The 62,143-nt window shown below is 37.8% G+C and overlaps 3 protein-coding genes and 1 pseudogene across 3 annotated transcripts; 2 read left to right on the forward strand and 2 right to left on the reverse strand.

Annotated features, from left to right (window-relative positions):
- The first annotated feature begins 1,993 nt into the window (after positions 1-1,993).
- Positions 1,994-11,283, forward strand: LOC113311210. The gene is made up of 4 exons (XM_026560055.1): positions 1,994-1,998; positions 2,780-2,889; positions 3,259-3,534; positions 11,162-11,283. Exons 1-4 carry the CDS (start codon positions 1,994-1,996, stop codon positions 11,281-11,283), a joined length of 513 nt encoding a protein of 170 aa, XP_026415840.1.
- Positions 11,284-27,828: 16,545 nt separating this feature from the next.
- On the forward strand, positions 27,829-30,732 carry LOC113310691 (pheophytinase, chloroplastic-like). Its single transcript, XM_026559439.1, has 6 exons — positions 27,829-28,459; positions 28,550-29,311; positions 29,442-29,668; positions 29,755-29,946; positions 30,056-30,212; positions 30,304-30,732. The coding sequence occupies exons 2-6, from the start codon at positions 28,568-28,570 to the stop codon at positions 30,547-30,549; spliced, it is 1,566 nt and encodes a 521-aa protein (XP_026415224.1). The 5' UTR covers positions 27,829-28,459; positions 28,550-28,567; the 3' UTR covers positions 30,550-30,732.
- Positions 30,733-38,352: 7,620 nt separating this feature from the next.
- On the reverse strand, positions 38,353-60,114 carry LOC113314447 (annotated as a pseudogene).
- On the reverse strand, positions 46,438-47,061 carry LOC113314374 (mitochondrial outer membrane protein porin of 34 kDa-like). Its single transcript, XM_026563170.1, has 2 exons — positions 46,795-47,061; positions 46,438-46,716 (listed from the first exon to the last, which is right to left on the reverse strand). Exons 1-2 carry the CDS (start codon positions 47,059-47,061, stop codon positions 46,438-46,440), a joined length of 546 nt encoding a protein of 181 aa, XP_026418955.1.
- Positions 60,115-62,143: the final 2,029 nt, after the last annotated feature.

Here is a 62,143-nt window from a genome sequence, read left to right on the forward strand (position 1 = left end):
GATTGGATTTTATTTCTCTTGTCATGTTCATCACAAACAAACTAAATTTGTATAATTATATTTGATTCATAAATTTTCTAGCAGATAGATGATATGAAATAAAAAGATTCAAAATTAATAACATCGTTAACAACAACATAGGAGCAAAAATGACAATAGGTAATGCTAGTATTTTAATCATCGTGATAAATGATAAAATACCACAATAAGTAATAAACTGTAAATGCTTAATGATTAAAAAGAAGATTTTTTATGTTTTCTCGAATCAATGCTGAAAATCGAGAGACAAATTGATGTAAAAAGATTAAGATTGATTAATATATAAAAAGACACACTGCGCAAAAGTTACACATATAAATTCTGAGTCCAAATTATAACTTCACAACATAATTTATAAATTCTTTTCCTTATCTTATAAAAACAATATTGGATTTTGATGTTTATAAGTTTGTAAAAGAAAGAAACAACATAATAATGCAAAAAGACATGTTCATCAGTTTGTAAAAGAAAGAAATATATTTTTTCTATATCATAACAATGCAGTATATATATGATGCGAAAATAAGCCAACGAGTAAAATTTAGATAACGAAATTTCTTTAATTAATTTTTACCTGTCTTGGTTGATTAATTTACGGAAGAGCTGGGCCAACTTAATCAAGTTCAGTTAATTACAGTTCGATTATTAATCGATCTGTGATTAGGTTTTGAAACAGTAAAAGACAAGACTTCTTTCCTAAAACAACTTCAGGGAAATCTAGTTCGACAAGAACCTTGTTCATCAGAGAACCCTTGAAGAAACATTTAGAATCAAAATTACTTCAGTTAGAGCATTTTCTTGATTGTAAATATTATTTGTTCTCAAGGAATGGTAAGATGTGAGCCTTACTCAACGTTACCGATCGTGATGAGGAGGATGCAAACTGTTATCAGGCTTACACAGAGTACCATGATAAGGGTAAAACAAAAAGGAATATTACAAACCCCGAGAGAGTAAAACACCCTGATATATCTTTTGGTGCTTGTTGGGTTTCTTTGTTATTATAAAACAACGGCGCATATGTCTCTATATGTAATCTTATGCTCGGAATGCATGTTGATTTGCGGAGATGTTGGATAAAGTCGAATAAAGATTGTTACGAATTTGTACTACTAATTGAAAGATGAATCATTAAAAAATTTATCATTTTGAAATATAGTGGGATTTTAATGAAATTTATATTTCATTAAAAAATTTATTATTTCAAAACTATATTTTTGAAAGGGTTTGATCCACAAAAATTTATAAATCTATTGGTGATAATAAATTTGGAAAAGAAAAATTATTCAAAAAAATAGCTAGGATGAATCTAGGTGCATCCTGAGTTAAACTAAGATAGGTAAACTTTATACAAAAAATAGTTCACTAGATTCATCCTGGTCTAAAATGAGATAAAAAAAAAATATTCGGAAACAACTAAGATGAGTTTAAATATAAGTTGTCTTAAACTATGGTATAAAGAAAAAAAAGAATCATATGCGCCAAAAATATAAAAAGCGATGTTGGATATATCTTGGTTTAAACTTAGAAGAAAAAAAATGAAAATAGTTAGTATGGATCTAGATGTGTAAACTGAGATTATAAACATAGCACTATAATGATAAATAAGAAACATGTTACCAATAACAAATAAAATATCTTAAATACATTAATGAACTCATACTGATAAGTACAAGGAAAATAGGGTTCTTGGATGATTTGTGTTGAAATTGAAGAGTCCAATGCTTGTTGGTTGTGTAAGTTACGTTGTGTTCGTAGAAAATATTTGTATGGATTGTTGGTATGAACTATCGTTGTTAATTCTGTAACCGGTTTGATTATATTGATTACTAAACTTGATTTTTTTTCTTCTTTTTAGATTTTTTTTTTTTTGAAAACACTTTTGTAATAGGTAAAAACCCGGTGCCGGTCTTGAACCGAATCGATCTTACAGGTACAGATAGCGGTTCTTAAAATGAGGTACTGGTCCACTCTAGGTACAAGTACCGGGTTCATAAGAAACCTGGACTGTACCGGCCCATGTAGAGCCTTAGGTCCCTTCATGGTGAAAATGGCAATTCTGGAAATAATTTTGGTGGGGGTGGCCTGGTAGTAAAATTAGGAGTTTCTTTATAATCTTACACGAACACGTGGCAGAGAATGATAGAGTGTCGCCTAGCACATTTCAGCCGTTAATTTCTCTAGTCATACACGCGCCAAGATCTTTGATAATGAGACGACAAGATAAGCCCACTACAGAAATATCCCTTTATCACTTATCCACAGCTCTCTTTATTCAGCATCTTCTATTCTCACAAACTTCATCTCAAAACACAAACTGAATCTATGAAAACTACAGAAACTGGAGTTCGATGGCGGATTCAGTGTTCATGATTCAATGCGTGTTAGATTTGATGGAAATGTGGCCGGGGGCTTTGAAAAGTGCACCATACTACGGTTCGTTACCGTTCATGTGTCGACCTTAGCAGAGAGCTTAGAGTGCACGCATCTGGAAACTGCCGCCATCAACATCCGAGGGCAACAATAGCACCACGTCACCATTTGTGATCACCGTGGGTAAAGATAACACCACGTCACCAGTAGCGAGTAACCTTTGTGGGGTGAGGATTGCACCATGTAGCTGCCAGTGGCATCATGTTTTAATCATTTCCGGAATCATTTACATTGGACGACTTTGAAAAGTGGGTCACTAATTCAAGCAAACCACTCTCTCTTCACACATTTTTTGCGTGTAAAACAGGACTTGCTTGCACTCTCTGGATCTGGATCATAAAACCAAATTCATTTACACAGAAAGAACATCTCAAATTCTGATTTTGCTGTTCTCTGGTATCGCCAAAGTTTACAAAGGTACGTGCTGCTTCATTTAATTCTGTTTTCGAAGAATTATTTCATACTCCCTCCGTTACTTTTTAATATGCCAGTTTCTATAAACAAATATTTTAAAAAAAATAGGTCAGTTTTCTAATTGGGACCACTTTCAATAATTAGTTCTCTTAATTTCCTTAATTTTTTCAAAAAAAGAAACTGGCCTATTAAAAAATAAAGGAGGGAGTACTTCTTTTAGTTTAAGTAGTACTGAATTTTGGTGTTTCAAACTCCATTACAGAAATTGAATGATGGAGTTGTTGTTAGTCTATTATACTGAGCCATGTTTGTTATTCCCTAGTTGTTTCTGGGATTGGAAGCCGAAACTTACCGTGCATTATGAAAAATCAGGGACTGAAAATGTGGATGCTCCGGCTTTGCTTTTACTGCCTGGTTTTGGTGTAGGATCTTTTCACTATGAGAAGCAATTGAAGGATCTTGGCCAAAAATATAGAGTATATGCTTTGGATTTTCTTGGACAAGGAATGTCGTTACCAACCGAAGATCCAACTCCTTCGGCTAAGGGTGGAGAAGATGTTTCATCTAAAGGAAAGGACTCGGCGATGTGGGGTTTTGGAGAACAAACGGAGCCACAAATTATTCAATCGGGCCCACAAATTCATATTTGTTTGATTACGAAATGAATTGAGAAATTGATATATAAACTCTTTGATATATTTTTCTTAAAATTGAGTCTAACTGTCTAGTTGATTCTCTTGAAAGTATATTGGAGTTTTTCCATACATATTGCTAAGCGAAATATTGAGTGAGGTTGTTAAACCCCCTCTTTTTCAATTGGTATCAAAGCTGGCAAACACGTTGAAGACCTTACAACTCTGTGTTTGTAGCGATTTTAATTTATGGACAGTAGTGTTATCTATTAAAAACGCATCACCAGAGACAAAATTTTTGTTTCGATAAAATCTATTAATGAGAAATATTCATCTATCTCGATTATAGATGAACACTGTGTTTCGGCAAACAAAATTGCACTGATGAGTGTTTTCCTGATCTTTTTTCAAACGAGCTTGACTCTGTTGAAGAAAGGGATGCAGCCGAAGAGAAAAAACTGATTCTAAATCTTGTTAGAACTCAGGCTGATAGAATCAATTGGTTGAAATACAATGTCAATGATCTTATTGGTGTAGTAAAAGTTCGTGACTCAAATTTAAAGGCTCTCAGCGAGGACAACAACAAAGTTTACTTCGCTCTAGAGACTAACCTAAAAAAGGATGCCTTTGAAATTAAACACCTTTTGAGTAAACTCTCTATTCAAGGTTGTTCTAAAGAGTCCACTATACCAATCGCTTATGTCTCAACTAAAAATTTAGTTCCATAAGATAGTCGCAATCTCTTCCCAATTGTAAAGATGTGCGTGTATCTTCCTCTAATCAAGGAAAATTCACATCTATTGAAAGGAAGAAATCTCCTGACGACAAGGTTAAGGGTGTTCACTCTAATCACTCTGGTGATCAGAAAGTGTGTCTCTTTTGTGATTCAAAATGACATATTGAACAAAAAGGAAAATCCAGGTTGAATGACAGGTCAATTTTTCATCTTCAACACACCTTAGATCTAATACTCAAAGGTGTAACTTACATTTGGATGTCTAAACTTATCGGATTTAGTACTCACCCTGAGAATCCCTCCAGCAAAGTCATTTCAATTTGCTCATCATATTTTCGGACAAATTATGTCTCTGAAACATTTTGGTCAAGGAGAATTTAGAAAGGTTCCTCTCAACCTAATGAGAAAAGTTATGTTCAAGATGTGAGAAAAGATTCTTTAGATGAGAACAACATGTGTGACATGAAGGACAACCTTTTTCTGATAATTGCGGGATACAAGGATCTTATCAACATGCTATAAAAATCCTCCACACAAACCCCTTCTAATAAGGATTATAAATTTGTCTCATATTTTGATGACAACAAGTTTTATGGTGAATTTTCACATTAAAAAAATGTTTTCTAAAATTGGAAAAAAGAAAAGACTCAATTGTAAGCATCATTCATTCAATGAGCTTGGATCTCATACTTGTGCTAATTAATCACAAATATTTTTTTTTTTACTCAAGGATTGATTTTACTCATAAAAAATCATGTTGAGTAAGATATGCTTATATTCTAGTATACTTTGGCAAAATGATATCTTGTTAGTTGAGCTATCTTCTTATCATCCTTAGCTAATCTATTGTTCAATGACAGTTGTGCTTAAGTAGTAGTTATGTCTCTGGAATGTTGTGTGCTACTCTTGTGCTCTGAATTTTGTGAAAGGAAAAAATCTTCACGTAGAAAAAATATTGTTATTTATTATGTGTTGGTTTGTTTTTAAGGGTCACGTTTGTGTGCGTGCAAGTACCCGTGTTACTTGTCACGAACCAACTATGAAAACCCTAAAGAGTTGCCTTCTTTAAGAAACCATTTATATACAAAACTTATTGAGTTACGTACGCATAATCTAGGTTAATCTTTTGTCAAGGATGTATTCACCTTTTTGCACTGGTGGTTTTGCAAGAGGTTTTTTTGATGAAGGTATTGGTTTAAATCCAAGGGAAGGAAGAAAGAACCCAAGAAAAAGAAGGGAATCAAAATCCTAATGTCTCATGCTTCTATGCCTATTGTCATCAAGATGTTGAGAATGACGATATGATTTCTGCTGAAAGTTAAGCCTATTGTGTCATTATGCAAATTTTGATGGAATATAGGATGAACTTTTGTTTACAAGGATTAAGTTTATTACGTATCTATACAAATATTGATGAAAAATAGAATGAATCCTTGAATATTCTGCAGTATTGGTCTTTCCATGATCCATATATTTGTGAAAAGTATTGTGCGGCTCTGTAAGTTCTCTTATGTAAGCATTTTCGATTAAATTAATCATGGATTTTCTTGTGGTTAATTTAATTGAGTATTTTTGGATTATAAATTCATGTTTTCATGTTATTTGTTATTATCCAATAAAAATCCTTCTTTTCCCTCAAAAGTAAGGTCGCTCTTGTTGTTCTTCCGGGAATAACATTTTATAAGGGATAGTTCTTAATTGAACTTGCGCTTAATTGCCAAATCTTAGTGGGGAGTGCGGCTGTGAAATATTATATGGGTTATCTTGTATCTTTATAAACTCCTCGATGAATGTATTTAGCTTTGGCTATATGATTACATCTAAACAAAGTTGATATCTTTGTTTTGGTCATGAAGTGTTTCTATGAAAATTTCATGAGGATCCCACTAGTTTTCATACCTTTGCCAATTTATATTGACAAAAAGGGGGAGAATTAATGTGTAGTTTACACTATAAAAACATATGGTTTACGGAGCATTATGTAAGGGGGAGTGGTTTTCATGTTGAGATGGAGTATTGACTAAGGGGGACTGATACATATCACCATAGTATTGTTTTCAAAGTTGTGATACAATTGAACTTTGATGTTGTGTAATAATACTATGACACAGTACAACAATACGAAAACATCTTGTTTTTATATATTGTTATAGCTACAGATCTTCAACAACTATGATGCTGAATTGAACATCTATGGAATCATGGGAGTACTTGGAAGTGACGTAGATTTTAAGTAATGTTGAAGAACCAAGGAGATAAAACATTTGGAGGAGAAGCTACAAAGTTTATTTATATTGTAATCCATATGTATTGATAGTTTTGTCACTAGTATTTACAAAGGGGGAAATTGTTAGAGCATTGCTCGGTCGAACTCGCACGCGTTGTTATCTCCAGCTTGTTTGTCAAGTTTAGTTTCAAAAACTATAAGTCTTGATTTCTAGTATACTTCTAGTGATGTCTCAGATTAGGATAGTAAGTGTAGTTGAGCTTTAGACTCCACGATATTCATCGAATGAAGATAAAGAACTACTCAAGGGAACTTGTGGAACTTCATCAACCAAAAGGTATGTGGAGACTTGAACTCATCTATCACTCAAAATTCTATCTACTATATCTCCTATTTTGAGACAAAAGTCGTATTACTATATAGACTTCGATTATACGCATTTGATATTTCGAGCCGAGTTTATCTCGCTTATCTATTTCTCGAAATATGTGTTGGTAAGCTTTCTGTTTAACCAAGTTGATCGTTCATCCTTGACGCAAGTCAGAAGATGATCATGTGAAAATGGCCTTCTAAAATTGTTACATGATCATCATTTGGTGTATACTCGGAATGTTTCGTATTGGTTATTTGATCACTGGAGACTTGCTTCGAAGCTAATAGTTTGTGCGAGACAGCTATTGTCGTCTTCTAAGAATGTTTCAATGATTGAAATTATGGTTTAGAACATATGACCATGATTGGATATATATATAACGTGTATTCACATTTGCGTAAATTCCAAAATTCGTGAACCTTGGTATGCGAACCCGTACTCTTACTGGTGGGTTATGGAATTTCGGAAACTAAGTATGCATACCCGTATGCATACTGGCGGAAGTTCATATCCGAGAATTTCTTCTGGAGTTTGGAAGTGTACTAAGTATGCGTACGCGTTCGCATACTGACGAAACCCAAACTCGGTCCGGCTACTTAAGTATGCGTACCCGTTCGCATACTTGAGCAGGTTATGTTCTAAAATCGATTTGTTCATGAATAATACATTTAATAAATTTAGGAATGTAATCTTTACAAACATGGTTATAATGTTCAAGAAACTATTCAAGTGAATCACAATTGATTTTGCTTCAATTGTGTCTTGTATACTTATATGATAATATAAACAATCGAACAACTCTCTAACTAGTTTCATTTGAGTCATTTGAACTAGTTATGATGACGATGAATCGGGTTGATATGAAAGTGCTCATATGTCTAATCTTGGTTAACCACTATTGAACCAACTAAGTATACACGTTTAGGTACGGTTACCCTTATCCAAATGTTGGTGCATTTCATTTGTGTATAACAAGATAAGTTTGATATAGCGGTTGAAAGATATTAGTTTGAATCTAATTAGGTTTTCATCCAACGATGAATATTGAATGCTTTATTACTAAGCTAACACTGATTGCAAACCCCGATTTGAAATCTATATCAAGGAGAACTCTGACGCCTGGGAAACCTAATGCCCACACCTTCTGTGTGATACTAGTTGCGAGTAGAGTCGATTCTCCTTTAACCTTAGGTTTTTCACGGAACCCTGTAGGTTAACAACTTAAAGGCTTCATTAGGATTCTGAAGCCAGACCCAACTATTTTCTCCATAGTTGCATAATCTGATCTTGCTGTTTTCTATTGTGATTGAATACTATTTTCTTTAATATTTGCTCGAGATTTATCCCCGATAAGAAAGATTGAAAAGTAGCCACAAACATCTTCGTCTCATCGTTTGTGATTCCACAATATCTTGTTTCGTTAATCGATTAAGATTATTGAGAGCTGATTGATAATACTAGGCTATTCTTTGGGAATATGAGACCGATTTATCTTGGTTCGTGTTCACCTTGATTTATCAAAATACAAAACAAAACTCGTAGGTTTATCTGCGGGAGACAGATTTATTTATTCAATAGACTTTTCTGTGTGATACAAATTTGTTTATCAAGTCTTCGACTTTGGGTCGTAGCAACTCTTAGTTGTGGGTGAGATCAGCTAAGGGAATCAAGGAACGCGACTGTACCTTGATCACTGTAAGATTTGTTATAGCTCAACTACATTCCAGTTCGAAGTTATCTTGGAGTAGGCTAGTGTCTGTAGCAGCATAATACAGTGTGGTGTTCAAATCTGGACTAGGTCCCGGCGTTTTTCTGCATTTGTGGTTTCCTCGTTAACAAAACTTATGGTGTTTGTTTTATTTATTTTCCGCATTATATTTGTTTATATAATAGAAATATCACAAGTTCTGCATTGAGATCAATCAGTTCTTGAATCCGACCTTTGGGTTGTTAATTGAATTGATTGACACTTGAACATACGTTGCAATATAAGGGGTATTGCGAGAATTGAACTTGGATGCTCTCGCACCTAAAAACGATAATCATACCACTAGACCAAATACCCAGATAAAAGTAAAATATCATTGGCCCATGAAAATATGGAACCTACGAACTTCGCATTATTAGCACGACACTCAAACCAACTAAGCTAATGGGCCAGTTCAAAAAAACTATTTAGGTAAGCAACAATTGTTTGCTTTTAAATCCTTCAAAATCAATAATTCCTTCTGTACCTTTTCACTTTTTTTTTTGAATCTTTAAGTTTATGGATATACAATCATAGGGATTTGGGGCATCGAGATACGTTCGGTTCTACAAGATTGTGGGAAAATACTCGTTGCTTCTTTGAGCATTTATTATTGAAGGAGAAGAAGAAAATCAAATTAAATGGTCGAAGTCGATTTCGGATCTTACCATCATCCTTCCCTATTACATTTGAAAAACCTGGATATTTTTGCAATTTACTACTCTTTCTCTTCACGATTTACTTGTAATAGATATCTTTATTTGTATTGGGATTTTGATTATCTTGTATTTAAATGTTTTTATTATTATTGTAAGTGATCATGTAAAAACTATTTTGATTTGAATAAATTAAAACATGTTTATTGAGGAAAGAAAAAACTATTTTTCATATAGTTTTTTTATCCTATTTTAGGCAATAAGACATCAATATGTATCCTAATTATTATTCGTATAATTGTTTTTTCTTTGTTTAATTTGGTTTCTTAATAATATTATAGATCAACTTCTTTTTTAACTCTGATTTATATTTTAAAAGCGATAAATTGATTGTGATTCCTTTTTTAATTGAAGAGAGAGAGGAAAAATAAAATAAAATAATAAATAACATACGTGGGTATCATTGTCTAGGATTTTCAAGGACCCTCTCAACGAACCATATATAAATTTTACTTCGTCCACTAAGAAAAGGAGAGGGTAACTCTTAAACCATCAAATTTTTCAATCCATGTACGATATACACGTTCAGTTATGAAACTATATATTATATTTTTTTGACAAGGTAAAGCTAATATATATCTGAATACTGCACGAATAGAATTCTAACAAGAACAAGTCTTGTAATCTATATTTCAAGACACAAGTTCAACAAGAGCGAGTCTTGTAGGTTCTTTAAAGTTGAGTTAATATTGTCTAGGTTCAAATATGTACAACCTGTGATATTTTTATTATAAAGAAAACACAATATAATGAAGAAGATAAATGACGCAGACATCACGAAAAATATTTAACGAGGACACTACAATTGTTATTTTACATTATCGAGACCGCTGCTCTTCAGAAATCTTCTTGGAAGACCATTAGGTTATCTTTACAACATCAAACTGAAAATAAGACAACCACCCATCCAAAAAGATAGATAAAATTCCCCTCACTGCATGCTTGAAGGTTGTCTGAGAAAGTTGAATTTTTTATATACCAAACTAAAAAGCCCAAATCTCCCCTTTAGTATCCACTCAATGGAGCGCTCTTCCCGCAAGTACACCAGGACCTTTGTTGAATTTTTGTTTTCCCTTATCTCTACAAACAACACGGCTACCCAAAGTATAAATTTAAACACGCACATGTTGTTTCTTTTGATAATAGATTATTCTAACAACCTTGTATTTCTTTTGATACACCGTTGTTTTTAGAGTAACAAAAGCAATCCATCATATGAACCAACTCATCCGGAAATACCATAAATATTAAGGTGTTTTATTCTCTTGAGATCTGCAGTATTCCTTATCCTTTTACTATTGTCATGGTAGTCTTCATAGTCCAGGTAGTAATTTACATCCTCTCATCACGCTTGGTAACGTTGAGTAAAATTTTCATCTTACTCGCTACCTTATTCTTCCTTGAATACGGATGACATTTTTAAATGTGAGAATGATCTAACTGAAAACTCATGAATCCTATAAAGATACTTAGCCAACATTTACATGCAACCCCTATTTTCACGTTTACACACAAGAGCAACCTCCACAGAAATGTTCTTTCATTCATCATTATCATCAAGCCACAAAAAAAAATGATTACACTTTCTAGCTCCTATTAATTTTTTCTCATACTTTCCATTATCAGATGAAACAAGCTTAGGAATTGGAGCATCATAAAGTCTTATTGAGTCGTATACCTTTTATTTGTATGGTGATGACCTGATACAGAGGTCACCACCATACTACATGAACTGTTATTGAACATAAAATTAACAAACGCGAAATTATCAACACCAAGCCGACTTACTCTTTTACGAGCGTTCCCTCATGACAATACCTTCTGTATTTTTCTTGTCGTTGAAGGCTTTTCAGCAACATTGAGGACTCTATTTGGTTCCTTAAAAGAGATCCTGCAAAGAACAAAGATGAAAACGACGTGCAAGTACCAACTTGATCTTGATAAGAAAATGAGTGAAACTGAATAACAGATGAAGGAACCATTAGCAATGGTAACTCTACACTACACTCAACATAGGGCAACAAGATATTTTGTTTTTCATTCAATGAAGTCATAACATTACAACGATTTTCTTAAAAGACAAGAAACCCTAAAGGACTTGACCTAATCTATAACATCCCTACATGTGTGGATAGTATACCGGCAATGATTAACACAAAATTAAGCTACAAAACCTAGTGAAGGAATGCATTTTATCTCTCCGAGACACGGAGATTGGATCAATGTGGTTTATTTAGTTTGATCGACTTGTTTTAACCAGACCAATTTTTAAAGGACAAATATTGCTGGGTTAATTTTAATCTTACTATTTTATAGTTGAATATAATGTTAAACATGTTGATATTAAATGCAGTGTTAATGGTGATCACTGATAAGAAGGATCATTCAAATATACACTAGTCATAAGCTAACTCAGCTTATTTGGTCTAATTGCCAAGGCCTAAGCCATTTTGCACGGCCATGACTAAAGCTGCGCAATCATTGCGCTTCACCAATGCCTATCAACTACCCTTTCTGTGGGCACACGAACCACGCGCGTGTCCGGACGCTCACAATCAATCTTTAACATCTAGGGAGATTATGATGATGGTACCCTGGTGTTGATTCATTGGCTCAAAACCTTCGGGTTTATCATGGCCTCATCCAACCACTCCAGGCGTGGCGTTTGTGCATGGGATATAAGTATTAAGGAAAACAAAACATATAAGCAAACACGTGCGGAGCTAAATGAATGTAAAGTGCTGAAATGTAAATAAGACCATGGTTTACGTGGTTCAGCACTAAGGCCTACATCCACGGGATTTGTTGTTCTACTATGTTCTTCACGGTTACACGAATAGTTGAATGATTTTTGGGGTTTACATGTTTCTCTCCTCTCAGGGATTAACTTACCTTTGCTATTTCTCTCTCTCTCTCCTTCCCTTCCTGATGTTTTCGATCCCCCCTCCTCTTGGTGGAGATTGGGTATTTATAAGGTTAGAACGTGGGACCCATCTCTGAAGACCGTTAGAACCTTATCTTCTTGTGTCCTTGCGTCCATCGCGCGGAGGTCTGCGTTTCCCCCTTGATCCCGCAGAGGCATCCTCGCTCGTTCCACAGGTTGGTCGACACGTACACTGCTCGGAGTGTTTAATGTGGGTAGTTGAGGGGTCTGCTCGTGTCAGACAAGTGTCTTCTGCCCCTGTCAGTCCGTGTCAGCTAACTTTCTCTCCACCGTTGATCTTGGCTTCTCTTTTGGGGATGAGATAAAGTAACTCCTCGGACTTTATTTGGTGTTTCGTGACCCATCATGTTTTGATGTTTTTGGCCTGCATGCTTTCCACGTACCTCTTTATATACACGTGTCTGATAGTGAGATATATGTGTACACAATTTGCCCCTTTTCTTCGGGCTTGAATGACTAATGGGTGCCTTGAAGAAAAACTATCGTCGCATATTCTTCTCACTCCTAATAACTTCTCCTAGATACTTGGGCACATCTTTTATTCGTGCATTAACTGCTTATGTAACGGGCACGTTTTCCCATTCCTCCCTTAATTTCCTTCTCTTTCTTTCGGGTATTTTAAGGATAGAAAGAAAATTTAATTTCATTCTTCCTAAACACTCTCTCAGTTTTCATTCTTCCTTTAAATTTTTTGTCTGTCTTCATTGAACCTGTGACCTTAAATTCTCTGTCAGTCTTCATTGCACTTGTGATTTTGAATTTTTTGTCAGTCTTCATTGCACCTGTGATCTTAAATTCTCTCCACCTTAGCATTAACCACGCCCGCTTCTCCTGTTTGTTTCTTCTACTGCTGTTTTTGCCGGTAAGTTTTCCTTTTCTTTATTTCCACTGTTTTATGCTGTGTTGACTTGTGAATTTTCTGCTACTGTTGTTCCTTGTTTGTGATGAAGAACTTCTTCTGATGCTTGCATACTAGTTTGCCCCTGTTCTTCGTCTTAAATTAAGGAAGCCATTACTTCGAGGGTGAAATATTGAGCATGTATACTACTTTTAGGGTTGCTACGTTATCGTGGTTGTATTGCTATGGATGTGTTTTTTGATTTTGGTGATAACTTGTTCTTGATTTTATTCTTTCCGCAGCCATGTCTGACCGTCCGCGGCCTACTTATCAGACTCCTGATTCTGGGTTATCGAGATCTCCTCCGCGTCGAGATTCTCAAGATGATGTTCGTCGGAGTCGAGTTTCTTCTGGAGCGAAAGCCTCGTCCTCTAGGGAAGATATTCCCCCGATAAATCCGTCTGGTTCTCGAAGAGTCTTTGATCGCTCAGTGGCTCGTCTTCGTGATGATAATAGGAGTACACAGGCTCCGCCCCGCGCTGTTGCTTTTGACATTCCTCCTCTACGTTCGTTAGTGCCCGAGCATCATCTACGGTCTTCTCCAACTTTTAAAGGGAAGAATACGAAGGGTAGCTCCTAGGGTTGAATCTTCAAAGAATCCCCCCGTGAAGAGAAAAGCTTCGGAAGCGTTCGTTAGTTCATCCGGCCCCGCCGAGGAGGATGAGGCTGCTCCCTTGATACGCAGTGTCTCTGTTAGCAGGAAAAAAGTAACCTTCAAGCATATCGATCTTGAAATATTCAAGGAAAAGCATGAGCTTCAAGCCTTCGGGGTTCGTTTCTATGCCCCTGAGGATGATATTACGTATGAGCTTATCTCCAAGTACGAGTTCGATGAATTTCATTTGTTAACGACGGTTGGGGCATTCGAGGCTGGTCTGATGCTGCCGTTGTACAAATCAGGTGATTCCTTCTACTACGACGTGCTCGCTAGTCGTGAGGGTTCTTCCACCAATACTCATAGCCGTTCCGTATCCCAACTATCGGGGAATTATCTCCGCGCCCTGAAGGAATGCTATCTGCGGAGTAAGGGGGAAACGTCGATGACTTGTTACGTCCCCAATCCCATGGAGAAGGAATGGTATACTCCTGAGAATTTCAATAACTCCTTCGGTGATTACGTCAATAGTAGGAATCGCAAGCCGTGGAGTGTCAGCCTTCGGAATCTCCCTGCTCCTCGAGGCGAGATTCGTCTGTTAAATGAGGTCAGCGATGCCAAGCTGAAGTATGTTCCTGGCACGGAGGCGTCCAGTCGTCGGAAACTCTTCCCCGCGCGAGAGAGGATCAAGCGCGATCATGACTACGAGTGGCACGCCACCGTTATCGAGATAGTTGGTCCGTGGGCTTACGGTTGGATTCCTGGTCCCCGCGGTTGGCGGCCTACCGAGAATAGTAAGCCGCGCGAATCTCCTCCTGTTCGCTATGGAGATTTCTGCCCCTGGCGTCTGAACTTTGCGGGCATGAATTTTCCTTATGCCCTGGACGTCGTAGAGGGAGACGAGGAGGATGGTTCCGGTGCTATACTCCCCCGAAGAATATCTCAGCTGCTCAGGTACGCAGATTCTAGCTGCGCTTCTTTTTTAGAACTTCCATCAGACGGGAAAAATAATTCTTTTTGTGGTGTTGGTTTCAGGTATTGAAGAAGAAAAAGATTAGGCCGAAGCAGTCTTCTACTACGGTGATGGGCGAGGTTGAGGCCCAAGAAGAAGTTACTAGTCCAGTGAACGAAGAGTTTGCTGAGACGAGATTACAGATGGGGAGGAACGTACTGGTACCTCCCCTATCAATGTCGAAGAAGAGGTCTTCGCTGGTCACGCTGGTGATGAAGGAAGGAACAAAGTGTGGTGGCTGATGACGTTGTCATCGGGGATGTTTCCGTCCCTGCTGGTGATGTCGCGGATACCCTTCCCACTTCTCAAGAATTTTCTTTTGATCGGATGTATTCCACGGGGGAGTTCTTTGACGAAGCCCTCGATTTTCCCGAGGACTTCTCTTTACTTTCCCCCAATGATGATTGGGATGTTCTTGGTGGTGATGGTAATGGGGATGCTACTGTAGAAGATGTTGGTGCGGAGGAGCCTGCTGTGCATGTAGGCGCGGAGGAGCAACATGCTGAGGGGGTCGAGTCAGAGAAAGGAAAATCTGTCGTTGACGCGCCTGCCGATAGTCTTCCCCAGTCGCCGACGTCTGAGGGTGAGGACGCCATCATGGATTGGTTTAAGGAAAAGAATCTTCTGTTTGTCTCTCATCCCGCTCCTGTGTTGCTGGGGAAAAGGAATCCCGCGTATACCCGTCGCATGATGGAGATGTCTTCAAGGCGCAGGTGTCTGAAGCCTGGGGAAAAAGGTTGACTGTTCCCGAAGCTACCCTCGTGCCGGAGCCTCCTACTTCCGTTGCCGATATGATGGCTCGCCGACGGGTATCAATATGGCTTTCCGCAGCAGCGTGTGCTGGAGGTAAATTTTCGTACATACTTCTACGTGACGATCAGACGCTTCGGTGAAATAATGTTTGTCATCTTGATGTGTAGATGATGAGGAGCGAGCATTGTAACCACGTGCTGTATCAGTTCTTCAAAGCGAAATCTCTGAAGCTCGAGGCTAAGCTTCGTCACGAGAAAAGGAATTATCTGCGGCTGAGGTGGAAATAGAAGAGCTGAAGAAAAGCCTTAAGGAGAAAGAAAAGCTGGGTGAAGCAGAGGCTGATCTTCGTTCAGAACTTGTTGCAGTGCGCGCTGAGTTAGAGCAAACTCGTAGCCAAGTTTCCACTTTCACAGGTTTGGTTCTTTTCCCTCGCCGTATGTCGTCATTCTTTATCTCTTAGTTGTTCTGTCTGAGTCTCCCCACCCTATCTCCAGTGGGTGGCGTCCCCGAGCTGATATGGCTTCGAAACGAAAGAGTCGGCAAAAATCTCGTATTAGAGATTTGGTTGAGAAAATTAAGAGTGAAGCTAAGAAATGGGATGCTCGGGCTGAGGTATGGCGCCGCGGCATGTTCAGATGGTCGACATGCAAAATCTGTACAACCATGATCGTGCTTTATTTAATGGCACACTGCTGTGGACCCGTGATAATCTGCGGGAAGCCCGTGAGCGTACTTCCTTGTTGGAATCTAGGATTCAGCGTTGGAAGAAGAATTACAGACGGCTCGATCCATTCCTCTTTCAGGGGTCCAGGATAATATGCTCTGTCTTGCCAGAGAAAGAGATGATGCTCGTGCTGAAGTCTACGCTCTCAGCAATGCTCTTTCCGCGTCTCGTGCCGACGTAGCTCGTCATGCTGAGTCTGAGAGGAATCTTGAAGTGTGCATGTACAGACTCAGCAAAGGGGTCTCAGAGATAAATAAAGAGGTCGACCACCTTCGTCATATGGACTCGATGAAGCAGGTAGAATTAGATGCCTGTCAATTTACTCTCACCAACCTTCAACTAGACTATAAGAAATTATCCGCGGAATATGATCATCTTGATGAAGCGCGAGATGCGGTTGTTAATGAGTATGAAGAGGCTTCGGCTTGTGTCGAAGGTATAATCCCATTTCATCGAGTGTGACCTTGTTTTTTCTACGCTAACTCCGTGGTGTTGTCTTTTTCAGAGCTCGAGGGACGCCTTCGCGTCACAAATGAAAAACTTGAAAAGGCTCAATCTTCCTTAGCGCAGCAGGAAGAACAGACCAATCACTTCAAGAATTTAGCAGCAACCCGCGAGGAGGCCGTTGGTGCTGCTTCTGAGAAGTGAATCGGCTATCTTCGTTATTATCCCAAGCCCAACAGCGGACAACAGTTATTAAACACAAGGCTCGTTGTCAATTGGCTGAGGAGACGAACAAGATGCTGGAGAGGATAGAACTTGGCCTAAGGAATGAACATGGTCTCGTGAAGAACTATCCTCGTCGTCCCGTTCCTTCTGCCTTGCCCAGCTCCTCGGGCCCTCTTCTGGTGGGAGCGTCCCTCAAGTCTTCGGAATAATCCTGCCGATGGGGCCGCCACTTAGGTAGAGATCGCAGCGTTTGTAGGGTCCGCGGCATCATTATACTTTTTGTAATCATGTAACAAGGATATTTTTTGCTGATGATCCTGTAAAAGGAATATTTTTTGATTGTGTATCCTTGACTTTGGCCTTTCACTTCTTGTAATCACCCTTTATGAAATGAATCCTCTTCTTGATATACCTACAATGTTGTTTTGTTTTTATTTTAAGTATTTGTGAAAAATCAAAACAAAAGTTTTTAAGTGTTTTTGAGTGCGATACTGAAGGAAGGTACCTTCGTGATCGTCTTGAGACCTGTCACCCCGCTGGCGAATCCTGGGCCAGAGGATTCCCAGACGGTGGGGGCCGGGGAACGTTCTAGGATATGGGATTAAAATATTTACGCACCCATTCCGTCGACCCGTTGCCTTAAGATTGGTTGGGTATCTCTTTCTGCTGGGTGCCTTCCCCCTGGTCCTACACTTATGGACACTGATGGGGGAGCCCTGAGAGATTGTAGATTAACTACTTTCCCCAATATTGTAGGTAGATTCCACTGACTTGATAATTTGAAAGCTTGTTTGATTGATAAGTTGAGGTCTGCAATTCCTCTTCCAGAGATAGAAACATGTGGAGCGGTCAGGCTCCCTTCTTCTTCTGGTACACTCCAAGCAGATTCAAATCTGCGTTGCTTCTATGGGAAGTATGGTTTGAGCCATTTAGCATTCCAAGGATGCCGGAGGACCTCGCCTTTTAGATTACGAAGGTAGTAGGAACCGTTACCCGCAATGTCGTGGATCATAAAAGGTCCTCCCCATGTAGGTGCTAACTTTCCCCATTTCTTTTCTTGCTGATACCGTGGGATTGTTCTCAACACATACTGTCCCTCTACAAAATTCCGTAGCTTTACCTTTTTGTTGTACTCCCTTGCTAGTCTTCGTTGATAATTTTCCATCTTTTGCAATGCTACTTCCCTTCTTCCTTCCAAGTCGTCCAACCTTTCTAACATCATATCTGTTGTGAGGTTTTTCTCCCAAGCTTCGGTCTTCGTGGTTGGCATGAGGATTTCCGTAGGTATGACTGCTTCAGCTCCATAAGTTAGAAGAAACAGGGATTCCCCGGTAGCGGATCTTCGTGTTGTCCTGTATGCCCATAAGACATTGTGCAGTTGTTCGCACCATCTTCCCTTATGCTCGTCTAATTGTTTTTTGAGTATAAGGGCGAGGGTCTTGTTGGTAGCTTCCGCTTGTCCGTTGCTTTGAGGGTATAAGAGGGTGGACTTGTTCTTTCTTATTTTGAAGGTGTCGAAGAGCATGTCTATATTTTTTCCCTGTAATTGCTTTCCGTTATCAGATACAATTTCCGCAGGTATACCAAATCTGCAAATGATGTTCTGGAATATGAAAGTGAACACATCCGCGTCTCTGATCCTGGCCAAGGCCTTAGCCTCCACCCATTTACTGAAGTAGTCCGTGGCTACTATCAAAAATCGTCTCTTCCCTGATCCTTCGATGAAAGGCCCGACGATGTCTACGCCCCATTTTGCAAATGGCCACGGGCTATCGACAGAGTTTAACCTTGTTGCCGGCGCGTGGATTTTTTTCGCGAAGCGATGACATTCTTCACATCGTCGGGACATCCTCGCAGCATCTTGTATCATGGTCGGCCAGTAATATCCTTGCGTTTTTGCCTTGCCAGCCAGTGATCTCATGCCGCTATGATTCCCCGCGTCACCATAGTGGATATCATTTAGAATTCGATGCCCCTCTTTCCGGGACAAGCAGCGTAGTAATGGTCCAAGGAAGGATTTTCTATACAGGACCCCCTCCCGAAGATCATATCTTCCCACTTTGGAGAGCATCTTCCTAGCTAGTTTCCGATCCGCAGGTAAGCTTCCTTTTTCGAGAAAGGCTTGTATTGTCACCCTCCAGTCATCTTCGTTGCTGAAGTCTTCGTCTTGATTTGCTCTTGACAGGATGTCTTCTTCATCAAAGTCATTATGGATGTCTTCTCCTACCTGGTCTTCGATATTTTCTTCCATCACATCTTGATTGGTAGCGAAGGAGAATTGAGATGCAATCGAAGGCTCGTATACCCTCGCTATTTTAATACCTTCGGCATTTTTATCCCTCAGCATGGATGATATATGCTAGGGCATCCGCGTGCCTGAGGTCTCTTCTGCATAAGTGCCGGAACTTAATGTTCGGGATTTGTGATGCCAATGTTTGGACCAAGGCCATGTAAGCTGAAAGAGTGTCATCGTACACATTATACTCGAGCCCAATTTTCCGTATGACAAGTTGCGAATCACTTGTCAGCCTTACATCGGTTACCCCCATCTCTATTATTATACGTAGGGCATGTACGACAGCTTCGTATTCAACAATGTTATTGGTATGCTCTTTGAATTCCAATCTAAGTGCCTGTATAATCCTTTCTCCAGTTGGGGTGATAATGACAATACCATATTCCTGCTCCTTCCTTATTTTAGATCCGTCGACAAAGACTTCCCATTGTCTATGACTCGCGGTTCGAGGATATCCATTGGATCCTTGATTTCTTCCTCGGCTTCTGGTATTCCCTTAATCTCTTCGTCGTTGTCTAGGGGGAGGTCTGCTAAGAAAGCTGCCAGCACTTGGGACTTCTGGGAATGTTGAATTTCATGAATGATGTTGAATTGGTCCAGATGGGTGTTCCATTTGGCTATTCGGCCCACTTTTCCCGTGCTTTTGAGGACTGCTTCCAATGGTGCTTTGCATGGTACCCTGATAAGGTGAGTTAGGAAGTAGGTTCTAAGTTTTTGGGTAGCCCATACCAGTGCGAGGATGAGTTGTTCAATCTTAGTATAATTTCTTTCCGCGGAATTGAGTGTCTTGCTGACGTAATAGATAGGCTGTTCTACCTTTGTATTGGTCTTGACTAATACCGCGCTGACTGCGTCCTCTGTTGCTGCTATGTACAGTGCCAAAACTTCATCAGGGTCTGGTTTCTGCAGGATTGGGATTGAAGCTAGATGTTCTTTGATTTTTTGGAATGCTTCCTCGCATTCAGCGGTCCATTCGAACCTGCTCCCTTTTTTAAGAATATTGAAGAAATGTTTGCATTTGTTCGAGGACCGTGCAATAAATCTTCCCAACGCTGCTATGGACCCATTGAGCTTCTGCACTTCCTTCAGATTCTTTGGGGACGGCATCTCTACTATGGCTTGAATCTTAGCTGGGTCTACCTCGATGCCTCTTTTCGTCACCAGATACCCGAGGAACTTCCCCGAGGTGACACCGAAAGTACATTTTTCCGGATTCACTTTCATGTGATGCTGTCTCATTGCTTCGAAGATATTCCTCAGGTCCTGGTGGTGATTTTTACGCAGCTTTCTTTTGACGAGCATGTCGTCCACGTAGACTTCTAGGGTTCCTCCAATCCATGGCTTGAAGATAGCATCGACCATCCTCTGGTATGTTGCCCCTGCGTTTCGGAGCCCGAAAGGCATTCTGGTATAGCAATAAAGGCCATGTGGGGTATAGAACGCTGTGTGTGGCTGATCTTCTTCTGCCAGGGCTACTTGGTTGTAACCAGAATATCCGTCCATGAATGACAGCTCTTCGTACCCTTCAACTGCTTCAACCAGTTGATCTATGCTCGGCAGGGGATAGCTGTCCTTTGGACATGCCTTGTTGAGATTAGTAAAGTCGATGCATATTCTAACCCCTCCATTTTTCTTAGGAACAATGACCATGTTGGATATCCAGGTAGGGTATTTGACTTCCTTGATAAATCCTGCATCTAGTAGCTTCCGAAGTTCTGTTTCTACCGCCTCATGATATTCTGGAGCCACTTTTCGTATTTTCTGCCTGAACGGGGGTGTGCCCGGTTTGATGCGTAGTTCATGTTGGATTACTTTTTCCGCAACTCCTTTGAGCTTGTGCACCCATTGTCGTCCAATAATGGCGTTGTAGGGGGAAGGGGTGTCCACCACACTGAATCGGGTATCCAGTTTCATGGGCCCTGCGTTGACCTGTAACACGATGTCTCCCAAGGGCTTCGTGGCTGCTCCATTGAATCCGTAGATGGTGTGATAAGAGGTCATCAACTGTTCATCCTGGAGCTTCATCCGTTTGAATGAATCATAGAATATGACATTTACAGAGCTTCCCCCGTCTATGAGGATCTTTTTGAGGTTACATCCAGATACTGGTAATGTTAGGACCAAGGGATCGTTATGGTCTTCCATATCTTCTTCGATATCCTCGGCATCGAAGATGATAGGAGATTCCATCCATTCTTCGTGTTCGTCCACCGCTATCCCATCGACCTTATATAACTCGCAGCGGTCTTCGAATTGCTTCCGTAACCTTTTTCCAATCTGCGTTGTGAGTGAGGGTCCTGTGGCTTCGGAACACGAGATGGTGTTGATTGTTCGGTTTTCTTCCGGAAGTTGGACTAGTTTGGTTCGTTTGGATCTGTCCTCGGTAACCTCCTTTCGTATGTAATGTTTGAGTTCTCCCGCATCAATTAATTTTTGGATCATTATTTTAAGGTTCTTGCATTTTTCGGTCTGGTGTCCGTTGAAACAGTGATACTCACAGTAATCTTTAGACTTCTCGGATCTCGGGGGCTGATTTCCCTTAGACCATGGCCACTCTAAGTTTTCCCTCCCTTTGATTTCTCGTAGGATACGAGCATAGCTAGCGTTGAGTTTCGTGTAAACCTGATCTTCGAATTTTCGGTCGCCTGTACTTCGTTCAACCCTCCGTTCCTTCCTATCTTCGTGAGGTCTCTCATCCGAGTAACCCCTTTTTGGCCCCATTGGTTTGTTCCGCTGAATTGGTGCGGTGAGACCTCTGCGGATATGCCCTCGGGTTTTCCCGTTGAATTTCTTCAAGTCGAGCGTGTTTCTCGATAATTATATGGAGATCTCCTTCTGTCTTGGGCACGCTCCCGTGAATTTCAACTAATAGGGGACTCATTCGGTCTAAGCCCCATTTATAGCAGTTGATGCTTACCACTGGGTCCACGCTCCCTATGGCTTGGCAGATCTTATGCCATCTGTTTGTGTACTCCCTCGTGGTTTCCTTGTAGCCAATTGCTAGTGAAAAGAGCTTATCCATCCCGGTGTTTACAGTCTTGTTGTACATGTATGTTCTTAAGAATTTCTCTGCGAGTTGGTCATATGAATGGATGGAGTTTGGTGGCAGATTATCAAACCATGATAACGCCGATCCCTTCAAGCTTGACGGGAAGTATCTACAGAGTACGGCGTCGTTCTGACCCCATCTAGCTAAGACACGGTTGTAGTACCGAACATGTGCAGCAGGGTCGCTGGATCCATCATAGCATTCGAACGTCGGGACAGGGCATTTCAGTGGAATAGGGGTGTTGGCCAAGCGATGCGTTAGGGGCGTGGAGTTAGCTTCTCTCATGACCTCCTCTAACCTTCCCCCACCTTGTTTATTTTTTAATTGCCTGATCTCTGCCATCATCTCATCTCGTAGTTCCTCCATTGCGCGTTGGTGCTCTAAATTCTTCAGCTCATCACCGTCTGACTCTCCAACGTCATAATCCGGGTCGGATACGCTACGTCTCCTTGTCGCGTCTTCATTGGCCGCTAGGACGACTCTACAGTCTTGGTTTGGCTCTGGTGCTTTGGAGCTTGCTTCATCAAGTTGTTGGCTGGTCTTCATGCTTAGAGCAATCCGCTCCTTTAAATCTTGATTTTCTCTGGCCAACAGAGCTACAACTTCTGCGTAAACCTGCTGGTTCTTCCTCAGTTCCTCTAGCTCAGCCATTAGTCGGTGTGATTGGTTGGACCCCTGATTGGGAGTCCCAGCGCGTGCCGCTACTGCCGTGGTGCCGCCCTCCTCCATGGTCTGTACTAAAGGTGGCAGGGGTTCAGCTTCGGTTGCTGGTGTTTCCAAATTGGAGTGAGCGCCCCTCTGCGGTGCCAGAGCCGCCGGTATTGTTTGATTCTGATTATTTGTTAGTGGCATTCCAAAGGTTAGCAGGTGAGCGGGTTGGAATGTTCTGGATTCATCCACCCTTTCTCTTGGTTGATTAAGTTGACTCATGACGAAGGTATTGCTAGCCTCCGCATCCTCCCCGTACTTTATCGTTGCTGCTCTGAGAGCCGCCGCTGCAACTGAATTAGCGTTCATGGGTGAAGTGATTTCTGCAGTATCTTGCCTTCGATTGGTCACTTTAGCTTTATCTCCTTTCTGCTTGCTTCGGGTGATGATCGGGGTTGTCCTGGGCGTTTCTTTTGACAAAGCTTTGGATTTTCCTGCTTCCTGCGTCTTTTCCATCACGTGCCCTTTTGTTGATACTGAAATCTCGCGTAAACTTGCCTTCTTTACTCGCAACACGTTCTCTCTGCATAAGTTATTTCAAACAACAGAAACGAGAATATCCGCGTGAAGCGGGTTAGTTGGCGAAATACAATTTTTCAAGAGAGAATTAATACCCGCATGCTATAAACTACGGGTTAGAGTTTTATTAAAAGCGATCCTTAGTATAAAAACTACGAAAATTTTAAATCCGATGGATTAGAACAATAACCCGCTTAGAACAATAACTCTTATCGAAGACCAAAGGTGGGTTTTTGATCATAATACAGTTGACGAATGATCTATACGGTCCGAGCTGATAAAATCAGAGTAATCATATGCCAAATTAAAATGAAATCACAGGACAAGATAAATCTTTTACCGGGACGAAGTCCCTGTTTCTAGCGCCAAATTGTGGGCACACGAACCACGCGCGTGTCCGGACGCTCACAATCAATCTTTAACATCTAGGGAGATTATGATGATGGTACCCTGGTGTTGATTCATTGGCCCAAAACCTTCGGGTTTATCATGGCCTCATCCAACCACTCCAGGCGTGCCGTTTGTGCATGGGATATAAGTATTAAGGAAAACAAAACATATAAGCAAACACGTGCGGAGCTAAATGAATGTAAAGTGCTGAAATGTAAATAAGACCATGGTTTACGTGGTTCAGCACTAAGGCCTACATCCACGGGATTTGTTGTTCTACTATGTTCTTCACGGTTACACGAATAGTTGAATGATTTTTGGGGTTTACATGTTTCTCTCCTCTCAGGGATTAACTTACCTTTGCTATTTCTCTCTCTCTCTCCTTCCCTTCCTGATGTTTTCGATCCCCCCTCCTCTTGGTGGAGATTGGGTATTTATAAGGTTAGAACGTGGGACCCATCTCTGAAGACCGTTGGAACCTTATCTTCTTGTGTCCTTGCGTCCATCGCGCGGAGGTCTGCATTTCCCCCTTGATCCCGCAGAGGCATCTTCGCTCGTTCCACAGGTTGGTCGACACGTACACTGCTCGGAGTGTTTAATGTGGGTAGTTGAGGGGTCTGCTCGTGTCAGACAAGTGTCTTCTGCCCCTGTCAGTCCGTGTCAGCTAACTTTCTCTCCACCGTTGATCTTGGCTTCTCTTTTGGGGATGAGATAAAGTAACTCCTCGGACTTTATTTGGTGTTTCGTGACCCATCATGTTTTGATGTTTTTGGCCTGCATGCTTTCCACGTACCTCTTTATATACACGTGTCCGATAGTGAGATATATGTGTACACACTTTCATTCCAAGACTCATACCCACTTCATCCCATGCCTGCACCTCCAGTTCATTATCTAATTCAGCTGCAATCTCATTTACGATTGAAATCTTCAAAGCCATCTGCAGTTGTAATCACTAGCTCCATAATCCGACAAACATCTGTTGTAAACACCACCTGCAGTGCGCCTGCAACTTCCACCACTCTGCACCTTCAGTTCTTCTTACAGCTGCAATATCACTAACAATTCCATCTCAAACCCACTGCACCTTGTATCCATTCAATCTTGACAACAACACAGCAACACAGGTTCCAACTCTCTGTAACACCATAGACAACTTCAATTCATGCCCGCCCTAACATACATCTAAAACATTCATGCAACCCGAATTCAAATCATCTCTTTCTGCAACATCATCATCTCAAGTTCCATTGATTCTTTCCTAGACTTCCCCACAACCTAACAGATTCAACTCTGTTCATCACTGACTTCTACAAGCCAGCAACACACAATCATCACTATCCATTGCAGGATCCCTACCCCTTTTTGACTACCACACCATTAGTTATATTGAAATTTGTGATGTTCGGTAAAAGAAAAGTCACGACAACTCAGTTATGTATTATCATCAAATAAAATCAAGTTCTTCCGACGATTCTATACGCCATCCAAAAATCATACAACCGATGTTATTTACACAAAGCACACCAAATGGAGGGCTAGTCCTTGGATTACATGAAGCCAAAAATCATCCTTACCCCTTTTTTTCTACTGCAAATTTTCTTGTTGACATTTTTCTTCCATCACTACTACCCTTATAGTATTCCATAAAAAAAAAAAAGTACTAACAGTTGCGCATGTACTAGAACACCTTTCTGGACAGCAAAAAAGATAGAAAAGATTATCCATAATAGATGATAGAAGGTAGGAAAAATAAGGTACTTCCATGCTTAAAGCATCAACCAAGTGGTCAACAAGAGAATGACAGCAACTTCGAACAGTGCAGGACCTCCAGGTGAAGTGTTACTAGTTGGGATCGAAGAAACATTCACGGATGCGCCTAACAACAAGAAGAAAATGTATTAGAAAATGTATATGAGGATGATAAATCATAGATGGAGCAAGAGTAAATTACAGTCGTAGTCAACCCATCCTACCCGCTGATGACCAATATCGTAGATGACAATCCTGTCCTTCAAGACAAGGTCTGCCGGAAGACGAAAACAATGGAATTCAAGGTTCTGTATCACTACTAACCCTTTGTAAAAATTGTTTTAAAAGTGACCAAGTGATCTTTTTTAAATTTGTTTTTCTTATAAGTATACTAATTGGTTCTATATGACCTCCTGTGACTCATCATTGCGTGGCTTTCCTTAAAATTTAGCTCGTCGATGATACTTTTTGATGGTACATTACGATATAGAAGAAAATGTTGTATTTTTTTTTACAAACTTATTAACATGTGTTTTTAGTATTATAATGGTGTACTATGATACAAAAAGAAATGTTGTATTTTTTTTATAAACTTATTAAGATGCGTTTTTGCATTAGTATTATAGTGCAATGTATACACCATTCTTTTTTATAAGATAAAGGAAAGGAAATTGGTGAAATGAGTGAAGTTATTTCAATTTAATTTATATGTGTAACCTTTTTTTAGTGTGTCTTTTTGTATATTAACTAATCTTAATCTTTTTGTATCAAACTGTCACCCATTAATTTCGATTTCTCAACCTTGATTCGAAAAAACACAAAATATGTTATTTTCAATCGATTAAATCACCTTGTAATATATTATTCGTCATGATGTTTTTATCACTGATCACAATAATCACAATGTTAGAACCTTACCTATTGCGTATTTTGTTATTACAGATATTGTTGATTTGTAATCTTTTAGTTTGTACTTTATCCTTTATTTGCTAGCAAATTCATGAGCAAAATATAATTGTACAAATTTCAAATTGTTTGTGGACATTAAGGTTAGGAAAAGTTAAAACTTCATTAAGAGTGATGAAAGAACAAAATCACCAAAGATTATGATTCGGAGTTCACAGAGAATAATCTTGGTGAATTAACGAAGATTTAAAAGCATCACTAATATGGATCTTATTGAAAACATCTATTAGGTTTGAACATGCACAACTCGGCCATGCTCCGTACAACAAGTTAAGTATTTGATCGAATGTCCAATGTTCTTGAATCGAGATTAACAAGGCACAAACCACCGACCAAAGTTCGAATACTTAGTCCTCAAAGCGAGGAGAAACATGCCAAATGACGAAAAAAATCCCTCCAAATAGCCAAGAAATTTATCAAAAGACATATAAACAAAAGAAAACACTTTTACTCAATTAACAATTAATTAAATCTTAAAAGCAAAAGAAATCTTTCTAAGATATGATCCGAAAAAGATCGAATCTAAGCAAGAAATTAATGGACGCAATGATTTTTTTTTCTTAAAAAAAAGGAAAGGATAAGAGAAATAAATAGATGGAGGGGTAGATTAAGAATTGTATATTGTGAAGAAAATAACTTCACAATATATGTGTGTGTTTCCGCGTACTAAAACAAGATTGCTAAATCACGAATAATGACCTCGCGATTGCTAGTGGGGTTTTCGTTCATGGACTTTGTAACTAATTGCTAGTAGTATTTGGGAACCATCGATGTAATCAATTTCAGTCGATATCTCGGTTTTGGTGTTATCCGAAATGTTTGTATTCTATAATTCATCAATGTTTACCAATATTCACAGATATTTCATCCAGATATTGAATTTCGACCCTGGCCGATATTTACCGAACTCTGATATTGACTACGTTGCGAGCCATTAACTTACCGTTGTACTAATGACTTAATCCATCAAAAAGAAATGGTATTTAGTGATCAACGTCCATAATTAATGTCTTTGGCTAATTTCCGCCGTTGATTCTTCGTAATCTTAAGCGAACACGTGGCAGAGAATGAGAAAGTGTCCGGTAGCTCATTTCAGCCGTCGATTTCTCTAGTCATACACATGCCAAGATCTTGGATAACGAGACGACAAGATAAGCCCACTACAGAAAATATCCTTTTATCACTTATCCACAGCTCTCTTTTTTTCAGCATCTTCTTCTTTTCTCTAAAACTTCATCTCAAACACAAACTGAATCTATGACAATCTCGATTTCTAATTAAGATGATCGATATAGATTACATAAGTATGATGGCAGGTTCGGGGTTCGGGATGACAAGAACCAACTAATTTCGGTTTAGCTGGCATAAACTGGATGGGAAATGTGGCCGAGGGGTTTGAAAAGTGCACCATAGTATGGTTCGTTAACTTCGTTATCATTCATATCGACCTTATTAGTAGAGCCTAGAGTGCACGCATCTACAAAGTGGCGCCCATAAAAAGCCTTCCTGAATGGTTAACGACTAATGAGATTATCCGAGGTTAAAGATAGCACCAAGTCACCAGTTGCGATCATCCATCCGCTCAGATGAGACCGCGTCCCCAGTGGCGAGCCACCCTTTCTGGGGCGAGGATTGCATCATGTTTTAATCATTTTGGGAATCATTTACGTTGAACTGGACGGAGGACGACTTTGAAAAAGTTAGACAATAATTCAAGCTAACTACTCTCTCTTCACACATTTTTTGCGTGTAAAACAGGACTTACTTGCACTCTCTTATTAGTCTTGAATCTTGATCAACCAAATTAATTTACACAAAATACATCTCTGCTTCTGATTTAGCTCCAGCTCCTGCAGATTTTACAAAGGTATGTACAGCTTCATTCAATTGTGTTTTCGATGCCTTTTATTTTCTGTTTTAGTAGTACTTAATTTTTTCGTTTCAAACTCTATTGCAGAAAATTATCTTAAATTGAATGATGGAGCTGTTGTCAGTTTATTATACTGAACCATGTTTGTTATTCCCTAGTAGTAGTAGTAGTTGTTGTAATTTAAACATGAGATTTGTCTCCACAAACTCTAAATCGAGCCGAACGAAACAATTCGTTAGATTTAAAAAGACACGGTTAGTTTGTAGTAGTATGTCCAGCTCCTCAAGAAGGGATTCACTGCAAGGGGAAACATCTGGATCACTTGCAAGCTCGGATCAATATGTGAATTGCTTAGGTGAAGGCTACACTACTAATTATGTTGTTGGCCGCGGAGTAGAAAGCAGCACAATTGATGATTCTGTTAAAAAGATATTGATTCCGGGTCTGCCACCGCAAGATTTGAACGGAGACTCAGGTTCGACAATTACTAGTTGTTTCTGGGAGTGGAAGCCGAAACTTACTGTGCATTACGAGAAATCGGGGACGGAAAACGTGGATGCGCCGGCTTTGCTTTTGCTGCCTGGTTTCGGTGTAGGGTCATTTCACTATGAGAAGCAACTCAAGGATCTTGGCCGGCAATATAGAGTGTATGCTTTGGATTTTCTTGGGCAAGGAATGTCATTACCAGCTGAAGATCCAACTCCTTCGGCTAAGGGTGGAGAAGATACTTCAGCTGAAGGAAAGGACTCGGCGATGTGGGGCTTTGGAGAACAAACGGAGCCGTGGGCTAATGAGCTGGTTTATTCAATGGATTTATGGAAGGACCAGGTTACACATTTCATAGAGGAGGTATAGTCAATTTAACATTTCTGATTTGAGTCAATTATTATTCTATTGCCAAATGCATCGGCAGTTCAGTCTATCTTATAGCAGTTCGGTTCTTGGAATTCATGTTCTGGCTTTAATCACTATGCTACAGGTTATTGGGGAGCCTGTTTACGTCGTAGGCAACTCACTTGGAGGATATGTTTCACTATACTTTGCAGCATGTAATCCTGAATTAGTTAAGGGTGTCACATTGCTTAATGCAACACCGTTCTGGGCGTTTCTTCCTAATCCTATTACTTCCCCAAGACTAGCAAGAATTTTTCCCTGGGCCGGCACATTTCCTCTGCCTGTTGGTGTGAGAAACTTCATAAGCTTCCTGTAAGTTTCCATTTTAAGTGCATATTTGTTTTACTCCGGTTGTTCTGCTATGATAGACTAAACTAGTATTATACCCTGGTGTGCAGTTGGCAAAAGATAAGTGATCCTAGAAGTATTGCAGAGATTCTGAAGCAAGTATATGCTGATCATTCAACGGATGTTGACACAGTTTTTTCTCGTATAATTAAGACAACCGAACATCCAGCAGCTGCTGCATCCTTTGCTTCAATCATGTTTGCTCCTAAGGCACAAATTTCATTTGACGAAGCTTTATCTAGGTATGGTTCTGAAATTCTGCTATGAGTGTGTCTGTTGTATTTCGGTCTTGTTTTTATTTATCGAGGCTCTAAGCTAAGCTAAGTTACTCTTATAATCTTATATCTGCAGGTGTAAACTGAATGATGTACCTATATGCCTAATGTATGGGAAAGAGGACCCTTGGGTAATGCCTATTTGGGGGTCTCAGGTGAAAAGAAAGGTACCTGAAGCTCCTTATTATCAAATCACCCCGGCTGGTCACTGCCCTCATGATGAAGTTCCCGAGGTAGGCACTTGTATAATGGCTCTATGAATATTGCCTTCTTTCTTTGGGGTAGTTTAAGATATTTAAGCATCTTATGCCTGTGCTTCAACAGGTTGTAAACTACTTACTACGTGGTTGGGTCAGATCCTTAGAGTCTCAAGGCTCTGTTGCAATGCCTCTTCTGGATGACCCCGAGTCTGTTGATTATGGTGTTTCCAGAGACTTGGAATTTGTCAGAGAAGGATCACAAAGAGCAGTGATTGTACGCGTGGTTGGAACCAAATCGTCTATTTGGAACCAGATAAGTACATTTATCAAGTCTCACATTGTAAAATTTCGTGTTAACGAAATTAGATAGGTGTTGTTTGTCTCCGTAGCCGATCTGAATCTCCTATGTATATATCCAGTTCAGTCATACATGAAATTGTCCTCCTGCCCCATTGTAATGTACACAAATCAGCCGTAAATGAAGTATACGATACCCTGAATCAGTATTAGTGACTCTTGCACAGTGTTCATCCTCTGCAGAGTTAATCCGTTACTGATTGTTCTACATAATCTAGCTATAATTTTAGGCAATGGCATATAGAACTAGAAAATTACTAAAAATGTGCTTCAAGTTCATACATAGCTCACAAAATCGTGACTAAGAAGAGCAAGCTGGAGTCTGAAACCCTGTAATCGACTTTTTGTTGCAGTAGCCAAGAATGATTGGCATATGCAACGTTTGACCGTGTAGGGCATCAATGGAACTCACAACATGAACCTAGGCTTGACAACCCACACAAAATGATTCCCAGAGTTCGTGGTGTTAAGTTAATAATCTTTTCAAAAACAATAAAATGAAAAGAAAGTGAAAAGATGGAGGATTTTGATAATCCTTTATGTTACATGAGGCTTTACATTATAGGTAAACTCTGGGATAAATCTTCTAAGATTTTTCGTTCTTTACTCTTTTTTATTTATTTTTTTTGGCTCGATCAAACGAAAAATCCATTCTGAAGAAGACTTATTAGTTACTACCAAGAAATTACTGGCTAACTCTAAATGGAAGTACTAGGAAACCCTCTATTCAATGTAGGAAAAAAAAAGGCCCATCTTCTTTTTTGGGAGTGTGCACCTAATATTTTAATCTCCAGTTAAATTTAGATAGTTAATGTGACGGGATGAGATTCTAAACATGGAGATAATGAGATCTTCAGTTAACTAATCAACCAATCAAATAAACATGTCAAATATGCATTGCATTCTTTAGAAGAGTGTGCACGTAATATGTATACTATAAGGCTATAAAGGGACGGGCCTAGCAAGGGGCTAACCCGGGCTATAGCCCGTCCCTTGATTCCGCCAAATTATTTTTGCAGTATATATATTAGAACGGTTTTTTGAGGACCGGACTTTTTTTGGGGGACAATTGTTTTATTTTGGGTAAGACATTAGAAGTAATTCTAGGTCACCCCTTATTTAAATATTTATATTAATATCAAAATTACCCTCCTGATTATTTTTGTATAATGATTAGTTAGTATGATTAATCATTGATTAAGGTTAAATTAATAGATTGTTTTTTTTAAAAGAAGTAGAATTATTGAGTGCCTAAGTGATAAAAGAAGAAGATGGAGAAAAAAATTATTTTAAAATGAGAAAAAACATCCTCCGAATACCGAAGTATGCTTGTAACTTAGTGAATGTTGCTATAAATGGCCTAAAATATCTTCAAAATCAAAATTGTAACAAAAAAATTTAACCAAATCAACAAAGTTTGGTTATATTATATGAAGAACATGTAACAGAACTTTCTGCAAATGCAGTTCGGTTAATAAATCCAAAATCACATGTAACCGAATCAGAGTTTTAATGGAGTTTGTTGTGGTCAAACTTAATCAATGATTAATCCTTTGCCTGTTTGCCACCGACTGTTTGATCACAACCTATTTGGTCAGGTCGTAAGGTCCAGCTTTTCATCGACGGATGGCCACCCACTATGACATCTTTTACTTTAACACCACAAATTTTGGTATTTACATGCATTTCTGTATTATCAAACATATCATTATCGTTCATGAAAATAAATTACGAAAAAAATGTATATTGCTTAAGGATATTATAGAAATTTTACCATATTAAGAAGGACAAATGTGTGGAATTCTATAATTTCTAAGCTACTCGTGTAATTTTACCAAGTCTTGGAAGACTACTGGGATAAATATCTAAATTTCCTTAAGTTTTTTAATGAATTCATAAGAAAATTTGGGAGGACAACTTTGTAAACAACCTTCTCGCTTTTATAAGCTTATTAGGCTGTGTTTATTAGGAGTTAATTCTATGAAATTAGTCATCTTTCCATGAAAATAACGTATTTTTCGTTGTTTGATCAAAAATTTGTTTCTTTGAAATTGTAAAAGAAAAAAAAAGTGTGGTCTAAAACATGTCTTAAACTTAATTTCATGAAAAATCTTTCCTCTCCTTCCCAAGAAACTGATTATGTGGAATCCTTTCAAACACATCCTTAGCTTGAATTATTTTCTCAAGTTCTAGGGTCCTCCCTAGTCCTCACACAGCTGCGCACAATGCATATGCATTATTTTTAATTGATTTCTCAAAACAAATAAACGTAACTACGCTTATATCATTGTTGTACAATGGCAAAGTTAGAGGGTGAATACCGCCGCCATTACCGAGCAAGAGGGAAAAAAAGAGTGATAGAGAGGTCTATTATTCCTATGTTTAGGATTTCCATGGGTATCCCCGTGCTGATGCTTTTTGGTCCCGTCTAGTGACTTCCACATGGACAACGAGACATCCACCGATTATGGTGGTCCCTCCCAGAGAACCTTAAAAATAATTCCCAAAACACCCTACTTAAATTTAGGTAATTTAGACTACTCCAAGTCTCGCTTTTCTTTATCGAAAACAGTTAAGGCACGCCTTGTCATGTTCATTGTTGTCACATGTTAGATGAAGTTGTCGCGAGTCTCTCGAATCATATTGTCATCATGTCTTGAACATATTCTTTGTGCATATTCTCGTTTCCTTTTCCATGGAAAAAAAACAAGGCATTTTTAGGGGCGACCTAAAAGAAATTAGGGGCGATACTAAAAGACAAAAAAAGTCACCCAAACGTAATTTTAAGCTACTCCTTATCTCTGATTTTTCAAAATGGTCAATATGCCCTTATATGACCGGGAGCCTACACCATAATCGGTAGGTTAAATTGAAACTGTACCTACCGATTATAATGTAGATACTTCAGCTAATAATCCCTTTTATAATCGGTAGGTTATCCAACATATATGACTACCGATTATAAGTTGCTCCAAAATGAGTTTTTTCCTAAAATCCTTCATTATTGAATTTTGAAACCTGCTATAATCGGAAGGGAATACAACTTAATAACCTACCGATTATAAGGAGCCACAGATCGGAAGGAACGAGGAGGAGAGGAGTTGAAGCTGAAAAGAAATGAAATGAAATGAATTCAGGTTGACTTTGGTTTTATCTGTCAAACGGTTAATAATTGGTAGGCATTACCACATCATAAGCTACTGATTGTTGAGTAGCCCAAAATAGTTAGGGTTTGTTACTTATATACCTACCGATTATAGGAAGCCCCAAATCGAACCACTGCCAAATTCCATAGGTTTCGAGGGTACAGAGCCGACCATAACCATTTGGTTCGTGTTTTGGATGTAGTCATAATCGGAAGGTATATGGATTACATAAACTTCCGATTATAGGTTGCCCCAAAATAAGTTTTCTTCTAAATTCTTCATTTAATGAATTTGAAATCCACCATAATCGGGAGGTATTGTTACTCGTAGCTTTCCGATTATGGGAAGCCCCAGATTATGGGGCAACAAAATATCTTCTTTGCTTTTTGGGTTTTCATCAAAATAAAAACAAGTAGAGGGATAATTCATGAATTATCTGATAAGGCAGGAATTGGAATAGTTTCAGGGCTAAAATGAAAGTTTTGTAGTTGCATTAAGTAATCCTTACCGGCTAGCTTTAAAAGCAAAAACAAATCAGTGCTATTAGGAGTTAAGAGTAAAGCTATAAAGGTATTCTTATTTCTCATATTAAACATGTCATTCTTCTTTTGTATTCGTGCATATCTAATTCTCTTTATACTATTATTATTTTTGAATCATAGTTCGAAAAATGATCCTTGATGTTAGGTAATTTTTTAGCCAACAATTTTAGATAATTTGAGTCTTAATTTGGTTATAAATTTTGGAGTTCAATTGAACTGAATCTCTACAAAAACTAAACTTAACGTAATTATTACTACTTTACTTCATAAATTGATTGTGTTACTATTTTGAAGGAAACAAAGCAAAACAGGACGAGGATAAAACTAAGGTCTAGTGCTACTATCGGTACTTCTGCCAACGCTTTGACTTGGTAACCGTACGACACACAAATTTCAGGCATAATCAGTTGATATCGATGTTCAAGGCTCTATTTTATGAAGATGTTCTAGGTTTCTAGTAATCCAATTTTTAGCTATAATTGATAAATGATAAATTGTGTCCGTTCCACTAATCATAATTTTTATTTGCTGCAGGTATGCCTCTAGTTAAAAGAAAAAAAAAAGATTTATGATCTCAAAATAGAAAAAAGAGTTAAACTAAATGTGTAGCGTGTAAAAAATATATACAATTATGAGGCAAAAAAAAAATGTCTGCTTCGGGACAAAAAATACTCAGAAACGGCCCTGCTGTTGGAGTGAAATAATTAAGGTGTTGGTGGAAACTAGTGAATGGAATTACCAAACGAGAGGAAAAAACGTCCCGAAAAGAAACTAATGAACGGAACCACATTCATTTTATGCCACATTGTCGTAACGTTCAATTACCTGATGCGACTTTGGTGATTATGGCCAGATTAAATAAAGGAAATGTCCCAATAGCTTGAAGCTTAAAAGATTCAAAAACGATCTTGTTTACTAGTCGTGAAATATGTGTAACCAATTCAGTCATACTACTTACAAAATTATTTTCCAACTCTAAAATACACAAATCTTCCATAGATGGTATACGATACCTTAAATCAGTATCAGTAGTTCTTGCACATCATTCCTCCTACGCAAAACTAATTCATTACTTGTTATTCTACATAATCTAGGTATGACTTCAGGCAATGGCATGCATATGCATTTCAAATATATCAACATGAACTAGAAAATTGCCAGAGATGTGCTGCAGGTTCATACATTGCTCACAAAATCGTGTCTACGAAGTGCAAGCTGGAGTTTTAAACCCTGTAATCGACTTCTTGTTGAATGATGGAATATGCGATGTTTGACTGACAGCCACACTGACTCTCCAGAAATCACACCTTATTTACACCTCTAATCTCCCCCAGAAATAGTCTAAAAATGCTTCCCACAGTTTGTGGTGTTCAGTCAGATGAAATTTTTGAAGAAAATAAAATGAAAAGATAGAGAATTTTGATAATCCTTTATATTACATGAGGCTCTACATTACAGGTAAAAACTATGGGATAAATCTTGGAAGATTTCTCATTCTTTGTTTTTCTGGCTCAATCAAACAAAAAATCCATTATGAAATCCACTATGAAGAAGACTTATTGTCCAGAAGAAATTAATAACTAAATCTAAATTGAAGAAATATATAGAAAATCTACGTAAACATAATAAAAGCCCATCTTTCTCCTCTATTAAACAAAGGTGGGCTTTTATTATGTTTACGTAGGTTTTCTATTTAAAATGAACCTTCATCATCAGCGAGATGATCTAGCACGTTATGTTCTTTTTCTATCAAATCCAAATTTAAAATGAACAAATATTAAAGAATCCATGATTAAAATTGAGTGCATAGATTTTAATCATCAGTTCATGAGTTCATAGATTTTTTCTTCTTCTCTAGATTTACGTTCCTATGTCTTCTTTTTAATGTCTTGCTAATTTTTTCCAGGGCCTCACCTATTCATCATCACCATGAGGAGCCTTCAGTATTGGACCCTCACTTCCAACATTATCCTTCTTATAACTCTATTGTTACAACCGCAAAATGTATCAAGGTCATCGTCTGAAGCAGTATTGCAAGCCATCAAAGTCAAGGTGGATTTAAACAGTATGTCTCAGTATATTCCTCTCTATCATGTATATGATTTAGATGATGTTATCTTCCTCTTCTTTTGGAAAATAATGGAAGATCCGAGTCGAATCGGGATAATGGAAAATTTGAATTTCAAATTTTCAAACTTCCCCCTATACGGTTGTGTAACTTTGGGAATGAAATTTCTGCGCCGAGAAGAATGCAGTCAAGAATCTTTATCATCAATGCAGTTAATATGGGTCAGTCTTCCGTCAAAATATTGTTACCATTGTTACAGGATAAAAATTATTCTGCTTTTATTAGACGCAGTCACTCAATAAATATCTCTCCCATTTTTATAAGATCCTTCAACAAAACAAACCTTGCTATCAATCCGCAAAAACACTTCAGAACCTACAGATCTACAAAAATGTCTTCCTCTTCAAACTCTCAAATCTCTGCTATTACCTCAAAAATGCAGAATGCCAAGATTAGAGATATTTGTGCTCGACAGATGCGTAGAGCAACAGGTCCCAAAGTAGCAATCACTGAAGCTTCAAAGAAACTAAACACTACGCTGATTGGTAAGATTTTCACCAAAGATACTGTTGAAACTGAATCAGTCAGAAAAGAAGCAAAGCTAATCTGGAACAGATACAAAATAAAAGAACTCAGACGTCTTGAAAGTCATATTTTTCTTTTTAAATTCAACTCAGAGGAAGTAATGAATGCCATCCTGAAGAGTGTTTTTAAGAGTATCTTTGGTGAGGGATGCTATGAAGAGTGTTTTTAAGAGGCTGTGGAGGTTGCCATTATTGCCAAGAGTCCAAAAATTTCTCTGGAAATGTGTGAGGGATGTTCTGCCTTCAAGAGATAAACTAACGCATGTTATTCAAGATGGTGATTATAGCTGTTCTTTCTGCCAGCAGGTCACTGAAACAGCTTGTCATTGTATTCTGGAATGCCACATCGTTCACTTGGTCTGGTTTGCTGTGTTGGGTGTAAGAAGTCCTTCTGATGTCACTCTCAAAGACTGGATAATAAGTCATTTCACGCAGTTTCAATCTGGACAGATTAATGAAGATATAATCTGCAGAATAGCTATTGTAGCTTGGTGCATATGGTCTCACAGATGTGATACCATTTTCAAGGGATTTTCAGTGTCACCTGAAACTATTATTCAAAACTGCAGGAAGTATCTTTCTGATTTCACTGACATATGTAGGAAGAAAACTGTAAACCCTCATAGGCAGAACAGACATAATTTGCATTGGTCTCCTCCTCCCAGAGGAACAATTACTATTAATTCAGATGGTTCTTGTCTTAACAACAGTGGTGGTATAGGACTAATTTCTCATGATTTTGTAGGTACTCACAAAGGGAGCAAATGCATCCACTTAGCAGGTTCAGATAGTCCAGAACCTTCGCAGAGTGTCAAGGTCTGTGGCAGGCGATTATATGGGCTAAGGAGATGAACCTTCGGAATGTTAGATTTGAATTGGACTCAAAGATGGTGGCTGATGCAGTGAACAATGAGAAAAACAACTGTGACTGGAGATTACACAACTTGATTCGTACTATTAAGAATTCTTTTTTAGTTTTTAACTCTTGGGAATGTTCTTATGTGCCCAAAGAGAAAAATAAAGTAGCAGACATGTTGTCTAAGCTATCTAGAGTATAAAAGCTAAGTAATGTTTGGTCATCTGATCCTCCTAGCTTGATTATTACGCAACTAGAAGAGGATGCAAACTATGTTCATTCTTAATTTTTCAATTTATTCATTTTTCAGTTTCAAAAAAAAAAACAAAGACACCGATTTTGTTTACACTACTTAACCTGTGTGCACATGATATTTTAATTTCCTCATTAACACGGGTGGTAATGAGGTCATAGTTAACTAATCTACTAACCAAATGAATATATCAAATATACACTCTTTAGAGGAGCGTGTAGTGTGCACATATTTGAAGACAAGATAGATTTCTCTTTTACTTAATATAATACTACTAGTTTAAATAGCAAAAAAAAAAAAATAGTTGAACAAGAAATGCAAGTGCTCAAGAAATTCGAACCTTATCCAAGAACTATGAACTAGTGAATCACTGAGACACTCCAAGCCACTTCTAGAAGACATCAAATTCGGTGTAATCACTGTCTGAGATCATAGTTTGGTACCACGCCTTTCCTGCAGCCGTATTTGCAGCAGACTCATCCTTGGAAATGTTGGTCCTCTTCTTCTCAAGCTTCTCCTTCTTAGATTTAACACGTTGATCTTCAGCAAGAAGAGCCATCCTCCTAGTGGTCTTCGCATACGGATCCAATCTCCACATACTGTTCAAATTCATCACAGGATTCTTTTTCATTGATGCTCTCTTCGAATCCTTCTTAATAGGTTTAACAACAGATTGGACTTCATCAGAGTTAATAATCCTAGCAAGATCAGCATTAACCATCTTTGATCTAGGTAAAACATATCCTTTCTTCTTCTCACTAGATTTCTCAAAAGATCCATAAATCGAATCCAATTTCTCAAATGTTGATTTAGTCCAAATAATAAACCTACCAAGATGGCCACCAGGTGCAAGTTTCAACAAATTAAGTATCTCTACATTAGCAAGATCAACACCAGGAATGTTTCTAAATGCTTTTGCAATCTTGGTCCCTTAAGCACCATAAACAATCAAAGGACCTTTCTTAGAAACATAACGTTTGTTCCTCATTTTACCTTTACCTGGTCTGATCTTCTCACTCTCCTTGACCTTTTCAGCATCAGCATAATCACCAAGTTGTTCCAAAACCTTAATAGCAGCATTAGTGTAGTTGCAGGAAATCCTACACTACACCCCTCATATGATTTCATTAACACTCAACTCATTTTTAGATTAACAATCTTAATTTTATTGATGAATCTTTGAAAAATCTTACAAGAAAAGATAAAGGAATCAAACTGCTCTAGATTTTCTCTCTCCTATTTATTTGTTTCTTACTCAAAAAAGATCTCTCTCTTTCCTTTACAATTGAACGACTATTTATAGGGAAGTACCTAGTGGATGACAGCTAATCTGTCCTTTATTTTCGGATATGTCTCGCGACATTCTCGCAACCTTACAAATGTTACTCTCGCAAACTCTCATATTTTCGCAGAATCATTACATTTTTTTCATGATTTTAGCTGACGTCGTTTATTATGTCACTTCTAAAATTGTTATGCGACGTTGTTGTGTTGTGTTGTTGATAATTTCGCTGAGGCATTATTGCTGCGAGATTCTGATCCTACATCTTTCCTCTTCTCATATATTCTCTGCAAAGTAGAGAATGATGTGAGAAATGCCGTAACTATTCATCTCTTCATATTCTGCATTTATCACACGTATTCTATCTTCCATCTGTTTCTTGACACGTCTTCTGCAACCGCTGCTTTTCAACCGCTCATGTCTTTTCGTCTTAATGGTGTTTATTTCTTCGAGTAAAAAATCTTCTTTATATATTCTTCTTACTCTTCTTTCCACTTTCTTTTTACTTTCTCTTCTCTTTTTATTCTCTCATCTCTGCAACTTTATTGTTCTTCCGTAAGTTCCGCTATTGTAATCCTTCCTTCTTCAATCTTATTACTTTTTATTCATTCCCATACTCTATATTCAAATATGCCTCCAAGTGGCCATAAACATGAGAAAAACTTAAAAGACGTCCAAAAAGATCTTGCAGAGAAAGGTTTCACACTTTCTACCATTCCTGGTGAAAGTGCCAAATCAATTCTTTCTATTAAACTTTTCTCTGATCAATATTGTGATGATCAATCAATCATAATTTCGCTAGGTCAAATTCTCGCAGGTCTCCCCATTCCTCTTTATGATCCAGATATTCCTCTGTTTTATGAAATTCTCGCTCACTCGGGATTTTCGCGAGCTATCTTTCAATTGAGTGGGGATTGCATCCGTCTGATGTTAGAGTTCGCTAACTGATAGACACATTTTTGTGTCTAATTTGTCTCGATTCTATATATTGATAGTTCTCATTCTTGTATTTATTTTGGTATTTTATCTCTTTGTAGGTGTTTTTGGAGAAATAAGTTTTTGCGGCGAAATTGGCTCAAAACGTGGCATTTGAACCTCCGTAGCAGATGTACCAGTGACATCCCAGAAATACCCCGGAGGAACCCCGAGAAAAGTGTTGAAAACATCCCATAAAAATTACTAAACGCACCCAAGGGACAAGTGTTATACGGACTCCAGAAGCGGATAAGGGGCGACCACTGGATAAGGGGTAACCTTTCCTCTTCACGTTCAAATTCTGAATTTGGGCGGGAAAATAGAAACTCTCCTGGCAGTTTTGGAAATCGTGATTTGGAGGAGTTTGAGGTCGATTAAACCTCTGATTTTCATAGGATAGACTCCTTATGGGTTTAGGAATCTAATACGGGTGTTGAAATCGATTATACTGGGCAAAATCGACGGATTTTTATCACAACAACAAAATATGGAAAGTCGCGTGTGTGACCTTTTTTGGGGAATTTTAGAGAGATTAAAGTGCTATAAACCTTCCCAAAGATTTGTATCTATCTAAGGAAGAGTTTAGGATCAAAAGGAAAGCTCAGAAACGCGTATAAATTCTAAAACAAGAAATTGCCGCAACTTTGCCGTGAAGAGAAAGGAAGAGATTTTGGAAGATTTTGGAGAGATTTAATCGGCCTTTTTGATATAAATAGATTGGTTGGGTCATATAGAAGGGGTGTTGAGAGTTTGGGAACCTGAGGAGGGCCAGAGAAGAAAAATCAGAGTTCGATCAAACTCTGTTTCTGCTGCTGCTGCTGCTGAAGAACACGAAGAACGGACGTCTGAAGACAGACGTTCTTCAACAGTGTTTACGACAAAGTTGTGGGGGTCGCAGCTGCAGTCTCAACAACACTTCATATATATCGTTCTTCTTGTAACAGTGAACAACGCCTTTGCAACAGTTATTTCTGTTGCGATTTTTATGTTCAATTGTTTTACTCCCTTTTAATCAACTTTTGAGCTTTATACATGTATTTTGAGATCATGATTAATATGAGGAGCTAAACCCCAACACTGGGATGACGGAGGAAACCTTATTTCACGCATGTGGTAATTTTAATAATTCTTTATGACTTTTTTCACTTATTTTAATTGATTCATGATTTTCACTAATTAGTTGTGATTTCGTTTGATGGTGTATGCTTAGACGTAAGAGCTTTTGATACACCATGCTTGTGATTTACATATAAAGTTTTAAAAATCTATTTTTGGCAAAGAATAAGAGTCCATATTTTTAATATTTGAGCTATAATTGATTGGAGTTATTAATTGAGTCACATGAATGGAATTTGGTGGAATCCTGAATCTCAGTACCTCTCGATACTGTGACAGCTTTCCTTGTACATATTATATTAAGTCTAAAATTGAATCTCAACAAGTCCGAGAAACGAACACTTTACTTACCACTACAAAACTACATCAATTTTTGGTGCCGCCGACGCAGATTTGTATTAGGTTTTAGGTTTTATATTTATTTTATTTCTTTTAGAATTTTTGTGCTCTTTTACGCCTTTGGTGTTTTTTGATTCTTTTCAGATTTCGATCGAAGCTACAAGGAAAGAAAAAGTGTTATAAAAGGAAGCATCGCCAAAGAAGGAAAGAAAAGAGGAATCCAAAAGGAGTGAAGAAGAATATTTTGTATATAGTTATTTTGTTTTATTTTTAGAAACTGTAAATAGGGTTTTAGTTTTTGTAATTTTTCTTTTTATTTTTGGACACTTTTTGGACTTTATTTTTGGACTGGACATTATTTTTTTTAAAACCCTACGGAAGGGTTAAGATTAAATATAAATTGTTTGCAGGGAAGGACGACAGTTACGATACTGTCTCGGCCCCTCGGGTTCGTACACTAACATCGGAGTCGGTGGCCTGAGTAGACTTCAACGGTTCATCGCCCGTATGGTACGGGAGGTAAGACTCTATCCACCCACGAATCCCCTGTCAGTGGGTTTTATTTTGTGTGACAACTCACACCCCTGCAATAGAATGTCGAACTGGTATTACAATAGCCAATACAACGAATATCCGACTGAGTTTCAAAATGGACGTTACTACTTTGACCATAGTGTGAATAGTGGTTGGGAACATCATCCTTTTCAAGGTTATGGCTCATACCTTGATGAGCCCAATTACTATCCACACACGCACCGGTCATACGAGCAAAATTCTTATATTTCTCCTTTAGAAGAGTCCCTCAGGAAATTAGAGGAGTCGACACGTAAGTTAGCTGAGATGAATAACTTAGTTTATAACGAAAGAGAACTTTCTATAGAGTAATCCTTCAAGCTGATAGCTGAGACGAACGAAAGAATTGCTCGAAATAATCTTAATTTCCAATATAGTGTTTCCAATAATACCCTTGAAACTGAGGATAGTAATTTTCATAATCAAGATGACGAGGATAAAATTGGTAACACTACTTGTTTAGATGAGGTTCAACCATTTTCATGTTATTATAATGATGATTATGATGAGGATAGTGTTGAAGAAGAATTTGAAATAAGTATGCATAGCGATCAGGAATTTGTTACTCCAATTGAGCTTAATAATAATATTATTTCTAGTTCAAATCCAAATAATTTTAATAATTATTCGCCTATTCAAAAGGACGAGGATTTGACTAGAGATACCCTCGTTTTAGACGATGTAGTATTTCCTTTTGATTACGAAGTCGATAATGGTTTAGAGGAACGAGTTTATTCTGAGAAAAATATCTTAGAGTCTAGCGATTTAGAAACAATAGTCTTAGACGAAGAAGATGAACTCGTAAAGCATTTAAACATGTGTGAGGAGGCATCACCTGAGTATAACCTAGAAGAAGCAATTGACCATTTTCATGATTCCGATGATCTAGAAATTAGCGAAATTGTAGCTAGTCTATCTAGAGACACCCAAAACTCCAAGTTTGGGGGTGATTATCATTCTCCATGTGATTTAACTCTTATAAAGGTCCCTCACTTGGGTCTTGTCATATCTGCCTCAACCATTTTACAAAATTATCTTCATACACGTTTTCCTGAACCTAGTGATATCCATAACGAAGTTCAGTTATTAGAAACCCATCCTCTGGTTGATGTGGTTGAACCAGGATATGATACCCAGATTGACTTTGTTTTCCCACCAAATACTTTTCTTCCAAATGTGGGAATGTATGATTTTCAAATGTGTCGAATATTAAGATTTGAGACTAAGCCTAAATACTTTAGGAAAATAGAACTGACACATTTGCTTAAGATTGACCGCCAGTTTCATTGTGGTCGATTGTGTGAGTCAAATCTAATTGACTTAGAGGATCCTCAATTATTCAGGTTATTATTGTGTGCTACTAAGTTTTTAGTTGAGTTTTTTTAGACTCTTAATCTTGAACATTCGAATCTAACTTATGAGGAAACGCAACCCATGAAAATATTTTATCTAGACCCAGTTATAGAACCTGAACCTGAACCACAACTAGATGTAGTTGTCTTAAACAAGAAACTAGACAAGGGTGTGCTTTATTTGATTTTCTTGGCATGTTGCAGATTCCTTTTACTCGTGATGGCTCTATTTGGTTTTGATGACCCACAATTATTCCGGCTATTAATATATGATTCTATGAGGTGACTAAATCTTCCAATGTCTGGCTGAGGACTTTAAACTTAGCACTTCTTGGGAGGTAACCCAATTTCATGCAACACGGTAATATTTTTCCTTAACTCTTTTGCTTCAAATGGTAACAGTTTCTCCTTGTTCATGCTTTTAATTTTATCTTTAGAACATTGAGAACAATGTTAGATTTAAGTTTGGGGGTATGGGAGAAACTTTTTAGTTGCAGTATAAATAAACTCCAGAGCCTAGAAATTTATGTTTACTAAGGGTGGCACTAACTAATCTAAGTGGATGGAAGCATGCTGGTTGTAGGAGTTGAGGAACCAATCTGATTAGATGGCAACATCTAAAGAGTCTATTCATAAAAGCACAGAGCTCAGGTGTTAGAAATAACATGATAGTTTCACCATATCTCGTTGAGTCCTTTTCACTTCTATTTTTATTTTGTTTTGTTTTTAAACTATGTTTATCTAAGTGATTAGGTGGGGCTCACGATTCAAGTTGTTACCAATGCTAGGGTGAATTAGAGTGATTGAGATACAAAAAAAAAAAAAAAGTTGAAGAGGAAAAAAAAAATTGAGACCAGACCACCAGACCAACCGGAATAAATTCAATAAAGTCGACCACTGGTACCCTTGTATATGCCAACTTAGTTGACATAGAGTTAGGATTATCGACCACTGGTTCCCTTGTATATGCCAGTGTGTTGATATTAGTCAGACTAGTATCTCAGTCCATTAGGATAGGTTCATTTTGGCGGAGGCCTTCAGACATATATGAGAAACACCATTCACCTAGTAAACATCAAAACCATCTATGTTTTTCTATATATCCATCTATCCATGTGATTAGTTTGACTCCGAATATGATGTCCATAGTACAAATATCTGAGTAGAGCTCTGTGACTTATATATGAGTTTTAGTATGCTTGAGTGCAAACTCGTGTACAACAATTGGAATTTCGCATCAGGGTACTTCCTCCTGTAGTCAATAAGCACTAGTGGAAAACAGAAGTTCCGCGACCGTCAGGACAAGTCATATATACGAGTTATATGACCAGTTTTAACCGTCTCTGTTGGGGTCTCTGATAAAGCGTCTCTGTTTGGTACGACCCAACACCATGGGTCTCAGAATAACGACCGATTATAAGGGTAACGAGGTACAGACCCTTAACCGTGGGTCTCATATTTAAATTATAATATAAAAAAATATAGATTCAGATTTGCTGAAATGCCTGAATGGGTAAATCTGAAATGATCTGACTGCATCAAAGTCAAGTCAAGTCAAAGTCAAGTCAAATCAAATGGAAGACTGAAATTCAAATTTAAACTCAAATTTGAGAATTCCACATTCATTCATTTTATCCACTGGGTTTAAAATTACACAAAAAAAGATTGAAATCCTTAGTTCAGAGCAATACATATGTTCGAGATAGCTAGTAAGTTCTAAGATTAAACAACATGATTAACTAATAGAAAATTGATTAAACAACAAAATGTTAAAATTCCCAACTCCCCAATTGAGAAGATACTTCATAATGGTGTATCTGTAGCAAAAGTAAGTTATGATTCTCAAAAATAGAAGAAATAAAGGGACATAAATGTGCATATCCAAATAAATTAGATAGGATGAGTATGACTTACCAGTAAGTACGTGATGGGTATGATCACTTCCTTCAAATTAGACTTAAAACCATGCCTACAACAGATGATATATTGATTAGTCAAGAAATTGGATGGTACAAGCACAAGGTAAACACCAAGAGAAGAGACAACAAGAAAAAACACCAAAAATTATACTTAAGCATCTAACTGATACGTTATGGATATTAATCATACAAACAAAACCATTGTTTATGCCTCTACTTTATAGTCTTTATCAATTAAAGAAATAAATGAAAGAAAATGTAATGGTACTAACAATTAGAGAACTTATCAAGCCAAAAGAACCAAATCATGCATTTGTACACAAAAATTATTGTACACGTAAGTGCAGTAGGCTAAAAGAATAGATGCCCAATGCCTAAAAATGACCGACACTTGATGATACTAACTGTGGGGGTGGGTGGGGGGTGGGGGGGATTAATGTTTAAACAAAAAGGACATATATAAAACTATTAAGAAGCAAATAAATTGAAAAAATAACAAGGGAACATTCATGTTACTACAAGAGTGAAATTATGCACTTCTTAATTCTAAAATATATAATCCAACAGTCTAAATTGAATTCCATCATTTGAACATAAAGTTTGAGAATAAAGTTTGAGCCTAGTTAGCTTTAGGGAAAATATGAATACCTAGTAAGGAAAACGAGAGCCAGTGCGACTGGCAATAGACGGTTGACCCAACTGCACCTATAATCATACCTGAAGAATTCATTTTAGAAATTAGATATTAAGCATCACATTCTCAGTTCCTAAACGTGACAGTAAAACACGTGTAAAATGTAAAACAATCATACAAGAAACCAATATTATTATCTGAGCTTCTCTATAACAAAGACTAAATTGGTTGATAAAAACTTAGTATAAGATTATCGGCTACTCTAATTCACCGTCAGTTGGTTAATTAAGACGGTGAAGAGGGACCTTGGCCTCCACTCGTGCTGGATAAGAGCGCTTGCCTTACCATGGTTGTTGATCCTAGCCTTGACAGAAGTCAATTGGTCCAAAGCTTTCTGGGTACCAATGGTCAAGGTGTTCTCATTTGTACTGAAACTATGGGCAAGCTTGGCACCAACATTTGTATAGGTCAAGGGACTCTCAACGTGGCAGTAAGAAGCATTGAAAAAAAACACACACATCGACAAAAGAAAACAAGGAGCCTGGCAATCAAAAAAAGAAAAACACTCACTAAAAACAAAGAGTCAGTCATCCATATGAAAGAGCTCAAAAGAAAATACACACAAAGTGACAGCAGCAATCAGGTCAGCATTTGCGAACCTCACTCCAGCATTGCATTTGGTGAGGTTACCGGATGCAATGTCGTAAGAAAGATCAGTACCAAGAGCAAGAAGGGGTGTTCCAACAACTCCAGAGAAATTGACCATGGGGTTTTCTGTCAAGCCAATGCTATTACTGATGTTGTTGTACTCATGTTGATACTGAAGCTCGAGTTGTTTCCAGTCAAAACACTCAGAGATGTGATTAATCACTAACATAACCCTCATGTTACGATCATCAGAAACACAATACAACAAAACACAATACACACCTATTCCCTTAGATGGAGATCTTCAATGCTTCCTGAAACAGAAAGATACCATGTACCCTCCGACTACCTCTGTCAATCTCCATCCTCTGTAAACCGTACACTACCTTGCTTTATGTTACACTCATCTTCTCATCGAGCTGATGCTTACTTAAATCAACATGGAGACATTGTTTCAGAAATTTACAAACAGAAACATGGAGACAAACAAATAAACAATCCGTAGTGATTCATAATCATACGAATAATGAATAAAAAATTATAAAAAATAATTGAACATCTCAATCAATGAACGTCTCAACCATTCTGGTATTGGAATACAAATTCAACAGATGATAATAGTCACGCAGGTGCTCTAATAGACCCATCAACAATTACAGAGCAACAGGTGTTCTAACCAAATGAAGATACTATAAACTCAAACCATATTAAGTACACGACACTCTATACCACAATTCCGTATCCACAAGAATGATTCCTAGAAATCCCATGAGCTGTACACTGAAGGTACATATACATATCAAGTATACAGTATCATAAAAAGAAGACTAATACACTTATATCGTTCTTGAAACAATAAATAAAATTAGTTAAATATGTTGCAAGACCAGATTTTTAAAAAATACAAGCAAAAGAGGAGACAAGACATCATTGAACTACAATTTTTTAGCATCAAATTAGTTATAGATGTTCTCTTTTTCGGGTTGCGAATTAGCTGATACAAATTGGATGTGATGGCTGGACTCGGCATTGCTATTTTGGTGGCATGGTGGATATTTTTAGGGAACACTGACTATACAAACGAATAGACAATGCATTGTCTTAAATAAAATTGGAAAAATCTATTTGAGATGGTGAATAACAAGAAATCAATTCCAATTGCACCACCATTTTTGTTTTTGGTGTGCAGGTACTGATTTAGGAAAATTTAACTAAACACACGAAATTTAAACTTGACAAAGTAACCAAAAAAAAAGAAAAAAAACTCGGGACAGCTCTAACAGCACAGAAAAATCCCAGACCATATTACTAACACCACCAAGTTTGGCTTAAACCCACGTAGAGGTTCTGTACAAGATTCCAGCAGCAAAAGCAAAGCAAAATGACATGGAATCAACTAACTACCCCAGCTAGGGGAGGGAAGTCATGGAACTCAGTGAGTCCTTTTTACAAACAATATATGAAAACAAATGGTAAAAACATGAAACCGGGTGAAATCTGTACATCAATTCAAAACTAAAATCAATAGTTGAAAGACGGAACTCATTGGGTGATTTTAACAAGCATGTAATGGGCTATCTCAAAATTCAATTCATTCATCAGTTTATGATGGAAAACTAAATTTGGATGGCTGCATTCAATCTTCACAAGAACATTTATATATCCAAAAACCAAGTCTGATAAAAGCAAACTAAGTGGTGGACATACTAACCATCCAGTAACACTTAAAATTATTTCAATGTCTCATCCAAAATGGCTTCAATGGACAGTCTCCTCTCATCTGCATCAACAAGTACTCCATAAAGCATCAATAGTCACCAGAAAATTCATCCAACAGCATATGGAAACAAATTCTTAAACGAAAGAAATATTTTTACTATATAATTCAGACCTGATAAAATCGAACAGAGTTTAGCACAAGCCTCAAACTCATTCCTGTGATTGACATTAGCAACAATTGAGAACCAAAGAATCTCCCATAAAGGCACATGCTTGGATGTTGATAAGGCACTTGATTTAAAAACCATACCATACCCACAAATGCAGTCACAATGAAGTGGAATCCGATTAAAGTTGTTGCTAAAAAAGTAAACATATAAGAATTTAGTTCAACTGGATCTTCAAAAATAAGAACAACAAGAGATTAAAAAAAAAACAAATTATATGCACCAACACGGCATCACGATTTAGGACATTGTGATTGAAATCAGCTTCAAAGGTGGAAAGGGGAGTTTAGCATCCAGAACTGTAGGAAATCACATACAAGAAACAAGTCATATTTAGTATAATATCCACAGGTACAAGTAAATACAATCCCTCTGCAAATCAAAAACAAATCCATCATTAACTAAACAACAAAATCCTAATCCACAAAATCAAACCCTTTCGAAAGCTTAATTACATCACCTGATACAGTTTGATGAATATCAAATACTAATTAAATGCCTTGGTTTGCAGAAAATCAGTCACGACCCAGAGAATTTTATACCAAATCCAAAGAAAAATCAATGAAAATTTCTACAAACACAATTTAGTGAAACCTTAATAAAACCCCCAAATCAAATCCTTAGTTTCACTCCAAATCTGAGAAGAATTTCAGATCTACTGGTTTCCTTTGCAAATAAGATAGCTTATCAAATGAAATTAGAGTTTTGATTTAGGGGATTTAGATACGAACGATTATTCCTGAAGTTGATAAACAAAACTAGAAAACAACTAAAAGAAGATCGGTGTGTTGGTGGTGCGCTGGAGGGATGATGGTGGTAAAAAAAAAATTGGTGTATTGAAGATCGGTGTTGGTGGTGTTCATGGAAGTGAAGGTGACCGGTGGTGGCTGGGAGGAGAAGGTAAGAAAGAAGAAACAAGGGAGAGAGATACAAAGGTGGAGAGATGGAAAGATAGGAGGTGGGTGAAGAGATAAGGTTTTTGCTTCATCCCGCCCGCTCACTTTAGAATCTCAGATTGCTCAATCGTGGCCATACACAGTGTGGGCCCAAAAATACTGACACAAAACTACCAGATCTACATCGCAATTTGAGGGTCTCTGAATTGGAGGGTAGAATGGTAAATATATTTAGTTATTCAGAGACAGCTATATAGGTTCTCGGATTTTTTGCGTGTTTTTACCATATCAGAGACCGTTATATTTGGTCAGCAGCCCAACTACGGTCACTGAGGGTCTCAGATGTGTGTTGTTTAATACCCATTTTCCACTAGTGAAGTATGTCAACCAAGGAGATTCTTTAGTGCCTTCCAAGGTTCTGCGTAGATAGCTAGGGTCTGGAGTAAACGTTTTGTGGGTATATCTCTTGTAATCCCTCCCGAGACTATAACTCGGCCACTAGGGACACCTAGGGGTTTAAAGGCTTATTGCATACGCTAAATGCAATCGACGAAGCCTGTGACAGTGAGTTAGGATTTTTGCTTTCTATTTTAGTTTTGCTCGAGGACTAACAAATAATAAGTTTGGGGGTATTTGATAGACACATTTTTGTGTCTAATTTGTCTCGATTCTATATATTGATAGTTCTCATTCTTGTATTTATTTTGGTATTTTATCTCTTTGTAGGTGTTTTTGGAGAAATAAGCTTTTACGGCGAAATTGGCTCAAAACGTGGCATTTGAACCTCCGTAGCAGATGTACCAGTGACATCCCAGAAATACCCCGGAGGAACCCCGAGAAAAGTGTTGAAAACATCCCAGAAAAATTACTAAACGCACCCAAGGGACAAGTGTTATACGGACTCCGGAAGCGGACAAGGGGCGACTACTGGATAAGGGGTAACCTTTCCCCTTCACGTTCAAATTCTGAATTTGGGCGGGAAAATAGAAACTCTCCTGCCAGTTTTGGCAATCGTGATTTGGAGGAGTTTGAGGTCGATTAAACCTCTGATTTTCATAGGATAGACTCCTTATGGGTCTATGAATCTAATACGGGTGTTGAAATCGATTATACTGGGCAAAATCGACAGATTTTTATCACAACAACAAAATATGGAAAGTCGCGTGTGTGACCTTTTTTGGGGAATTTTAGAGAGATTAAAGTGCTATAAACCTTCCCAAAGATTTGTATCTATCTAAGGAAGAGTTTAGGATCAAAAGGAAAGCTCAGAAACGCGTATAAATTCTAAAACAAGAAATTGCCGCAACTTTGTCGTGAAGAGAAAGGAAGAGATTTTGGAGAGATTTAATCGGACTTTTGGATATAAATAGATTGGTCGGGTCATATAGAAGTGGTGTCGAGAGTTTGGGAACCTGAGGAGGGCCAGAGAAGAAGAAATCAGAGTTCGATCAAACTCTGTTTCTGTTGCTGCTGAAGAACACGAAGAACGGACGTCTGGAGACAGTCTTTCTTCAACAGTGTTTACGACAAAGTTGTGGGGGTCGCAGCTGCAGTCTCAACAACACTTCATATATATCGTTCTTCTTGTAATAGTGAACAACGTCTTTGCAACAGTTATTTCTGTTGCGATTTTTCTGTTCAATTGTTTTACTCCCTTTTAATCAACTTTTGAGCTTTATACATGTATTTTGAGATCATGATTAATATGAGGAGCTAAACCCCAACAATGGGATGACGGAGGAAACCTTATTTCACGCATGTGGTAATTTTAATAATTCTTTATGACTTTTTGCACTTATTTTAATTGATTCATGATTTTCACTAATTAGTTGTGATTTCGTTTGATGGTGTATGCTTAGACGTAAGAGATTTTGATACACCATGTTTGTGATTTACATCTAAAGTTTTAAAAATCTGTTTTTGGCAAAGAATAAGAGTCCATATTTTTAATATTTGAGTTATAATTGATTGGAGTTATTAATTGAGTCACAAGAATGGAATTTGGTGGAATCCTGAATCTCAGTACCTCTCGATACTGTGACAGCTTTCCTTGTACATATTATATTAAGTCTAAAATCGAATCTCAACAAGTCCGAGAAACGAACACTTTACTTACCACTACAAAACTACATCACTAACCGTGGTGCCGGTAAAGGATCTCTGTACTCCAAAGAACTTAGGGATCCTAAATTCGCAGACTTGGAGATAATTGCTGAGAAATATACAGTAGCGAGTTTCTTTGAAAATTATGAATTGATTTCCATGAAGAAAGAGAATACTCGCTGGGGTATTCGTTTGAAAAGGACAGATAACATTGATGAAGCTAAAATACTCATGCAAGACATTGATTGGTATTCTGGTAAGAACACAACTCCTCGCCAATCCAAATATGATAAATGGTGTGTTTTTCCCTTGATGCTAAAAGGACCTTATATTGTTGGGTCAAATGTTCTTCCTGAGAATCTCGCTACCTATCAACATTGGGTATTCTCTAGGCCCGAGAAGGAGAAAGAGGTATGTTTCTTACAATTTCGCTCACTTTATATTTCTTTATTTGTCTTTATTCTTTTGTTCGCTGACCCTTGCGACATTCTACAGATCCAAAAACTGAAACATAGTTATAACAGGACTGGGAAGACTAATACCTTGTTAGATCTTCGCTCATACACAGATGAGGTAAGAAACATTCTCTTATGATTTTAAACAATATATTGTTGTTTCCATTTCTTATTTCTATTTGTGTGTGAAGATTATTGCTGAAATAGAAGAACCTGCCAATGTTGCGAAGACTGGTGATAAAGTCAAAGGTGCTCTTCGCAAGGAAAAACCAACTGCTCCTCCTTCAAAGAAAAGAAAAGTTCGTTCTTCTTCTCCTTCAAATATTCCTTTTCATGAAAACTCCGAGAATGATGAGGATGATGAGGATAATGATGACCTTGCTGCAAATGAAGATTCTCCATCTGAATCTTCTATGGCTAAGCTCTCTGTCTTCTTTTCTGATTCTTTGCAAGGAATGGGAGATAGTCAATTCGCTAACACCTGTAAATCTCTCTCTACAATTTGCGATGTTCCTTTGTTGGATGGTGATAGTTCTCTTCGTGGAGTTTTTATATCAGTGACTCCCAATTTCCTGCATTCTCTTAATAGTCTGGTATACTTTCATCCCTTTTACTTCTTCATTTTTGTAACTCAAAATCTCTTTTTATATTAATACTTTTTATATTTTCTCGCAGGCTGGAAAAGCTTCTTTCGCTGTTGCCTCAGATCTAGAGATGAGACGCGAAAATCTTGAAAACAAGAATCTTCAATTTCGTACAAAGAATGAAGAACTGGAAGCTGAAGTCAAATGTCTTCGCGAGAAAAACAGACAACTAGAAATTGATTCTTCTTCGTATAAGAACAAAATCTCTATCCTTCAGCAAGCTAATAATCAGCTCTATAGTATGTTACTTTTCTCCTTTCCCTTCATTCATTCATCCTGTTGTTTTATCTTATTTAAATGATCCTTTTTGCAGACATTTATGGTCTTTCTGATGAAGCTACCACTCTTCGTTCATTTCCTAATGCCTTGGATAATGATACCCTTCTCGAGCGTCTTAATAAATCTTTAAATAGTTTCTCAAATGATAGAATTTCATCTCTTTCTCTGAATGAACTTAGATCCAAATTTCTCCTCTTAGACATTGACCATAGATCTAGTTTAGGCTTGGCCAACCGATTTAAGCGTCTCCTTCTTAATTCTAAAGAGAAAATCAATGAGTTGAGAACCAAAATTAGCGGTCTCATAGATGATAAGGATCGCATCTCTGATCAAGGTGCTAAGGCTTTGACGAAATTCCAAGAGACTCTTCTTGAAGTTCAACTTGAACGAGATGAAGCTAACCGCAAGAACATCGAGCTCTGCGAAAGAGAAAACCAAATTCGTTCTCGTCTTCTTATAAATAATTAGGATGAATTTGCTTGGGCTGCGAAAATCTTAGAGATGCCAGAAAAGATTTAGGTGTAAATGTTAGTCTCCAAGTTGAGCACAACCTTGATTAGAGATATGATTTCTGACAGAGAAGGTTATTAACTGTTCTTTTACTAATCTTTTGTTTCTTATGAATTTTCATCAAGTTATAATTGATTGTCTTTTGCTCGCAGATTCTGAAAGTAGATATCGTGAAAAATTGAGGAACTTGAAGCTGAAAAAGAGGAACTCGCAAAGAATCTTTCTTCTCGCAACGACAAGTATTCTAGATTAAAGAATCAAATCAAGATCACTGTTGCGAACTTTAAGAATGATGCTATGCATTTTCGCAATCAAACTATTCAAATGGTTTGTGATGACCATAGTATTCCTCATTCTGATTATCCTTGTCTCTTGGAGGAGATCCCAAAGAATTCCCAGTCTGATTATTTCTGATAGCGAAGCTGATGATGAAGAATCTGATGGTGATGAAGGTTCTGATGCAGACGAAGAAGGGAACAAGTCTGATGAAGATGATGAAGGATCAACTAAGAAGTAGTCTTTGTTTCTTTCTTTAATCTTCTGTAATACTTGTACATTTATTCCTTTTTCTGTATATTTGCGAATTCTTTTGGTTCCCATATTCCTTAATATATGAGTTTCTTTCATTTTGACCTGCATTCATTAAAACAATTCTTCCTTGCAATACATTAATCAATATAATCATTAATTTTTGAATTTTTGTGTAAATATATCATATGGAGACAAATAACATTTTCTAATTTCATTCATTCCCATACTTGCCTCTGTTATTTGTATCCAAATGAGAGATTTTGCAGATTTTTCTTATTTTGTGCCTCAACTTCGCAGTTAATTATGTATAATCTCGCAATCTTATCCGAAGTGAATTTTGATTCTTTTCAAAATCTCATTCCTGTGTGGTCTTATTTTGCCTTCCTAATTAAAGGTCTTATTATGCCACCTCTTGTCATTGCGACAAAATCGCAGGACGTTCTTGCACTTTCATGCGAAAACCCATTGATCTTGCCTTAACTTTTTCTTTTGTATTATGACCTCTTCAGGAATGTTGTGACAATATGACAGGCCTAAATATTCTTGCGCAAATAAAGCCCCATGACATTGCCGTCTTGCGACGAAATCGCAAGACGTCTTCGCACTTTTATGCGAAAACCCATTGATTTTCGTCTTATCTTTTTCTTTTGTATTATTGCCTCTTCAGGATTGTTGCACAAATATGACAAGCCTTAATACCCTTGCGAATAAAAAGCTTCATGACATTTGCGTCTTAAGACACTTATCAGCTCCCTAATGGAGGGTGCCGCCCTTATCTTCCCCCTGGTTTCCACTTCAAGGAGGCGTACTTCTACCATACAAGGTTAGATCCTCCCATCCGGTCTTAACAACAACCAGTTTTTTTCGCATCCTCTTATCCCTTTTACCTATAGGACTTACGGTTACGAGACTGCACCCTAAGTGGGGTTTTCTTCGGGCCGAGTGCAGTATAAGTCAAGACTTGTCAAGAATGGCAAGGTGCGCTTCAAACTCCCCTGGCACTTTTGACTCAACCGTGTACCTCAGCGCCTTGATCAGATTCTGCACTCCTTGGGAGAGTCCTTATTACCTTAGTTGCCCAACCTAAATCATATGTTTAAGCTGAGAATCCAAGGTGCCTCTCCCGGATGGGCTTTATTGACCCCAAATCTCCATGACTCAGGTTCCGGTGGCGGTGTAGCCTTTCCCTGAGCCATGCAACAGGTACCCCCTTATATGACGTACTTTAGGTCTTACATTTGCCTCTTGCGAAATTGTATTCGCGAACTAGGGTGTACGCCATAAAGGTTCGCCCCTTTCTCTTTTGTCATTGTTCTCTGATTATCTTCTGTAAAATTCATTATCTCTGCGAGATTCTCGCACATCATCATATCGTATTTGCATTTCGCAATCTCAATTTTGTCATTCAATAAAATGTATTTTTGAGAATTTTACTTATTGCGAGAGTGTCGCAACAAATTAATCATTCATACATTTCTTGTTTTTATTACCTTTACCATCCTCTGCTTCTTTATTATTTTCTGCTACTGCTTCCTTGGTAGTGGTATGTTCATCATTTTTATTCTGAGCTAGCATTAGTTTCGCAACATCTCTTCTTCTTTTCTTTCGATTGCATCCACCATCAACCTCTCACTTCTTTGTGTCTCTTTGATTTTGTGTCACCAATTTTCCTTCTTGTGTGCTCTTCCTTCGCAAGATTTTATCTCAGTTTCGTAACACCTCTTTCCTTCAAACCAATCTCCCTTTATGATTCCTACACCGCTGGGGTGAGGGAATTTGATGCACTAGTGGAAAGTTGAAGCTACACCTAGAATCCCATGTAGCCAAGGTCGACCAGTTAATGCAGTGTAGGGTGATTCTACATCAACGACACAGAATAGGATTTCAGAAGATATTCTCTTCAATGGAATTCGCATAGTAACCTCCCCTTTAGGCTTGTTAGCAGTACCATTAAAACCATATATCTTATATGTTGATGGTATAAGATCATCATCTCTTCCTCCAATAGTTTTATAAGTATGATAAAATAAGATGTTCACAGAGCTTCAAGTATCGATTAAAATTCTATTAATTGTCCATGAATCTTCAGGTTCATCATCCTCATCTTCTTTCGGTTTTGGATTAATTTCTAATTTTACTACCAATGGATTATCATGTACCTCTTCACCTTCGGGGATTTCTTCTGAGGTAAAAGAAATGATCTGTTTCTGCCATTCTTCTAGTGGCGAGATTTTCGCAATATTCATAACTTCTCTTCCATCATTATCTCTTGCGAACACTCTACTTAAAACATTGTCACGAAAATCTTCAATTGTCTAGTATGAATGTACGATAGAGTGACAGAATAGATTCTTTGCTTTTGCACCAACTTCTATGAAGAATGTTTCCTTCTTTTTCATCGTGTTTACTTTGTGATGCTCTGGTGGTGGTAGTAATGGTTGAGATTGTGGGTGCCCTACCAAAAAGTGGTTTAGTTTTCCTTGATATATCATTCTCAGAATAATTATTTTTACATTTCTGCAATCATTTGTTGTATGTCCATGAAAATGATGATAAGAACAAAACTCATGACTTATGTGGTTTGGAGGTGGTTCCGTTCCCATGTTCCATGGTGTTGGTATATTCTCCATCAAAATTATAGCTTCCCATATTTTCTCCACACTTGCATTTAGAGGTGGCATCTTGATTTCTTCCCATACTACCTTGTGACCTCCTTGTCCTCTATTATAGTTTTGTCTTTGACCTCCATAAGTTTCTTGTGGTTGATCGAGTCTTTGAATCTTGTCGTTTCCACCTCGATTGTAGAAATTTCTTTCTCCTTCATACTCCTCTTGATCTCGGATTCCCATAGCCACCAGTTTCTGTTGATTTTTACCTGTCACCTTCTCTTGTTGTACTTGCGAAGTATTCGCTACTGTGTTTATTAGCTTGGGTAATAAGTTTGCATTCGCTGTTTGTGAACTGTTGTTCACAACTGGGTATGATTCCATTTCATTTTGCCTTTCCTCTAGAGCAATATATTCTTCTTGAAGTTCTCGTAATTCAGTCATTGTGATCGTATTCTTGACTCTGAAAATTTGGACATACAATAAGTTGGTTGCAAACATAGCATTGATAAATGATAATATAAGATATCTCTCATCTACATGGCCATCCATTTCGCTACACATAGTCCTCCATCTTTTAGTTAGGTGCTTCAAACTTTCGCCAATCCTTTGTTTTAATCCAAACACATCTTCTATACCAGGTCGCGAAGAAATATTACTTATATATGCCCCTAGGAATGTAGTCTGCAAATGATTGAAGGATGTTATTGTATTCTTTGGTAGACCTTCGAACCATTTTAACGCCTCCCCTGTTAAGCTGGATGTGAAATACTTGCATAATACAGCATCATGATTTTCCCATTGCAACATGCGCCTCACGTAGGCTTTACTGTGTTGAATTGCACAAGTTGTTCCATCAAAAATGCTGGTTAATGCGGGCAAATTGCATTTCGGTGGTATTCCTCCTAATTGTACTTCCCTTGTAAATGGATTTTTCGCATCTTCTTCTATAGCTTCATCCAATTGTCTTCTGCCCACTTCTCCTCTATTATTTAGCATTCCTCTCATTTCTTCTAACTCTTTCAAGATTTGTTTATTTACACATGAATTTTGATCCATTGGTCTTTTTAATTTCGCCTCTTTTCTTCTGCGTTCATGTCTTTCTTCTCTCACGAAATTTTGCATTTCTTCTTCATTATCCTCATCTCGTCTTCTTCTGCGAGTTTCTTCTTCATCTCTATCTTGAATTCTCATATGATTATGTCTCTCATTTTCCCCTTCATGATTTTGTTCATTTCTCATTAATTTCATTCGCTGTCTTTCAGCCATTCTCTATATTCTATCATACTCTTCATTGACATTACCATTATCCCGGTTTTGTGTACGCCTTCTTTCTCGATTGTCGTGATTGTTTTGGCGAATTGTCTCCTGAAGCTCTTGTTCTTCCATTTCCGCTCTCAATCTTTCACGTTCGCGAATTAAACGTGCTTGTTCAACATAATGTCTTTCAATTTCTTCTTCAATCGTTTGTTGATTTCTTTGAGTTTCTCTCTCATGTAAAATTCTCCTTCCTTCCTCTCGATTTCCTTCGCCATCTTGATCATTTTGTCCCTGACGTTGTCCATTCTCTTGATTTCTACCATTTTTCCTATTATCAAAAGTTTCATTTTGTGGAACACAACGATCATCAGCTCTTTCTCTATTTTCGCGATATTCTTCATTAGGATTTGATATTTCTTCTTGAATATTGTTTCCAGCATTAATTATGGGTGAGTTTCGCCTCATCTCTCTTCTAGTCGATCTTGAATATGATTTTGTAATACTTTTCGATCGTCTACTCTGTAGTCTCATATTTTCCATCCTCAATTCGTGATTTTTCCTTGTTAGATTTGCACGTTCTTCTGCTTCAACTCTTCTTTCTTCATGTATTCTTCGTCTCAACGTTTCTAACGCTCCAATTTCCTCATATCCATGAATTATTCCTTCATCTGCTTCTTGATTTCTCTCTACCTGTCTATGGTTTCTGGTTTGCTGCTCTTCTTCTACTTCTTCTGCGGAATTTGATTGCCAAGTGTGTATACTCACCCTATCATAATCTATATTCCTTCCTTGTACTAGTGTTTGTTGAACTGGTAGTTGAATTTGATTTTCTCCATTATTTCGCATTCTAGTAGATTCTCCCATTTCACTTCTTTCTCTTCCAGCAATTCTCTTACTTCTTCTAACAGTAGTTGGTTGTTCTGATGTATTTCTTCTTCTAGCCATTTCCTCAATGTTAACGAATTGCAAGAAATTATGTAAAATTCTTAATCAATTACTCCAAATCTTCACAAATCTCAATATTAATCTTCAATTTTTTCTAGAATAATCTTCAATGTTCCCTGTTTCTAGCGCCATTATGTAGTTGCGGGAAATCCTACACTACACCCCTCATATGATTTCATTAACACTCAACTCATTTTTAGATTAACAATCTTAATTTTATTGATGAATCTTTGAACAATATTACAAGAAAAGATAAAGGAATCAAGAATAACCACTGCTCTAGATTTTCTCTCTCCTATTTACCTGTTTCTTACTCAAAAAAAATCTCTCTTTTTCCTTTACAATTGAACGACTATTTATAGGGAAGTACCTAGTGGATGACAGCTAATCTGTCCTTTATTTTCGGATATGTCTCGCGACATTCTCGCAACCTTACAAATGTTACTCTCCCAAACTCTCTTATTTTCGCAGAATCATTACATTTTTCTCATGATTTTAGCTGACGTCGTTTATTATGTCACTTCTAAAATTGTTCTGCAACGCTGTTGTATTGTGTTGTTGATAATTTCTCTGAGGCATTATTGCTGCGAGATTCTGATCCTACAATTAGTTTTTTTCAACACCTTCGATCGAATCATTAACAACTAAAGGAAGTTCAGGTACACCTTGGATAGTATGACCACGAGCTAAAACGATTGAAGGAACAGCAGAAGCAGCTAAAGCTGAAACAATTGCATACCTCTTCTGATTAACATTGATCTTACGATGCCATCTTCTCCAGATTCGTGTAGGAGCAAACATCCTACCGCCTCTACACATGTTACCAAAATCTCCTTGACCAGCACGATGAGTTCCACCACCAGGTACACGAGGGATACGAGAAACAACACGACCAGTTCCCCATGATTGAGCTGATGTTTGATGACCTGCGTCGGTACTAGCTGTGTATGGTTGACGACTGTTTTTCGACATGTTGGCGTGAACAGACTTGACGATATCTGGATGGATTGATGCTTTCATTACATCTGGCAATGGAAGTGTGTTTCCTCCATCAGTAGACATGTCTCCATCCAAGTTCCGGATCGTAACTAAAGGTCTTGCCGCTGTTACTGCCATTGATAGGTTTGCGAGAGAGAGGTTTTTTTTTTTTCCCTTGTGAAACGCCGGCTACAAAAGAGAGCTAGGGTTTGGGCATTTATAGGAGAAGAGGAGCTAGGGTTTCTCAATCATTAGAATGTCCACATATTGGGGTTATCTAGTACGAGGAACAAATTCACCTTGGTCATGCATGTCCGTAATTGTTACTTTTTGACCGAGACATCGTACGCCCTTGACCAAAACACAGCACCCAAATATAGCTTCACCAAACGCTCTGGGCGATTTGAGTTGTCGACACAAAATCATCCGGTCAAAGTCTGGCAAGCCGATATCCAGACTGGAAATAAAAAAGACTGACCAAAACACAGCATCCAAATATAGGTCATGGGTTCATGGATGTTCATATGGGATCACCCATTTTTTAAATATCTTAACCATTTTTTTGTATAGAGTATAGACTATAATCAGGATTTATATGGGTATCATCTTGCTTTTTTGGCCCGCATCTAGTGACCAGTCCACTGTTTTATAAATGATTCGCAACACACCCATCTTAAATTTAGGTAATTTAAACAACTCCATTACAGAAGTCTTGCTTTTCTTTTTGTTCGGAAAAAACAATAAAGAGACGCCTGTTCAAATCGGAGTTGGCTAAATGTGAAGACTTGGAAAGAAAAAATTAATGTCGAATGTTCACTGTTGTCACATGTTAGATGAAGTTGTCGTGAGTCTCGTGACTCATATAGTCATCATGTCTTGAACATAATCAGTGTGCACATTCCGTAAAGGAGACCAAAAGCCTTTTAATCATATTCATTTGTTTCCTGTCATTCCAAGCAAAACCACCGTAGGATTGGACTTGGATGTGCGTTATCTTGGGCTTCTCAGCGCTTATATATAGTGTCGTATCAGTTCCTTAAATAAGAAAAGCCTATTTTGAGTCATACTGAATTTTTTCGAGGCATACTTACTAAATAATGTTAAAATAAGGTCATTAAAGAAAAAACAACATCACCCATTATCCATTTTTTTATAATGACATAACTACCCTTGAATAATTGGTGTTAATGATTATGATTAGATTTGATTAGCTAGAATTAAGGATTGATTAAAAATTAAATTATTAGTGGTGAATTAGTAAATAAATCAAATTTATGTGAGATAGTTGGGATTTTGAGAGGAAGAAGAAGAAGTGAAAAAAAACTTGGGTTTCGAATTTTGAGATTTTAGTAATTAGAAATGACCAAATGTGTGATTCAAATCATAGGTAGACTTATATACGAGGTTTAATTTCTTTTTATAAGTTGAATCTGTCAAAATATTGAATTTTTTGAACCCAAATCTACTGACCAGATGAACAGTTCAGTTATCAGCCGAACCTACGTATATTTTCAAAAAACTGAGGTTCGGCTGAAAAGTTATCAGCCGAACTTCACTCTGTAACTGATGAATTTTGGTTCGGATGATTCGAACAAAATCTAGCAAAGTCGCATTAGCCGAACATAGTATTTCTCTAAATCATACACTAGGTTCGGCTCAAAATTGATACTCCACGATCAACCGAACTGATCTTCTGAAAAACCTAATTTCATCTTTGAAATCATATTCTATCGATCAAACAAAAAAAAATCAATCAAAAACAAGATGGGTTTGTTACACATACATTCTAAAATACATCCAAGAGCAATAGAGATTTGGATTTCGCACTCCAACATCGCTCACTTCGATTCGTGTTTGCTTTAATTGATCAATTTCTTGATTGAATTGGAGTCCAAGATGTTTGAGTTTAAAGTTTATTTTGATTTTTTATTTTAGGTTTTTGAGGAAAGGGCACTCTAGTAATTTAAATTGGTTAAGGATATATAGGTAATTGCACTACCTTTAGACACCCCTTATAAACCCGTCCTAGATGGTATAATGAATGAGTATGCCTCAAAAAAATGAGTATGCCTCAAAACAGGTTTCTTAAATAATTGTTTCACAAAAACAATAATCAAGCATCAATATTGAGTCCCTCTCTTCTTCAGCTGCATATTATATCAACAAC

This window comes from Papaver somniferum, chromosome 9 (genome assembly GCF_003573695.1).
Source record: "Papaver somniferum cultivar HN1 chromosome 9, ASM357369v1, whole genome shotgun sequence".
NCBI classification, from domain to species: Eukaryota; Viridiplantae; Streptophyta; class Magnoliopsida; order Ranunculales; family Papaveraceae; genus Papaver; species Papaver somniferum.

Bases quoted from the DNA above. Each gene is read 5' to 3' on its own strand.
- LOC113314374 (XM_026563170.1), bottom strand. From the start codon at position 47,061: ATGAGGGTTATGTTAGTGATTAATCACATCTCTGAGTGTTTTGACTGG. The intron at 46,717-46,794 runs GTATTTTCTTTT...TTTGATTGCCAG, and splicing joins TTGCTGCTGTCACTTTGTGT to GCTCCTTGTTTTCTTTTGTC.
- LOC113310691 (XM_026559439.1), top strand. From the start codon at position 28,568: ATGATGGAGCTGTTGTCAGTTTATTATACTGAACCATGTTTGTTATTC. The intron at 29,947-30,055 runs GTATGGTTCTGA...TTATATCTGCAG, and splicing joins TTTGACGAAGCTTTATCTAG to GTGTAAACTGAATGATGTAC. The intron at 30,213-30,303 runs GTAGGCACTTGT...GTGCTTCAACAG, and splicing joins CTCATGATGAAGTTCCCGAG to GTTGTAAACTACTTACTACG.
- LOC113311210 (XM_026560055.1), top strand. The intron at 2,890-3,258 runs GTACGTGCTGCT...ATGAAAAATCAG, and splicing joins TATCGCCAAAGTTTACAAAG to GGACTGAAAATGTGGATGCT. The intron at 3,535-11,161 runs GTTTGATTACGA...TTGTCGTTGAAG, and splicing joins GGGCCCACAAATTCATATTT to GCTTTTCAGCAACATTGAGG.